The sequence below is a fragment of the Carassius auratus genome, chromosome 11 (assembly GCF_003368295.1).
Source record: "Carassius auratus strain Wakin chromosome 11, ASM336829v1, whole genome shotgun sequence".
Classification (NCBI taxonomy): domain Eukaryota; kingdom Metazoa; phylum Chordata; class Actinopteri; order Cypriniformes; family Cyprinidae; genus Carassius; species Carassius auratus.
Genome location: NC_039253.1, coordinates 2,059,186 through 2,131,274, shown reverse-complemented (window position 1 = coordinate 2,131,274; position 72,089 = coordinate 2,059,186). Strand labels below are relative to the sequence as shown.

At 35.1% G+C, this 72,089-nt stretch overlaps 1 protein-coding gene across 3 annotated transcripts; it reads left to right on the top strand.

The window, feature by feature from the left end:
* Positions 1-23,029: 23,029 nt before the first annotated feature.
* Positions 23,030-70,071, top strand: LOC113110712 (CSC1-like protein 2). Of its 3 annotated transcripts, none has more exons than XM_026274864.1 (24): positions 23,030-23,349; positions 37,333-37,545; positions 38,760-38,839; positions 42,127-42,165; positions 44,562-44,652; positions 47,181-47,218; positions 48,435-48,577; positions 50,775-50,826; positions 50,956-51,064; positions 52,007-52,077; positions 54,699-54,779; positions 54,935-55,058; positions 56,391-56,524; positions 59,019-59,156; positions 60,242-60,395; positions 62,092-62,198; positions 63,056-63,142; positions 63,386-63,451; positions 63,975-64,137; positions 65,021-65,126; positions 66,722-66,889; positions 67,895-68,010; positions 68,105-68,182; positions 69,263-70,071. In XM_026274864.1, exons 2-24 carry the CDS (start codon positions 37,378-37,380, stop codon positions 69,431-69,433), a joined length of 2,484 nt encoding a protein of 827 aa, XP_026130649.1. In that variant the 5' UTR covers positions 23,030-23,349; positions 37,333-37,377; the 3' UTR covers positions 69,434-70,071. The 3 variants fall into 3 exon arrangements, with proteins under 3 accessions (XP_026130649.1, XP_026130650.1, XP_026130651.1); XM_026274865.1 differs by having other exon boundaries at positions 69,266-69,433; XM_026274866.1 differs by lacking the exon at positions 42,127-42,165.
* The last annotated feature ends 2,018 nt before the right edge of the window (positions 70,072-72,089 follow it).

Here is a 72,089-nt window from a genome sequence, read left to right as displayed (position 1 = left end):
CTTCCAAAAAGAGTAGCCGCACTGTTTCACCTGCTGTTTCACCTCAAGTGATGGCCCTATGGAGTTAGTATGCATGGATTTCTTGTCCCTTGAGCTGGACTCTGATAACACAGAATGTCCTGGTCATTACAGATCACTACACTCGGTATGCACAAGCTTTCCCTACAAAAGATCAGAAAGCTGCGGCCGTGGCCAAAGTCTTGCTTGAGAAATATTTTGTCCATTACAGTTTGCCAAGACGCATGCATAGTGATCAGGGTAGAGACTTTGAAAGTCATCTCATTCATGAGTTGCTAATTTCCCTCTGTGTTGATAAATCAAGGACTACTCAGAACCCTTGAGCCCAACAAGAAAAGAAAATGGAGTCAACACATTGCATATTAGTCCACACTTACAATTTCACATCAAATGAAGCCACTGGGTTTTCACCATACTATCTTATGTTTGGGCGTGAAGCGAGGATGCCTGTGGATTTATGTTTTGGAACATCCAGCAACAACATGTGCAAAAAAACTTATCTCCAAATATATAACAGACATGAGAAAAGAACTAAAAGCTTCTTATGAACACGTTGAGTCTGCTGCAGCTAAACAAAATAAAGGAAACAAACAAAGATATGATCTGAAAATAAAGTTCACACACCGGTTACCTGAAGATCGAGTTCTTATACGCAACTTCGGTTTACAAGGGAACAGGGGGCGGATCTAGAATATACAGTATTGTTCAAAATAATAGCAGTACAATGTGACTAACCAGAATAATCAAGGTTTTTCATATATTTTTTTATTGCTACGTGGCAAACAAGTTACCAGTAGGTTCAGTAGATTCTCAGAAAACAAATGAGACCCAGCATTTAATATAATCACGCTCTTAAGGCTGTGCAATTGGGCAATTAGTTGAATTAGTTGAAAGGGGTGTGTTCAAAAAAATAGCAGTGTGGCATTCAATCACTGAGGTCATCAATTTTGTGAAGAAACAGGTGTGAATCAGGTGGCCCCTATTTAAGGATGAAGCCAACACTTGTTGAACATGCATTTGAAAGCTGAGGAAAATGGGTCGTTCAAGACATTGTTCAGAAGAACAGCGTACTTTGATTAAAAAGTTGATTAGAGAGGGGAAAACCTATAAAGAGGTGCAAAAAATGATAGGCTGTTCAGCTAAAATGATCTCCAATGCCTTAAAATGGAGAGCAAAACCAGAGAGACGTGGAAGAAAACGGAAGACAACCATCAAAATGGATAGAAGAATAACCAGAATGGCAAAGGCTCAGCCAATGATCACCTCCAGGATGATCAAAGACAGTCTGGAGTTACCTGTAAGTACTGTGACAGTTAGAAGACGTCTGTGTGAAGCTAATCTATTTTCAAGAACCCCCCGCAAAGTCCCTCTGTTAAAAAAAAGGCATGTGCAGAAGAGGTTACAATTTGCCAAAGAACACATCAACTGGCCTAAAGAGAAATGGAGGAACATTTTGTGGACTGATGAGAGTAAAATTGTTCTTTTTGGGTCCAAGGGCCACAGGCAGTTTGTGAGACGACCCCCAAACTCTGAATTCAAGCCACAGTACACAGTGAAGACAGTGAAGCATGGAGGTGCAAGCATCATGATATGGGCATGTTTCTCCTACTATGGTGTTGGGCCTATTTATCGCATACCAGGGATCATGGATCAGTTTGCATATGTTAAAATACTTGAAGAGGTCATGTTGCCCTATGCTGAAGAGGACATGCCCTTGAAATGGTTGTTTCAACAAGACAATGACCCAAAACACACTAGTAAACGGGCAAAGTCTTGGTTCCAAACCAACAAAATTAATGTTATGGAGTGGCCAGCCCAATCTCCAGACCTTAATCCAATTGAGAACTTGATATCAAAAATGCTGTTTCTGAAGCAAAACCAAGAAATGTGAATGAATTGTGGAATGTTGTTAAAGAATCATGGAGTGGAATAACAGCTGAGAGGTGCCACAAGTTGGTTGACTCCATGCCACACAGATGTCAAGCAGTTTAAAAAAACTGTGGTCATACAACTAAATATTAGTTTAGTGATTCACAGGATTGCTAAATCCCAGAAAAAAAAAAAATGTTTGTACAAAATAGTTTTGAGTTTGTACAGTCAAAGGTAGACACTGCTATTTTTTTGAACACACCCCTTTCAACTAATTGCCCAATTGCACAGCCTTAAGAGCGTGCATATCATGAATGCTGGGTCTCATTTGTTTTCTGACAATCTACTGAACCTACTGGTAACTTGTTTGCCACGTAGCAATAAAAAATATACTAAAAACCTTGATTATTCTGGTTAGTCACATTGTACTGCTATTATTTTGAACAATACTGTAAATATTGATGGGGTGGCGAGAAGGGGGCAGGAATTTTTGAGGGGTGACAACATATGGCAGACATACATATACTGAATTTAGTCACAGTTATCACAGTTTGATGATAAAAATATGTGCACACTACAAAAGGACACAGGCTGCCATTTACAAACTTAATCTCATGCAATCAATGTCTTGCGTTTGAAACAGTTCATTTAAGGAATAAGTGACCATACCCCATAAGCACCACCACACTCACTAATGCATACAGTATGCATCGACATGTAATTAAGAGCATTATATAAGGTTCAGTGTTATCAATATGTCAATTTATAAGAAACACAAGATTTTAACAGCCAATGACATTTACAGCTGGGGAGACTCAACTGATTTTCTACTGTTTAATGTCAATCCCCATTTAACTCATCCAGTCAAAAGCATTTAGCCTTAGATGTTATATGAATATGGTCCCTGAAGCATAGCTTTTATTAGCTGACAATAATAATAAATAAATAAGCATTATAGGCACAAATACAAATATACTTTTAGAAATTGTTTTTGAAAAACATGGTGTTATTGTTTTGGCAAGTTTAAATTAAATCATCTATGAAAACTTGTGTGACATTCCTTTAATATAATGTTTTAGTATATCTTTTTTTAAGTATATATTACAAAGCAATTTCTTACATAATTTCTTTGAGTTAAACCAAACTTTTATTTTGGTGGGTTGTAACCAGAGTTTCTGTGTTTTTTATTAACTATTATTATTAGCTATTAGGCCTACTTGACGTATAGCATACTCTACTGTGCAATAGTACTATTGTTCTGTTTGAATTTCTTCAAGTTATACCGAAATTTTATTTTGACAGGTTGTCATAAAGACATTGCCGTTTCTGTCAGTCTGTGTATACGATACAAATGAATGACGATAGTTTTATCAAATGAAATGGTGAAATCCTCTCATAGCGCGCTGACGTGCACATGTGTAGCATACATCATGTGTCAGTATAGTGAAGAGCTGAAAACACCACGCCTGCTTCAGTGTGTGTGTGTGTGTGCGTGTGTGTGTGTGTGTGTGTGCGTGTGTGTGTGTGTGTGTGTGTGTGTGTGTGTGTGTAGTAGAGCACACATTCCCAGAGACATGTATAACAACACCTTCAGGGCCGCTGCTGGCCAAATGGGTGCCCTAAACAGGATTGTATTGTTGTGTCCCCCTTCCTCAAATATGGTGATGGAAAAAACACCTACTTTAGGGGTGAAAATAGGACTTTAATCAAATAAAAACTTAATGAATAAATTGTATTATTTACAAATTACAGTTGTAGCTCTCGACATGTACCTATGGCTGTAACTTTATTATGACTCTAATTTATTTTATCTCAAGAATTCAGAAATCATGCAAAAGGAAACTAAGCAGTTTTACTATGATAAAACCATGATTTATTTTTGTAAGGGTTGTGATACGCACATTTCTTTGTTGAATAAATTATAAAGCCTGTGTCATCTATAGCAAAAAAGTGTCCAAAAATGAAAGATTTAGTGAATATTTGAATTAAAAGTTTGGTCAGTAGCCTAATCAAGCATTTGATCGTCCTGTAAGTGAAACAGCAGCAATCACATGGCATTTGTAATAACATGTACATAAATTGTTTATTTTGTATTTGCCTACATTATGTATTTTAACAGTGTTATTATTAACCAATCATTATTGCATCATTATTTTTTATATAATGCATTTTAAGTCATTTTAAAGGCTATTGATGGCTTAGGTCTGATTTTATAGCAAAAAAAAACAGTATATTAATACTTTGTAAATTATTATTTGACGTAACAAAACCATGGTTAATTTGCAGTTACCATGGCTACAATAAAAATGATTAGTGGTGTTATTGATAAAACCATGGGTAATTTTCGTAAGGGAACCTAAAAAAAAAAAAACTTTCACAGGAATGTGCCTGAAAGTGATAAACGGGCCTCATTTTTACCTAAATGATTTATACTTTATTTTAATATATATTAAAAATGTATAAGGTGTGCATTGTAGCTGACACCTAAATGAACACATTACAATTGTTTTATGACAGCAAGTCTTTCTCCTCAAATGCTATTGAGCTTCAAATTTGCGTTTGAGCCCATGTGAAAGAGTAGCATAATTTACATATGATTTACAGATAATTTTAATAAAAATCAAACATTTAATTCAATTGTGCATTATAGCTGACACCTAGATGAACAGTTACAGTTGTTTTTATGACTATAAGTAATTCTCCTCAAATGCTACTGATGTTGGAAAAGTGTATACCAATATCGCATGTAACTTTAGAGACGTTCCCTAAATTTGAGACTCTGGAATGTTCAACGTCAAGTCAACTTTATGTCTGTTTTTTTTTTTCTTTTAGTTTTCTTTTCTCTTCACTGGATTGGATTCATCCATCAATTATGAACATTCAGCCGCAAACATGGGGTGCGAGTGGTCGCGAGCGCGGATGGGAGAATGAATTTTTTTTTTTTTTGGAGCAACTGGGATGGTGCCCTCTCTGGGAGTTGGTGCCCTAAGCAGATTGAGTCAGTCCGGGAGTTCGGAGCGGGATCGCGAATCATTTGAGTCAGTTCGCGAGTTCAAAGCGGGTTTGCGAATCATTTGAATCAGTTCGGGTGTTCGTAGCGGGATCGCGAATCATTTGAGTCAGTTTGGGAGTTCGGAGCGGGATCGCGAATCATTTGAGTCAGTTATGGGGATCGCGAATCATTTGAGTAAGTTTGGGAGTTCGGAGCGGGATCGCGAATCATTTGAGTCAGTTATGGGGATCGCGAATCATTTGAGTCAGTTTGGGAGTTCGGAGCGGGAAAGCGAATCATTTGAGTCATTTATGGAGATCGCGAATCATTTGAGTCAGTTTGGGAGTTCGGAGCGGGTTCATTTGAGTCAGTTTGGGGATCGCAAATCATTTGAATCAGTTCGGGAGTTCGGAGCGGGTTCGCGAATCATTTGAGTCAGTTCGGGAGTTCGGAGCGGGATCGCGAATCATTTGAATCAGTTCGGGAGTTGGTAGCGGGTTCGCGAATCATTTGAGTCAGTTTGGGGATCACAAATTATTTGAATCAGTTCGGGAGTTCGGAGCGGGATCGCGAATCATTTGAATCAGTTCGGGAGTTCGGAGTGGGATCACGAATAACGAAATTTTCAAATTGGCCATAACCTTTAATTCGTTGCTGCCAACTCGGGTGGCAGCAGGGGTCGCAAGGCTTTCTTTTAGGGTGGCCTATGCCACCCCGGTAGATCCTCCGCTGCAAGGGAAACATAAGCCCCTTTCACACTGCACGTCGGACCCGCAATATTCCCGTAACATTGCCTGGTCGCCTTCTGTGTGAAAGCAACCACGTCCCGGAATTGATTACCGAATTGAACCCGGGTCGGGGACCTAGTAACATTGCGGTAATCGATCCGGAACGAGCGCTGTGTGAACAAAAGCCAGATCTAATTCCGTATCGAAGTGATGACGCGCGTTATCGCGCGACTCTTTTACCGGCTGTTTTGAAGGAAGATCAACATTCGCGACGAAAACATATGTGCAAACAGTAATGAAGCAGTGATCAGTTAGTTCCTCACTTTCCGCGCTGACACCGAGACCGTTTGCTTGCTTCAGTTAAAGTATAACGTGCCAAGCGTTGTCGACTCGTACATTACACGTCACGCGCTGATGTCACGTGTCGTTACGGGATCTTCAAGGGTTGTGTGTGAAAGCACGCACATATACCGGGTCATCACTGGCAGTGTGAAAGTGCCAAATCTAGCGACCAGGGAACAATTACAGGAACACTTTACCCCTGTATTTGCCGGAATGGCAGTGTGAAAGGGGCTATAAACTAGCAGATCTCTGGGTTTCAGGTTGACTTTATGTGATTAACACATCACATAGGTTTTAAAATATTATTTCACATTTTAACTGGGAAATTGTATGACCTGTATTTTGGTATAATTAATACAAAACCCTAAAATGCATTTATTGTGTGTGTTTATCCTTTCAGCACTGTAAATTATATTCACCAGTTATATGGTAACCAAAGGTACATATTCTGAGTTATTTAATTAATATTATTTCTGGGAAACCTCTAATTAGTGTTTTAAAGGTGAGGATAATATTTATCCCTAGAGTTTAATACATCGGAATGTCTCTTTTGCCAGTTTGGTATTTAGAGTTTAAAGGGGGCAAAAACAAAAGGATTATTCCCTTACCATAACGAGCTTGGTGTTGAAAGGGTTACATGTATAACTTATGTTGTGCAACAAAACATAAAAGTATTGTCAAGTTATATTTACCACAGGCTTTATTTTAATTGAAAAAACCCATTATAAAACCCTACAGGAAAATCTAGAAGGGAACCCACAGCGAATTACTCTTCCGAGTTCTTTCGTTATTGTTCCCCCACTCTATTGGCAGTAAATAGACATGTCTACTTTTAGTCTCCGAAGTTAAAGTTTTACCCTCAGAATTTTGCGAGCCAGACATCACTGACACAATCACCACTCCTGTTGATTTTGTTATAATGGACAACGAAACTACTACAAGTCTTGCAAGTACTGCAGTTTTGATGAAATGATCTTTCAGTGTTTGCCATTCATAAATAAACAGTCCATGCGGAATAAAAAATAAAATTAATCCTCAATTGTATAGCCACAGTTAAATGTGTGTTTGTGTTTTATACTTAAGTATATATTTTTTTGGTAGTATTTGTATTTAGTATTTTGTACTGCCTCAAAATAATTGGTAAATGAAAAAAACATTACGTATGATTAACAATAATAGTACACTGCACTTAAATATTAAGCAACAACAAATTTACGCTTTTAGTTTGACTTATTTGTTATTTAGAATTAATGTTAACTTTAAAAATTTGAGTTGCTTAATTAAATCATTTGAGATAATCAGTGTCCAGAAAAATGTGGAGTATTCGGAACTTATCGGGTTTCACAGTGTAGGAACAAGAAAATATGGATACTGCATATGGCGAAGGGGGGAAGAAGATATAGATGGAACCAGATAAGAGGGACAATTAAAATAAATATATTTGAAAAGAAACTGAAACCAGTGATATTGCCTTCAGGATTTAGGTTGGAGCCAGTCAAGTGCTTCATACAACATACAATCATGACTTCTATAAGGACATCTCAAAACAAAACTACCTAAAGAATTGTAAGCAATGTTTAGAGGTTTTAAGTTGGTATCAGACGTATTTTGATAAATAATTTCCACATAGTTTATAATACAGATTAGGGATTGTTTTAAAAAAAGAGATTCATCTTTTCCCTACTTGGAAATGAAAAGCAATTAATTGAACAATAAAGAGAACTCAGACACCCATATGATTTTTTTATTAATAGGGTTCCCACGGGTCCTTGAAAGCTTCTGAATCTGAACAAAATTTCAAGGCCCTGGAAAGTTATTGAAAATAAGCATACATTTTTTGCAAGAAGTTTCCATAAAATCCATATTATTCCCTCTGGAATTATTTTGCCAACACTTTGTAGCCTGTGCATGCTAGATTGCTTGATTTACATTGTTTATATGTATTTACACATAACATCAAGTGTTTCCCATGTGAGGTACTTTGTGTTGTACGTTTCCATGATGTTAGAATGACCATTGTAACGCATTATATTGCATAATTTTTGTGCATCTGGGGAGCATCTATCAATATGCAAAATATTTAAATCTCTTTTAAATAAGTGCTCACTGTTCACTTTCACTTCTGTTTACGTGATCATGCATGCTCTATGAAAAGTAAGATCAGATATTTGTCAATAATCTTCGGATCTGTTGAGAAGCAAATCCTCCAGCATCAGCCATCTCTCTCTCCTTAACCCGTGATCAGTCAAATCTGACTCTTGCACCCTATGTTGAATGCATGGTGGCCAAATCTGCGTTTTTTCCCATATGGCTACTTTTAAACTGTTAGTGGGTTGATTTTCACCAGTGGGTTAAAGCTTTGAAAAGTTGCTTAAATTACATTGGACTGAAATGCTTGTATTGAAACATTTAGCATTCTGCCTGTGATAAAACTGTGCTAGATGTTAAGTTTTGTGAAGGAGGGCCACTGGTAGTACGCTTTTTATCTGTGTTTATGATCAATATGCATAAACGTAACTGTGAAAAAAAATATTTTAGGTATGGAAATGACATATTTTCACACTACTTTAACCACGAACCAACCACACCCCAGCCCAGCCCGCACCCACTTATTGGAAAACTAAAATGTGGTCACCCTTGCTTGCCATGCACAAAATTACTACAGTGGTACCTTAACGTTTCACAGACACAAAGTGAAATTAATGTTTAATTGCTTTGCTTGTCAAGATCATGTAAACCCATGAGGCAAGAACTTAAGAGCATATTGATACATCTTAAAACTTCTGGTTACATGAGCCTAAACCCTTAACAATAAATTGAACTATTACAATGGTCAATTACCAACACTTTAACACTCTGCGGTAACACTTTAAAATACTGTTTCTTACTTACTGCATAACTAAAATGGAATTATTGAAGAACTAACAAGTTATATTATTAATTAATACTTAACTCATTACTGTTAACTACTAAGGAAGATGTGTTAACTAATCAGTATGTAATATAATTTTATGATAAGTAACAGTTAGCTAAGCAATAACTAATATATTCTGTGATACCTCCTGAAAAACTAATATCAATTATCTACTAGTTAAGGTTAAAAAAAAATAACTATGAAGTAACTACTAATGAACAGTTATACGCAAATAATCACTATAATAATCAAGTACTTGAGTAAAAGTAGAGATACCCCAATAAAATATTACTCCAGTAATGTTATAAGTAGCTTATAATTGAAAATCAAATATGCATTTTGTTTGCTTCTAAATGTTTAAATTTTGATGATTAAATGTTTTTTAAATAAGATAAAATGTGGGCAGGATACATGTTAAAATGGAATAAAATATGCTGTGTTATATATAAACATTGTAAAACAAGTTGTGTCGTGTATTTTCAAGTTTATGATTGTTTATGGTTTATGATTACTTTAATAGTTTTTTTTTTTTTGTAAAAATTATGTAGTTTATTATTATTTACTAATAGGTTCACTTTAGAATTCTGTTTCAGGTTCTGTAGAATTATCTAATAATTCTAAATTAATTATTAATGGGCTCTCAATATTTTCACTTTAGAATAGGCCTAATGTTTCAGGTAAAAAAAAAACACTCACAAAACAATTCACTACATAGGCAAAACCTCTATAAAATGTATTGCATTTATTATTATTGCACGGTTTGCGTCTCCAATAAGCATTAATCCACAAATGACTTAAGCTGTTAACTTTTTTAACGTGGCTGACAGCTGACAGAAGAACCGGTTAACAATACATTATGTATTTTTGTTTCACTTTCACTTTAAAATGTTATTGATGCATTAAACTGTTTATTTAATTTTTTTTATTGCTTTTTTGCTTTTATTGTCAATGCCAGTTGCAATTTTAGAATTTTTATTTTGTATTCACACATTTGAACATGTCTACAGTATGTAGAATTTAATAAAGCAAGTTAAGTTTACCAAACTCTGGTACCAGGCACATAATGAAATTGCTTTAGAGTTGCATAATATTTCTGATTAATACTAGCATTAAGATCACCATCACCATCATCAATGAAATCACTGAATTATGACTAACTCTGTTGGGTCCATTAATTAACTGAGTGAGATTAATACTACTAAGTAAATGTTTATTAATAGAGGAATCACATCCTCACACTCATGCAATCACAATTATATTGTAAAGGGCTTTTGAACTTCTTTGCATGTTCACTTTTTAAACACTGGGTCTGCACTTTTGCTGCGATGTAAGACGATTTTGAAGTTGAATGAGTAAATGAGATGGGAGATTTTCGACCCACCCTTCCACCCAGTGAATCCTACTGAAGTCCACTATATAGAAAAAAAACCTGCAATGTTTTCTTAAAAACTTAATTTCTTTTTGAATGAAGAAAGAAATACAATAAATGTAAAGGTGAGTAAATTATGAGGAAATGAATTTAGAAGTGAACTAATCCTTTAAGGCTGCATGCATTTATTTGATCAAATATGAAGTTAAAAGTAATATTGTGAAATATTATTACAAAATTAAATAAATATTTTCTGTTTGAATATATTTTAATATATTTTAACACATTTTAATAATGTAGTTTATTCCTGTAAATTTTTAGCATCATTACTGCAGTCTTCAGTTCATGAAACTTCAGAAAATTATTTTAACATGCAGATTTAGTGCTGATTTTTATTTTTTATTTTTGGTACTCAGTTATCAATAATGGTTCTTATTCAAATAAAAAAAAAGTTTTTGCTGCTTAACATTTCTTGGAAACATTTTTATGATTCTTTGATGAACATAAAGTTCAAAAGAACATAATTTATTTGAAATATATATGTTTGAAACATTATAAATGTTTTACTTCGATCAATTCAAGGCCTATATGCTGAATGAAAACAGTCATTTCTATTTAATAACACACATATCAAACATTTGAATGGTTGTATATAATGGTTTCTGAATATAGAGTGTCATTTGGGCGCAAACTATTTTTCATCTCAAGTTTGTGTTTACAGGAACTGTGTGTGATGCTGATGTCATCTGCACTCATTTCCACAGTAGAGCATGTTAATAAGCTGAGACACTTATGTGTAATGCTTAAATATTGCCTTCCTTACATTCTAATAATAAATTAAACAAATGCATTCATGACATATTTGTGTAATATGCAATTAGTTTTGTATTTTTTATTATGAAAAATTGCTTTTCTTCTCTGGGCATTTAGGAAGAGAAAAATGCTCACTGTTACTCCAGAAGGAAACACAATGCGTTAAGGGGTTGAAAACTTTTGAACAGAATAAAGAAGCGTACAGTTTTCTTATTTTGACTAAATATATTTTTTCATTTAGTACCTGTCTGTGCTGACATTTGCATGAGCTTCTACCTAATGACAGATAAGAACAGGTTCCATGTAAATCACTTAATATAGCAAAACATGCAAGGGAGGTGAAAACATTTCCCGTATCTTTTGTGGGTGAAAAATCGAGAAGGTCACTGGAAATATGCCGCAGATGGCATTCACGTGGTTCAACATTTTAGCTGGATGAACGCTACGCTACGCTACGAACTCCCGAACTGATTCAAATGATTCGCGATCCCAACACTGACTCAAATGATTCGCGAACCCGCTTTGACCTCCCGAACTGACTCAAATGATTCGCCAACCCGCTCCGAACTCCCAAACTGACTCAAATGATTCGCGAACCCGCTCCGAACTCCCGAACTGACTCAAATGATTCGCCAACCCGCTCCGAACTCCCAAACTGACTCAAATGATTCGCGATCCCGCTACGAACTCCCGAACTGATTCAAATGATTCGCGATCCCAACACTGACTCAAATGATTCGCGAACCCGCTTTGACCTCCCGAACTGACTCAAATGATTCGCCAACCCGCTCCGAACTCCCAAACTGACTCAAATGATTCGCGATCCCGCTACGAACTCCCGAACTGATTCAAATGATTCGCGATCCCAACACTGACTCAAATGATTCGCGAACCCGCTTTGACCTCCCGAACTGACTCAAATGATTCGCGAACCCGCTACGAACTCCCGAACTGACTCAAATGATTCGCGAAGCCGCTCCGAACTCTCGAACTGATTCAAATGATCCGCGAATCTCCGAACTCCCGAACTGACTCAAATGAATCACTCTCTGAACTCCCGAACTGACTCAAATGATTCACACACAATCTGAAGTTCCCATCCATATCAAATGACACCACCAGCGGTACTATTGGCTTAGTTATCTAATTTCATAACATTTACTGATTTTAAGGTACGAAAAGTATGTTGTTAACAAATAAAATATCAATATTTCCGTTCCGAACTGCTTTCCATGTCGAAACATCCACGAACATAACCAGGTGATCACTCACTATTTGATTGCTCTAGTCTTTATCCACTCATAATCATCATCATCATCCACCAATCAGACGACACGAGAACTCTTTGACCACAGCTGCTGTGCTTCTAAAGCTTTTGCAGCAGCTCAACACTGGTTTTCTCTGAGGTGGTCGGATCACATCAGATTGTAGTTAATCTTGCAGATCATGACTTATATCTACTCTTCCTCTCCCTCTCCCCATTTTCAATCACCAAGGTGAACTTTATGACAACACACTCTTAGAAAAAAGGGTTCATTGGGGTTCTATATAGAACCATAGGGTTCTTTACTCAACTCCAAAGAACCTTTTATGCTAAAAAGTTATATAATGACAAGAAAGTACCCTTTTGACACAAAGGTTCTTGAGGCTATTATTCATTCATATATTATTTTATTCTGCAACATTTTGTATTTGTAATTAAATTATTGTTTGTAGTAACTTAATATCACATTTTAATCATGCTGATTTTTGGAGAAAAACTGAAATGGCACTCTTCGTTTTATACCTTTCTATACCTTTTATTAGTTTGTGGATTTGCTTGAGCTGAAAAGAAAAACCCTTAGAAAGTGCTACTGCATTACTTCATTAGCTTGCGTCTGAGTGTACGCGTTTCACACACTCTCTCCGGCCACGTTGAGTTGTTGACACTGACAGCGGTAAAAGCGATGCATGCGCTTTTCACTTGTAAAACTCAAGGGTGTATGGGTAATGTAGTCTCTGCTCTCGGTGGGACGAATTAGGAAGCGTGCATTGTGAAGGGCGCTCTGAAAAGCGGCAGCGGAGGCAAAGGATTAAAACCTCTATTAGATGTCCAAATGAACGTACCGGTACTCTAAAAGCACGTTCTGGGCGCAAGGAGAGGTGGCGGTACGCTCAAGAGCTATATTTGGAAGTGGCGGTACCACTTAAAGCACTGAATAAGACATTGTTCAGGATAAATGCCACTCTGGAGTGGCTCATCGCTAACTCTCTAAGTTAGCATCTCGAGTCTGTGAAAACACAAATGGCAAGCATGTTAAAGATTTTGATTTTGAAAAAAACCTGGAGAAAAAAATAACTGACATTATGTCAGATGTCGGTAACAACACAAGTAATCCATACATACAAAGAAAACAAAACAATTAGAAATTAAGAAGTTAAGTAATGTGTTATAAAATGGAAGGATACAAGGAAAAACCATTGTACAACTGAAATGTAATATATCATACAAAAGCATTTGTTGGTAAAGACAGCTTCATGCATTGCTCAGGAGTGAATTTGGCCCATTTTTCCACAGTCTTCAAATACTGTATTAAAGGTTCTGTGGGCCTCTTCTATGAACTCTGATCAGTAGTTCTTATTTTCTACTGGATTCAAGTCAGATGATTGGCTGTCCATTATAGCAGCTTTGCTTTCTTTTTCTGAAACAAACTGAGAGTTTTTCTTGGCTTTGTTTGGGATCATTGTCCTGCTGAAATGTCCACCAGTTTTTCATCTTCATCCTGGTACTGTACAGTAAATGTTGGGACTAAACCAGCTAATATTTAATAATCCAGGGGCAGGATTGCTTTCTAATTACTGATAGATTTCTGTTGTGTCTTGGCTTTCCATGCCTTTTTGCACCTCCCTTTCTTCATGTGTTCAATACATTTTCACTGGGTCATCCCATTTTTTTACACACAACAATTTCTAAACTTATTTGTTTTGTTTTCTTTGCATAGACTGACATCTGGTGAACATTTCAAGTCAACAGCTACTTTAGAAATATATTTACTGAGAAAAGTGGTGATGTATGTGTGTGTGTATATATATATATATATATCGTTTTGTGCTCAACTCAGATGCTCCTCGCTGGACACCGGTTCAACTGGTTCAACAGTCTTGTGCTTTTATGAATTTTGCCCTCTGATGGAGATGTATAGATACAGGAATTTAATGGGAAGTGGTTTTGCAATTTTGTTTATGTTTTTTAAGTATAAGGATGTCATGCAGTCTGTCTGTGTTTACACTTAGATGAGATCTATTAGGGTTACAAAGTAGCGGAAATTTTCCTGGAAACTTTCCATGGGAACTTTGTCTGGGGAATTGTGCATTTGAATATTCATTTTATGAAAGGGAAAACCCCTTGAGATGCTCCTTCTCATCTCATTTGTATGAAAATCCAAACATGCAAACACCCTAAAAGAAATCAATAAATAGATAAATAAGTAATTAATATAAGTAATTTATTAAAATATAAACCTATTATAATCCCCAAATATAAAATTTCAAAAGCAAGTCATTTTCAAGTGAGATATTAAATTTATCTTGAAGAGACAAAATGATGTCATTGATCTAAGAAAAGGAGAGATTGTACCAATAAAAAAGAGCTTTAAATTGAAACGATCTAAGGTCGACTTCAGTGAAGATTCTAGGAACAAGAAAATATGAATATGGATAAGTGGGAAAGAAGATATAGATGTAACCAAACACTTTTTTAAATAAGAGGGACAATTAACATTTGAAAAGAAACTGAAACCAGTGATATTGCCTTAGGGATTTACATTAGGCTGGAGCCAGTCAAGAGCTTCATACAACATAGAATGATGATTTCTATAAAGACATCTCAAAACAAACCTACATGTAATGGAGGCTAGCGACTGATGCTAGTAGCTGCAGTAATTCAGCCTCCTTGTTAGCGCCTCCCATGCCAGAAACCCAGGTTCGAGACCCACTTTGATCAAGAATGAGTTGTGGTGGTGAGCAGGCCCGTCGCGACAAGGCAGGCAAACCAAGCAATTGCTTGGGGCCCCGAGCTGGCCTGGGGCCCCAAGACAATAGCCGTGTTTCCACTATCGAGCTAAGACCGGGTGTGCTAGTGCGTGCCAGGGCCAGTCGCGTTTCCACTGTCACTTCCGGGGCTTGATCGTGCCTCGCCGGGGCTTCCTCGGGGCCAACGGCCAGGGTTTTTTGGCCCGACGAAAACCTTGGGCCAAAGCGGGCCAGCTGGGGCTAGAGGAGGGGTCATGAACAAAGGCGGAGTTTCTCCGTGTCTAGAGAGCGTCAGCGTGGATCATTTCAGAAAGATAACAGCTTTAACAGCAGCATTAAAGACGTTTTAAAATAAGTTGAGCTCAAAACTCACTCTTAGTTAGCAGCAAGTGTTTGAAATAACTTGATCCGATGTGGATTATAATCACTAAACAAGGCCATAGTAAACATGGTAAATATGACCGCTTGAAGAAATCAGACGTCAGTTTCTTATTCTCTATCACAATTGTATAATAAATATTTATAAGCGATGAAAAAGATATGCACGCTAAACATGTTACCATGGTAAACATGGTAAAATATGACCGCTTGAAGAAATCAGACGTCAGCTCCTTATTCTCTATCACAATCGTGTATTTATTAAGTAACTTATATTATCTTTCACAAGCCTCGTCTCGAGAATTTATCTCACGTTGCCTATCATAAAATAATATAGCCTAATAATGTTTTTGTTCGGGAGCTTTTATAAAAATAGAGATATTATCATTCATTCTAAATATGACGGCTACTGTGGCTAATAAACAGAAACAGACTCGACTGAATAAGCAGGCTATTTTCATGAGCGTTAAAAATAAATAAATAAAATAGAAATAAGTGTATTTATGTGTGAATAATTTTGAGTCCTGATAAATTAAATCAATATGATCAATGTATCTCTTATTCTATAGTTAAAACATTGATGCTTTTGAATTTGAATATATAACAAAGCATGCAAACAAACTGCCGCTTTTATCATGTTCCTGTGTGATCGCGCATGTTCCGGTGACTTATTTCTTAGTTTTCTGATAACTTCTCTTTGTTGGTGAAATTTTGAGGTTGCATGACGTTGTTCTGAGAGGCGTGTAAAGGGCGTGTTTTAGTGACGTGCAGCGGTGCTTCAAGCTCCACTGTGGAAACCCTGCGCTATTCTGGCCTCGGTGCTACTGGCCCGGGGCTATGAGCCCCGCCCGGCCCGCTTTAAGCCCTGGCTCGCACTGGCCCGACAGTGGAAAAGCGTCTAATGACTGGTTAAAAATAAAATGCAACGACATTGTTTGAGCGTCAATGCAGTAACGTGTAATAACACTGTTATCGGGATCCCCCTCAAGGGGGCCCCTCTCAGTAGTCGCTGACAGCAGCCAACCACATGATCTCTGCTACCGGCAAAATACAAAACCTCCTCGGCAGTCATGAATTATGCTTCAGGAAGCCAGAAGATAAAGGATATTATAGATCAGTGTATATACCACAACTAGGGCCCTATGATTTCCGCGATGCAGAAAACGCGGAGGGAATCGCGGAATCCAGTCATAAAAACGGAATTTACAGTTTAACGCCGAATGACACGTAATTGGCCAAATTTTGAATGAATTAATTAAAAATAGGTCATTGCACTTACATCAAATCAAGATATGGACTAATATCTGTAAATATTAAGCCGGAACAGTCTATTTAAATATGAATCCTGCATGTTCTGCGTGTCTCTGTTAATGAATGGAGCAGAAGCGCGTCTTCCTTTTATTACAGACACTAAAGCGCGCGTGACGCTCACGGTAATTTCAGCGTCTGCTGTCTCACTAAATAAGACGAGAACACATGAACAACATCTCCAGAATTGCTCTGACAGTCACTTCATGAGTATTTGACCATTTGATTTGAATAAAACTAGCGTCACATCACATACCCAGAACTGTAAAGGTACATCAACCGGCAAAATAAAAGTCCTGTTTTAGAAAAGTATTTGCCAGAGATGTATTACTATTGTTCAGCAAAATGTACATAGCCTACTTCTCAAAAAAAATCAAACATTTTTTTTAAGGTTTAATCACACAAAATGTCTTCCATGTTTTATTTTTAATAGTAAATCCCCTTTGTTTACCAAAAAGTAAAGTTTGCTTAATTTTCAATAATTAAAATATAAATTAAATTAATGTTTTGTGTTTAATGTTTAATGTGCATCTCAGAAAATGCTTTATTTAAAACCCCAACTGAATGGCACTTAAATGCACTTAATTAATCTGTCAACTTTATTGTCATTGTTCACAGTACAAGTACAGACAGAGAAACAATGGATAATAATTACATGTTTATTTTTGATGTATGCATTGCATTCTATGCATTTAAAAATAAAAATAAAAAATTTCTAAAAAAGGAAATTTAGTTGTTCATTTTAAGAGACCCATGAGTCTCAGTGAGTCTCAGTGCAAAAAAAGTGCAAATCACTATTGAATTCCCACCAAACTATTTTTTAAAACAGTATTTGCACTGTAAACCTTTTTTATTTATATAAAGTGTGGGTGAACTTAAACTGTATGGCTATGCTGTGGTTCCTGTAGGCTTTGCGTGCATGCGGGGGTCGGGGGGCTTCTATGTCCATTTTGCTTGGGGCCCCCAAATTCCTTCAAATGGCCCTGGCGGTGAGGACCCGGGGAAGAGGGGTTACATTGGGGTTACATATCCAATGCAAGATGGTGGCGTGGTTGGACGCAGTGGCTACTCCGGGTCCCAAAAACTGTGTTTTTATGTCTGTTAGTCTTGTTTCCTAGTCTTTGAACACTCTCACCTTACTGCAAAATCATCAGATACATACTCTGAAACACATCTATGATCAACAGAGCCTTTTGGAAATTGGCAGTGTGTACAAACAACAGCTTTCGCCAGTGACTACTGAGAGGCTAAGAGGCGTATCAGTGCTTCAAGAAACCCAGAGACCGCAGCCTCGTCTGCTGACGCTACCCACACAAAACGCAGACGGTGTGAGAGGAGACAGAAATGCGGCAATCATGGAGGTACACGAGCTAGGCTAAAGGCTAAACCCACTAGACTAGCGATTCCATCACTCATGCTCTCAAAGGTTCGCTCTCTGGAGTATAACCTGGACTTAATTCAACTCAATTGGTCTACACAACATGAGGAAGGGATTTGTTTTCACTAACATATGGCTAAACGACGATCTCAGGTGCAGCTATTCAGTTGCATGGACTTTCCTGCTAGCAAGCGGACAGAGATACAGCACTGTCTGGTAAGGCTCGTGGGGTGGCTTGTGTGTGTACGTCAACAAAGAGTGGTGTAATGCTGTGGTAGTGACTAAACACTGTTCATCACTGGGGGAGTTTATGTTTGTGAATTGTCAACCGTTCTATCTGCCATGGGACTTCCCGGCCATTGCTATTGTCACAGTTTACATCCCCCTGTGTGCTGACGTGAAGGACGCACTTTGCATCACCGAACAACAAACAAATGACCCTGACAGCTTTTCATGATACCCTGTGACTTCAACCACGCAAACGTAAAAACAGTTTTGACAAAGTTCCACCAACGTGAACTTTGCAATAAGGGAAAAAAAACACTGGACTTTGTTTACACTACAGAAATAAATGCATACAGGGCTGTATCCCGCCCCCACCTAGGATACTCGGATCACATCTCTTTTATACTGATTCCACTTCTGAAACTCTCCAAACCGGTTCAAAAATTCATCACAGTTTGGCCAAGGAAGACCCTGACGTAAGGAAGACCCAGTCTAGGATTAACCCACGCAAGGCTGTGGGTCCTGACAACATTCCTAGCCATGTACTGAGAGACTGTGCTGCACAGCTGATAGATGCCCTAACAGATATCTTCAACACCTCGCTGAGACAGGCAGTCGTCCCCACATGTCTCAAATCCACAACCATCATAACGGTACCAAAAAAATCACCTGTGTTCTGTCTAAATGATTACCGTCCCATAGCACTGACTCCAGTCATGATGAAGTGCTTTGAGAGGTTAATTATGCACAACATCAAAACCAGCTTCCCCAACCTACTCAATCCACTCCAGTTTGCATACCGTCCAAACTGCTCAACTGACGATGCAATTTCCTCCACCCTCCACCTGGCTCTTACCCACCTAGAAAATAAAGACTCCTATGTCAGAATGCTGATCATCGACTTCAGCTCAGCATTCAACACAATAATACCAACTTGCTGGTTCTTAACAATTCCCTCTGTAACTGGATCCTGGACTTTCTAACTGGAATACCTCAGTCAGTCTGTGTCTGCTACAACACCTCTAGCACTACCACACTGAGCACAGGTGCCCCACAAGGCTGTGTGCTCAGCCCGCTGCTCTTCACTCAGCTGACAGTGTTTGAGTTCAGCTCCAACCACATTATCAAGTTCGCGGATGACATAAAGGTGGTACAGTAGGTCTCATCAGCAACAGTGATGAAACGCACTACAGAGAGGAAGTGGCACAGCTGGCTGAATGTTGTGGCACTAACAACCTGTCCCTCAATGTGGAGAAGACAAAGGAGGTTGCGATGGTACTTCAGGAGAAAGTCCATTGACCAACCCCATTGACCATCGACAGCTAGACTGTGGAGAGAGTCAGCAGCACTAAATTCCAAATGGTGCACATCACAGAGGATCTCACATGGACCACCAACACCATGTCTCTCTCCAAGAAGGCACAACAGCACTTACACTTTCTCCACTGACTGAAAAGCGCCCACACACACTCCCCAACCTTACCACAAAAAGAAAGACTTTCTGAAACCATTTTTAATGTGTGCAATTCTAATCTACTTTGTGCAATTCTCTACGAACACTACACACTTTATACACACACCACTCTGTACATAATCCCACAAAAGACTCAGTAATATGTGTGTTTACATGCTCATGGACTACAAATCATCTTGCACTATTCCCCAGCCAGCTGCTTGACTTACAATTTTTCTCTTTTTACATGTACAGTATTATGTGAAGCATTCATATAGTTTCATATTTGTATTTTTCAGTCTGTATAGGTAAACATTTATATATAGTATATTCATATTCAAAATCTGTCAGTAGGTTAGTTGCGTATAGGTATATTATTATGTGAAGCATTCATTTAGTGTGTATCTTTTAGCTTATGTATAGGTAAGCATTTACGTATATATAGTATTTTTTATAGTTAAAATCTGTCAGTATAGAGCCTATAGAATGTAACTTATCAAGAAGAAGGTGATGGTCCGTCATATCAGATCTTTAGAGAGATCAATAAAGATTGCACCAGTAGGTTGACATTTATCAAAAGAAATTAACAAATCATTAGTAATTTTCATTAAGGCCATGGTGACGGAGAAATAGGGTCTAAACCAGACTGAAATAAAGACAAAATATTAAACTGATTTCTATAATTTGATATTTGATTGAAAATTTATTTCTCAAAAACCTTTGCTACAGAACAAATAATAGAAATTGGACGGTAGTTATTCAAATCAGACGGGTCACCACCTTTAAAAAGAGGAATAATCTGAGCACATTTCCATATGGAAGGTACTGAACAAGAAGACAAAGACAAATGAAACAGATCAGTCAGAGGATATTAAAATGTTAGAGGCAAGTTTAACAAATTTAGCTTCCGAGCCATCTGGACCAGGCCAGGCACACTATGTTGTGTGGACCCAAATATTGCATTAAATGTATTGGGATAAATTTTACTAAAAGAAAATATCTGATTCGAACAGCACCTAGGAAAGCAAGTGTCAGAAAATGTAATACTATATTGAGTAACTACTGCATGAATGTAAAAAACTTCAAAAGGATCAGAGGTGACCTTAACACACACCTGACTTTCTGGATTGGTGACCAATATCCAGTCCAACAGAGAGGATAAATTATGACAAACTCTAGTGGGTTCATTTATTAACTGAGTGAGATTAATACTAAGTAAATGTTTACTATAGAGGAAGCATATATAAAATTCAGGTTCCAACTCATGCAGTCACAGAGTGAAGGGTAAATGGAATAAAAAAACTCAAACAAACGAAACGGTTATGGGAAAGAGTAGAGAATATTTCACATCAGTTTTTTTTTAAGTTTGCAGTTTCAAGAACTGTGCTGTAATCCAGGAAGATGTAAACTCACTGTAGATAAGCTATAAATATTCCAAGTTTGAAATTTACGAAGGATTTGTGGGAATTCATAGGAAATTTATAAAGCTATCAAATACAAACATAAATATAAACATTTTGTCTGATCATAGACTCACATGCATGCAAACTTGGATTTTTGGTGAGAATATCTGATGCTTTTTTAGGATTTATTGCTGAATGAAAACTTGTGAACGGTGGTTATTCAAAATAGAAATCTTTTCTAACAATATAAGTCTTTACTCTTACTTTTTATTAATTTAACACATCCTTGTTGAATAAAAGTTTTTTTTTTTTAAGAAATCCTTTAAAAAAAATTCTATTTTAAATAAACACTGTTCTAAACTCTTTATTCATCAAAGAATCCTTCTTTTTTTAGACTTCTGTTTTAAATGTTTGTTCCAGTCTTTGGTTTGTTCAGTCAGTGCATTTGTTGCACTATACCATTACAATGGTATAGGCCTAATTTAGGTGCACAGTATATTACACACAGCACAAGACCATTTTAAACAAATTATTGTAATATTCATGTAATTTACATATTAGGGTAGAAATTATACTGAAACTACATGAAATCAAGTTGTTTTAACCAAGATTATGCTGCAAGATTTTTTTCTCAACTACATTTATGTCCCCGGTTCCTGCAATTTTGCAAATTTCCAGTTTATTCCCGTTAATTCCCATGGAAAGTTTCCAGTCTTGAAGCTTCTACCACATAACAGCTATGCTGATGATACATGGGGCAACTTTGAACAATGGCAGAGTAGACAAATTGTTGAATAAAGTCATTATTTATTTATTTTTATTCACGTATGTATTCTTTACACTTCATAATGTTACGGTTGAACCACTGATGATATATAGATAGATAGATCTATATAGATTAATGATTGTGTCCAGTCAGTCTTTACAGTAATCACAGATGGATTTATCTGTCATATTGGAGCTCATGTGAGCATGGAAGAGTGATGTTCATCTATAAAAACTATATAAAAAATGACAATAGGTTAAAGAATATATGTACCATGGCATTCATGACATTCATCTGATACAGCATTTCATACATATTATTTTATACTGCACCTTATCTAATGAACATGCAGCTCAAAATAGTCCGTTTTTTATATTCAATTATAAAAAAAGATATATATTATATTTTAATTATACTTTGTAAATAATAATGTAGTTTATTATTATTAAAATAAATAATTTTACCAGAACAATTAGCAGCCTGCAGTTCCTCCCTTCAGTAGCAGATGTCAGTATGAGATCACATTTCTGTTAAACATGAGATTAGTTTGAGAATGATCAGACGATTTCTTGTCGTCTTTCACCTCTCAAAAACCATGAACTTGAAAATAAAATTATCTTTTAATTAATGAAGATCCTACAGTATTTCAGGTCGGAGACACATATTCACGTATTTCACTTTGTATAATTTAATCCCTGTGTAAAGAAACAACATCTTAGGACGTCTTTTTATTTATTTTATTTTATTTATTTATTTATCTTTGGCTGTCAGGCTCCTGAAAAGATATTAAAGAGATTTTAAAGAACGGAAATTTCGTGTTTTAATGCAAAATAATTTGTTCACTAAGTCCGATATACACTAACGTTTTTAAAACGCTCTTCACAGTAAACAATCATATAGGTGAATTAATTGTAACCGAATAACAAATTATAAAGTTTTTTTTTTAAACATGCAAGCCGTGAATCGAGGGCTTTTAATTCAAATTCCCCTTTTTCTTCAGCGAACCATCAGGACTTTTACGCTGAAAGGTATCCACGCGGGCCGCCATTTTTAAAACGGTTCCCCACACTCCGCCGCTTCACAGCTGAATATATTAAGCCTCCAAATAACCGGTATTTATATTCGCGAGGCGTCCTCGGTCCGTCTGTGCTGTCTCCTAAAGAAACAAGCACAGCCCGCACCTGTGTCAAAAAAGCAGTTTCAGACAAATTAATGCCCAGACAAGAAGTGCGTGTGCTTTTATTCCGATGAGGATATTATTAAATGGGGTTCTAGAGCTCATTTGTGCCGCGGTGGATTTGGAAGCGGATTTATTCTGTTTGGGATCTTGTCACCGGAGAAGGGGAAAACAGCAGAGACAGCAAATCCGATCGGATTGACAGGTTACACAAGTCTTTATTTCTATTCCGTTCATTTGTGAATATTTGCCGCAGTGATGTTGTAATTCTCGCTCGCGGTATTTTTTTTTTCCGCGCGCGTTCATTTGCGCGACGCGATACATTGTATCCGCTGTTTGTTACATTGTGTCTTTATTATCGGCGCGATTCATTAAAGCTGCACTCAACACATCCTTATTGTGTAACGCACATTCCCACCAGCCTGTGAACCTGTAAGAGGACAATCTATCTTTTGTTTAATCGCCTTTCTATTTCTGCGAATAATATATCCTATTTTAATCTGTTTTGATCTGATGAATGCATGGCTAATTATATTTTATAAGCTAATGAAAACATTTCTATATGTTTTTATAATTTTTTTTAAATGTATTATTCTGGTACATTTTAACTTCATTAAAAAAATGCAAAAACAAAATGTTAAATTATTATAAAACAAATATGCCATTATTGTAAATAAAATATCTTTAAAAAAAAAAAACATTTTATTTGTAGATAATAGATTGCACTCTTAGTCTTCCCCATGGTTTGCTGCTATATTATTTTAGGCAATGCTTCAGTTTTTCTCTTTTTTTCATGAATGAATATGGTCAGTCCTATAGGTTTAATTTATTTAGTTATTATAATAAGAAGTTGATGGAATTGGTGGCCAGTAGTGATTTCTACATTGATTTATTTTATATCTCTATAGTTTTGAGTGTAATGAGATTATCAGGTGGACACATAGGGGTCATTTTTCATATTTGGATCTCCCTTGTTAAGTTTCCTTATGAAGGATTTTTTAGTGATTTGAACACAAGCTTGATCGAGCAATAATGTTCAAATTCAGTGAATCCAAGCAGGTTTTATGTTGCTGTCATTAGTTTGAAAGCATGTGTTCGTGTCTGGACCGTTTCTTTATGTTACTGCTGTGATGATGTCCATTGTAATGAGAGTGCTGTCAATCAAAGGAGCATGCAAATTAACCAGACTGTCAGTTTGTGCATCTTTAACTCTTGAAGAGAGAGAAGAAGAGAAAAACTCCATTAAATTGTGCTGGTTTGATTCAATGCCTTGTGTTTTTGGTCTCCGGTTTGACCTGCGGGGTGCAAACGTGTAGAACACGCTGGTTTCCATTCACAGCCGACTGTAAATCAGGTTTGGATAATATGATTACCAGCTTTAATACGGTCTGCTCTCTCTGTCTCAGGTGTTGGCTTGAAAACAGGTTATGAAAGTGTCATGTTCAATCATCTTCAGCAATGGTCTGAACCCGTTTTCTTTCAAAAGATTTCCTGATAAGTGTTCTGAGAAACATGCTTATGTTCTGCTAGTGGTGTCGAACTGAATTGCAATCTGTTTAATCGTTCTGACTGAACATGACGTGCCAAAATTGATTAAAACCAATGGTGTTTTTGCAATTCTGTGCTGCTAGTGTTGCACAAATTCCATAATAATAACTTATTCCTGGAACCCAACAGTTTGACTGTCCCATGGGCTCAGTTTGAGTATCAGATATCTGACCCACAACTTATTTAATTACTAACTTTATCCATTTATTTATTGAAAGAACCGATTATATATATATTTATATAAATGTTTAAATAAATTACTTTTGCTTTTATAAATTATTTTATTTGTAAACAAATTCTAAATATCAATAAAAACTATTACGTATTTTTTGGGGCTTAAATATAAAGTTTTAAATTATATAAGAAATTGAAATATATGCATTTTTAAGATATATAACCGATTATATATATATTTATATAAAGTTTTAAATAAGTTATTTGTGCTAATATAAATTATTTTATTTGTAAACAAATTCTAAATATCAATAAAAACTATTACGTATTTTTTGGGGCTTAAATATAAAGTTTTAAATTATATAAGAAATTGAAATATATGCATTTTTAAGATATATAAATGGCTAATTTATTTTAAATGTTCTTTTTTATGTAAAGAATAAATATATATATTAGTTTTTATATAGCACACAAAATATAATTTATATAAATTCTAAATATTTTCAAATTTATATTTAATGTGAGTGCGTTATGTACGGTACTTGTATGTAATTTTATTTCTCTCACTGTAAAGCTTATATAAATGTATAAAATATATTTGAAGTCCCTCTCTGGAGTTTTTTTCTTCTACTGTTTAGAGCCTATAATTGAATGCCTGACTGTGTTTCACTGATGGAAAGGAGTAAAGTTTGTATTGAGTGTGATCTGTGGATAGAGGTTCAGTCTGAAGAGGATAGACATGTGCTTCAGCGTCTCTCAGCAGCTGCTCATAATGACAGATGACCCTGTGCTGGAAAAACCCTGTGGGCCGATCTGCATTATTATTAACCCTCCTGAGCTTCATCTGCAGATCTGTGTTCACCTGCTTCTCTGAGATTTAGCAAACTGACACCATTAGTGTGCATGTCCTCTATAGAATTAAATAGCAATATCACTGTCAAATTTCAATGCATTAATGATTTAGCTTGAAGGTTGTTGCCAAAGTTGCACCTAATTTAGGTTTTACTAAAAGTAAATACATGAACTACTTTTTTGTGACTTTAAACTTGATGTAATTAAATAACTGAAATTACAAAAAAAAAAAATATTAAAAATGACAAAAATACAAAACAAAATTACTAAAATGTTTACAGTTTAATAAAATAAAATGTTATTTTTTTTTTACTTTTTTTTACAACTTATTAAAAAACTTTACACACTTTATATATATAAATATATATATTAGTGTGTGTGTTTTGTCATTTTTATACCTTATTTATTTATTTATTTATTTATTTATTTTTATTTATTTTATTTTTTTTGGTTAAATAAAACAAACCAAAACTTGAAGAAGAAGGAAAAAAACATTTAAAAAACACAAAACAATTTATTTTATTTATTTATTTATTATTATTATTATTATTTTTTATTTTTTTTTTATTTTATTTTTTTTTTTGGTTGAATAAAACAAACCAAAACTTGAAGAAGAAAAAAACATTCAAAATACACAAAACAATTTATTTATTATTATTTTTTTAATTATTATTAATATATGTATTTTTTTTTTTTGGTTAAATAAAACAAACCAAAACTTGAAGAAGAAAAAAAACATTTAAAAAACACAAAACAGTTTCCTTAGCTAACTATTACAGTTTTAACTATAAAAGCTACAGCATGCCATCAGAAGTTTATCTGTCGGTGTCATCATACTTTTAGCACATTCATATGCGGTTGCTAGGGTATTCTGTGTGGTTACCAGGGCTCAAGTTAAAGGAGTGCATCCCCAAGTCTCTAATTTTCCAGATCTGGCTCAGGATCCTCGAAAAAGTGACCCACAAATCACTTGAACAGTTTGATTTGAGACTTTGTGCTTGTACATCCAAAGAACAAACCCTTAATGATAACCACAAATAACCATCACGGTTCTGAGACGTCATGTGTTCGCCCGCAGGGAGTCTGTCCGTGTGAGATAAGTGTGTGTGGTCACATGACGACCCGTGTGTCTGACAGACGCAGCTGCGCTGACAACTGATCTACAGCCAGCAGCGGCGATCCTCACTGCTGTGTCATGCTGCGTGCTTGTTATTTACTGCCAGCCGTTCTCAACTGGTGTGTCATGACCCAAAAAACACAAGAACCAGGGGGCCATCTCACACATCTCTACCCTAAACCTAACAAATCTACACCGCCTGTGGATCCATCTACGCCCCCTGGATCTTGTGTTCTGCAGTGAGGGGCTGCTGCAAAAAAATGCACGTTGTTCTGATAGACAGACGAATGCCTAATGCAAATAACAGAAAGGATAATATAAATGGAATATGCAAATCCTTAAACGTTGATATGCTGAGCAAAACAAAGCCACATGCACAAGTGACAAGGGTTCTCTGCTTCTGATGTTGTTTTTGTAAGTGTATTTTCTATGTCGTTTTAGCAGGCTTGGTGCTAACAATGCCGAGGTTGTGGGTTGAATTCCAAGGGAATGCAACTAGTGGTGGTTGAGGAGAGACCCCCTCATGATTGTAACGTGCTTTTGGGTGTACTATATAAACCCCTCATTCATTCTGTATGCATTGAATGCAATGTACATTGCTTTGAATAACACTTGTCTGCTAAAAGCATAACTATAGATGTCATTGGGCTTTCCTGAAACTCAACCAGTAGAACACTAATGTCATGGGTTCAGTTCCCAGGGAAACAAGAACTGATAAAATAAGTCACTTTGGATAAGGTGCACATTTAATCAGTTCATTTATTTCCTGGGAATCGAACCCATGACCTTGATGTCGTTAAATGCATGCTTTTCTGTTTGAGCTCCTGGAACATTAAGATCTAATCAACTAATTACAGTTTGTTAATATAATAACAGGTTTTATTTTTAATAGAGTCTTGAGCACATTTGAGCAACTAGGTGATTCCTCCCCTGGGAGACATTTTGCTCTTTGCCTAAAATATTCTTAAGTTAATAGAAAAGCAAACCTATAATTAATAGTGTTTTTTTTATCTTAACTCAAACTTAATATTTTGAACTGTAATTTGCATGACAAGTTCTGCATGCAATTACATTAGAAACATTCTCATGTTGTGAAAGTTATGACACTTCTCCTAGCGCTTCTGGTTGATGTTGATGCTTTTATCCAAAAAAACTTAAAGTATAATTCACCTTCAGTTGCTAATTCCCATTGACTTCCATAGTATTGGGAAAAAGACACTATTTAAGTCAGTGGGGAGCAACTCAAAGGTGAACTATCCTTTTAAATTGCTTTCACGATATGCATTCTTATAACTTTCATGCATTTTCTGGAATCGAGCCCATGACCTTGACATTGCTAAATGTATGCTCATATAAACGAGTAACTCCACTCATTTAGTCACTACAGTGTGGTAATATAGTAGAAGTGATCTTCTGGTATCTCTTGCACGTTATGCAGTTTGGTGCTTTCTCCTCTGGGAGTCCTTTGGTTGTTTGCCTAAAACAATGAGTAAAAAATCTAACCTGTAATTAGTGGTGTTTGTTAAATCAAGCATGTTGCTCAAAGGTTTTGCGTTATTGCAATCATTCATTTAAAATATATAAATCTAGTTCTTGTTTTTGTGTGGGCCATTTTAATCATTCTTTATTTTAGTTTTAGTGCATTTCATGCATTTCATGGAGATTGAACCTATGGCCTTGATATTGCAAAATGCATGCACTTCTATAATATAAGCTACACGATCAAATCATCTCATTACTTTGTTTGCATAATAATAGAGGTGACCTTTCACACTTCAGTTTGAGCAGTTTGGTTCTTCCTTCTCTAAACTGCTCTTGAGAAAAAGCCTGTGGCTAATTAATGTTTATTAAATCAACCCCGTTGAAGTGTAATTTGCATCAGTACAAGTTTTGCATGACAAACACTGCATGCATTTACCCTTAGAAAATGTGAGGATCTAGTTGCTGTTTTTGGCCGGGCTATTTTAGTCACTCATAAGTGACGTGACATTTAAAAATCGCATTATTTAATTCTTCTAGTCTGTTGTCGCAGAGATGCATTTAATTAACGTAAACTCAAATCCTATTGCATAACTACTTTTCATTAAAACACAAGGCTAATTATAGTAGTCACTCAATTTTTGTTTGTTCAAGTTTGTTTATTAAATATACAGCTTTTAATAAGCATGTTGTGCTCTCAGCTCAATTTGGCATGTATATTTCTTCATGCATTTATATTTATTTAGCTGCTTTTATCCAAGGGACGAGGTCCCTGAGAACTGAACCCATGACGTTGATGTTTCCAGCATCATTCTAGACTTTAAAAGCTTCTCCTGACTCTGTGACAGAAATGTAGCGATCAGCAGATCAGGAACAGGGATTCATGAGGGAGTTCCTCTCGCTCCAGACGTCTGCTGAGGTCACGGTCATCACCAAGTCTGCGAGCAGCTTCAAGATATTGATAACTCAATAAAAGCCGATGTGGTTTGGCAGGTCGCTGACGCTGGGAAAGTGTTTCCTGCTCGCAGAAGGAAGACGTGCCATTTAATGCACAAGAGAAAGCCCTTAATAAAATGCTTAAAGTTTTAATTCGATTGCTTCAGCACAAGAGCCAGGAGATGTTTCAGATTTCATATGGGGCATGTGATGCTGTGTAGATAACTCGATATATAACCTGTTTTTAATAAGTGCAGCGGTGCAGGACATTACTAAACGGATCAGATTATCTCAACAGAGAGCAGCGTAACAGTCAGGTTTACCAAGTAAAATCCTATTTGTTTGTTTTTTTTATGTGCATTTGTGATGCATCTATCTTGTAATGAGAACAACAAAAAGAGAAGCTTCATGGGTTTTCATGGCTTCAAATGTTAGAACCGTATTTCTACAGTTGTAAAGTACAATTATTATTATTGTATAAGTACAGTTCTTTTTACTGTGAAAAATCTAAAAATTTTAAATGACTTATTTTCTCTTTATTTAGATTTTTTTACATATATTTATTATTAAATATCAGTGTATTTTTTTTTTTTAGTTGTCATAATAGTTTTTTGTAATGTTTTTATTTTTAAAAATGATAATAATAATAATTAGTAGTAGTGGGTAACATTTGTAACAAAATGTTTAGTCCAACAAACAGCAAACATATATTTTTGATTTATTTTATTTTTTATTACAATCTCTCACAAGTGATCAAATCTCTTTTTTGTATTCATTTATTGCTGTTTTGTCTCCTTCTACGACTGTGAAATACAGTTTTCTGGCATTTGTCTTAAAACCCAAAACATGGCAACATTATTCACCGAGAGCAAAATCACGACTAAGGTCTCTTTATGACAATGTTTACATATTAATGCTTTTTCTTCTACTCAGAAGTGGCTCTCTGGTGACTTCTGCTGATTTTAGCTTGTAGATTGTGATTGTCACTCTACAATCACCAAGTTAAACCATAGTCTGCTGCTACGTGAATGTCTCCAGTCATTTAGTTGGCTTATTTTGGTATTTTATCAGACTTTGCTTCTGAATGTATCCAGTCGTCCAGAGTTTTATCAAATCACGGCACAATGATGTCCAATCCGTTGTGATGATTCGGTCTCATTGGCTTCCGTTGAATTGAAAGCACATAATCTGAGTTTGATGAAACCACCGGCACTAATGGCTGTATGATCTAGGCTTATGATTCTTTTGAGAAACACGGTCCATGTTTCTCTTTCTCCTCTTCTTCTCATTCTGTTCATGGCTTTTAGTTCCTTCTCTGGAAATCCCTTCCTCTCTTTTTGGTTGAGGACCGTCTCAGCTCACACTAAATGCTCTTTTGTCCAGATGTCCTCGGAGGGAGTTTTCCTCTGATTAGCAAATGCTGGTGAAGAGCTTGTGAACAGGAAACACGTGGATGTTAATCAAGTTATTCTTCCACGCTCCTCCGTATGAGTTTAACACGGTTAATGTAATTGTGCTTTATTCTGGGCTTTTTTAAAACTCACACCGAAACAGTGATTTTCTGAAAGCTGTGGTACAACATTAACACCACAGATGCTGCCAACAACAACTTCATCTTTACATTAACTCTTTTCTTCTCTTCTACTCCTCCTCACCGATCTCTTCTTTCTTTATTTCTCCTTGTTCTTTCTCATTTGTTCTCTGTTCATCTTGTTTTTCTTAGTTTTTCCACCTGTTTTCAGTGTTGTTGTTCTCTTTTCCTCATCTTATCTTTCTCCTTGTAGCTCCTCATTCTTTGTTTTTCTCCCTTTTTGCATTGTTGCTCTTCTCGTCATTCTCCTCCTCCTCCTCCTTGTTCTTCTCATTTTTCTTCCTGTTGTTCTTTTCCTTCTTCTTTTCATGGTTTTCTCCTTCTAATTGTTCTTCTATGTCATTGTCTTCATCTTCTCTCTCTTTGTTTTGTTGTAATTGTGTTTTTCATGGCTAGTTAGAGAAGATTGAATTTGAGATCATATGATGCACTACAAACTCTTTGTTAGTGTCCAGGTCAAGTCATAGAGGATGTTGAGATCAATATTAATAATACAGGGCATGAAACACAATTAAAATAACACAATCTTCAAATGTGCTGAACTGGAAACACAACTCCATCATTAACCGGTTACTCTGCTTGATGACTTTTCCCCTCTCTCTCTTTTATGTGTCAACCAAATATGCAGAAAATGCAATGCTTTATTGATTTGAAGTCAGTTCTAATTACTTGATGTATTATGCATGTGCATTGTGATTTTGTCCTTTTTTCAGTAGTAAATAAACCGAATTGAGATCTGGATGCTATGAGATGGTTCGAGATCTCTCTCATTTTTCCAATTCCAAACTCCTCTCACTTTCCCCGTTCCTCTTTTTGGCTCAAAATTAGGAGAAAAGAGAAATATCCTTTTGCTTTTTATAACTGTATGTAGGTTAGTGTGTTCAACATAAATAAATGAACATAAAAAGAGTATGAATAAAAAAGCACAGCCAAGCTTGTGCTGTATTCTTCAGGGAACGCCTCACACCGAAGATGCCTTTATCATCATTTACTCTCACTCTTGTCTTTCCTCTGAACGTAAATGAGCATTTTGAAGCATTGCTTGAAACGCTTCGGTCCCAGTTCATTGTAAGTGTGTGAAAAGCCTTCAGATTACTTCCTTTTGTGCTCCGAGGGAGAAGGAAAGTCAGTGTTTTAAAGCTCTGAACCAAACGGATCAGCTCAGGGATGAATCATAACAGTACAACATCTGATTTCCAGCAGAGAGATGAGAGGAAAGAACAAGGTGATGATGATGATGATGGAGTCATGAGTAAATCTAGCCTCTGCCTACAAAACACAAAACAGCCCTTCTCCTGTTTCCATGGTAACAGTGACATCTCCCATTGGCTGATCTTGGTTTTACAGTTTTTAACAAACCATTAAAAAATGTAACACTGGAACCAGTTTTTTTTTTCTTCTTCTTCTTTTTTTTTCTTTTTTTTTCTTCTTTTTTTTTTTTTAGAAAAAAAATATTTTATTTTTATTACTTTTTTTTGGTTTATTTTATCAGAACTGACTGATTTTTAAGAACCAAATATTTATATAACTTTTTTTATATTTTATTATTTTGTAAAAAATATATATATTTATTATTTTTTATTATTTATGTATTTTGTATTTAATTTAATTGTAATTTATTTGCAAACATTTCTATTTATTTTTTTACACATTTAGCTTTGTTAGCTTTTATAATACAAAAGCTATAAATAGACAACACCTCTTTATATTAAGACAGAAGATAGATATGAACACTCAACATGACCAGTGTGGTCAGCCTAGAACTGAATGATCTGAATCAAATAGAACTGAATGATCTGAATCACTGAGAACGACTCACTGAATCATTTGGAGATGTGATTGAATTACCAGCTGACTCACTCACTGATCCTCATCATTTTCAGTCCTATCTGACTCGACCTGAGAATGGTTAATGAGTTGTACCTGCACAACCAGTCAGTAATTAACTCTCTTGAGTCTTATGTAATCATCTTTAGTTAAAGATATTCATTTAAGAGCCTCTGAGCGTCTGTCTTGAGGACTTTATTTGTAATCAACCCCTAAATAACCATTTTAATCTTTAATGCAGTTTTTATTTTTAGAATCCCTTGGAGTTGTATTGCATATGGAATATGAATTGTGATATTCAGAAATGCTTTTGAATGAATGGAAATGATTGCACTGCCATCTGGATTGAGAACAGCGTTAGTTTCACTCACACTTGCTCGGTTTGTTTTCCATTGATGAATGGAGAATATTAATGACCATGTTGTTAATGATGATGTTACTGGAGCAGCCTGACGTGCTTCTTTGACTTTCTGTCTTCATGTTCTCTTGCATCTTTAGTTTAAGCAATGTCTGACCTCAACAGGTTGTCTGTTTCTTCACTACAGCCATTATTAGGTGTCTGTGCTATGCTTTGCTTCATATTTAGTTCAGTCTCTGTGTCTGTGCTTATTTTGATTGCATTTTTTAAAGCTGCATGTTTGCTACTAAGGGGACATTCACACAGGCTTTCCGTCTCTCAGATTAATTTTTATTTTTATTTATTTTTTATCACAAAGCCAAAATTTCAGTAGTTGATACTACCACCATAGACTACATTTTTCCACAAGCATCATACATTTAAAAACAGCATTAAAAATAAAATAAAAATGTATGTAAAAATATTCTCTTTTTTGCATTTCCTTCTGCTTTGGCTGTGTACTGAGTCTATACTATAATATATACTCTAGGCCTAATTTAAATATGTCCTATTAAACTCATTTATTTCAAAAGTTAATATCATGTAGTCTTTAAGTAAACATGGTGGTTTTCTTTTATTCTTGTCAATATTGTTGTTCAGTATTAAGTGGCAGGTTCGTTAGGCGCATTCCTATTGCAACTGTTTGCATGTAATATCTTACTAAGATGCATATTTTGATCAAGAACATTTGACTATGCACAAGTGCTCTACAATTAAATGCAAATTTACATACGAGCATTTAAAAGCAGTGAATTTTTACTCTGACAGTCAGTGGATTTAGTTTATTTCTAGTATTTGTTACTACAGAAATTGTAGAGATGTATTTTAATTTTATTTTACATTTTACTTACTATTATTTTTCATATGTATTTGTTTCATTTATGTTTTCATTAGTGTCCTTTATTATTTTTAATCTTTATTTAATTTTGTATTTAATTTATGTAATTTATTTAAAAAGCTAATACATTTGATGCATTTAGATTTATCTGCAAAATGGATAAATGTAAAATTTTGTTTAAATAACAGTACACACACACACATAGTAGAAGTAATAAAGTATACTATAATATAGAAAATTAGTTTTTCATCATCATATGTGCATGATACAGCCATAAGAGTCCTGCAGTAGAGTGTGTCTGTGATGCTGTCTATGTAGGCAGCACACTAAGTGTTTGGAACGACTCCTGAGGCTGAAGGACTGAAGGAGAGTTGAGGCCAGTGTAGCAGAACAATCTACCGCAGTGCTGCTGCAGCCCGACCTCACCTTCTTATCCCCCCCCTCTCTCTCTCTCTCTCTCTCTCTCTCTCTCTCTCTCTCTCTCTCTCTCTCTCTCTCTCTCTCTCTCTCTCTCTCTCTCTCTCTCTCTCTCTCTCTCTCTGTGCTAAGCCTGCGTCTCACTGAGTCTCAGCTGGCGGATCGAGCCCATCAGCCGCTCGTGTGCTGTGTTTGGACAGTGCCAGGGGTTGGATCATGTCTCTTCAGCGCTGATCCAGTCATCCTCGGTCGTTACTGGCACAGAAACTGTGATGTAGCACAATCTGTTTCTCATACAGAAGGGCCAGAGTTTCAGGATTAGTGCTCATGCATTATCTGTGTTTCTCCTCCAGACTGAAGGAACACAGTTTAAATAACACTTTCCATTGAATGTGCAACCCTTTGGATCCATATACTAGATATAATCCCACCCTTACCACTTTGCAGCAGGAGTAGATCACCCAAATAAAATAAAAATAGTCATGATTTTTTTATTATATACTTTTATTTTTTATGTAGTACCAAAATTATCCTGTTCACTCTTTATATAAACAGCATAGTTTTTTTTGTCTCGAAAATGGTTAATCAATTTATCAAGTATTAAAGTAAATGAGCAGACCATACTTATGCAAACCTACAATCAGTCTTTTATTTTGAATTTAGTCTAATGCCTTGTAGAATTACGTTTATTAGGTTGAATTATTTTTTTTATTTTAGTTTCACATTATAAATAATGATATATTTTTTTAAGGATGTGGATTTTTCTCCCTCTTCCATTTGTATATTTTATAGTATTATATTGTTGTATTTATTTTATTCATATACATTTTCATATTTTTATAGTATGTTGTATTTTCATTTATTTCAATAATTGTTAATTTGATTATTCTACTTTTTGTATTTTACAGTATTATTAATATTATTACGACTCACCCAAAGGCATTAGAAACAATAATAATAATGATAATGATTATGACAATAATAATGTTTATTGTTGTTGTTGTTGTTGTTGTTGTTAGATATGATGTCCCATCTTGACCCAAACTGAAGTCATCATTTACTGCAAATCTTAACTGCTGTAAATCTTCATAGATGCTGGCCAGTCGTAATAGTTATGCATATTCTGTCCAGTCATGTTTGAACTAGTGATTACAGCAACTGGTTGAACTGTGGCGGTCTCGTCTGATACTGCGACTAGTTACTATACAAGTAAAACATTCGTCCATCTCGGCAACATTGCATTGAAACTACCTGCATGTGTTCAAACCTACGACCTCTGACCTTCAGTCAGAAAACTCCCACACAGAGATCTGTGGCACAAACACTCAACTCCCCCGAGCTTGCCTGAAATCAGTTTTTAGATGTAGCTGAAAGGAACCGTCCTGTTTTTAGTGCCGTGGATCTGTGTGGGCTGTTCAGATTTCCCATGATTCCTGCCAAGGTGTTGGCGGCGCTGGTGGAGCGTGTGAGAGCAGGTGAGCTCTGGGACGAGTGGGCTGATTCAGACGGAGGAGAGGAGTTGGACGCTCATCAAAAGAGTGTCTAGTGTTCCATTGCGTCAGAACAATCCGTATTATATAATCACGCTCAGTATGAGGGCGAGGAGACTGTCAGATGATGCTGACTGCTTTCATATCTGCTTTCTGTCTAAGTGTTGATGAGAGAGGCATTATTGTCCATTTGAATACTCTAAATGTTGAGGGAGATGTTGGAGAAAAGCCAGAGACTGTGCATTTGTACAGTATTACTGCAGTAATAATAATACTAATTAAAATAAATATTTTATAATAAGTATTAATATTATTATTAGCGGTCAAATGTTATGACTTTTTTTCTGATGGCTGATACCTTAAAGAAGTGAGTGATTGATGTAAATATATGATAAATATGACAAGATACATATGATATATGTAATTAAAGTAATGTGTAACATTTGCTGCAATGAAATTTAGATGTATTTTACATTTACTGACATTTATCAGCTGATACTTATAATAAAAAAATGTCATATATCGGCAAGTGTACCCGTCTTGGCTATATATTTACTAAATTAGAAATCAAAATGAATCAATATGAAAAAATTAAGCTCAACTTGCTAGTATTTTTCACAAAGAAATTATTTAAACCATTAATAGTTTGCTTCGCTTGAAATCGAGGATTTAAAGATTATGTCCACATCTACTCTCAGGTGCACTGTCAAAATAAAAGTCTCTTCCTGTCACTTTCAAAATTTTGTCTCCGACACATATCGGCGATAACGGTAATTTATTGGAAAATATCGGCCCATATATTAGCCTTGGCAGTATATTGGTTACCCAGTAAATACCATTATTATTTAATAATAAATATGGACATTTTCTTCTTTTTTTTCACGTTAAATAGTTAAAACATGAATAATTAATGATTTTAAGGTTATGCTTGCATGTCAACATGGAATTGCCGTTCTTAGCATGGTCAAAATGAAAAACATTATTGATGCTTATCGGCCAATACCGATAATTTATTTAAAAAAATTTAATATCGGCTGATGTATGGCAATATATCGGCAAACAATAAGTATTATTATTATTTGAGTATAAATATTATTTTTTCTTTTAAAAATTGCTGTCAAAATAAAAGCTGATTTTGACGCTTATTGGCCGATACCAATAATTAAAAAATGTCACAAATTGGCTAATACGCCTATATGGTAATATATTGGTCAACCAATAATTACTATTGTTATTTGTAAGTTTAAATATATGATTTTATTTTCTTTAATGTATAATTTTCTTTAAAAAAAGAAAAGAAAAATAAAGCTGTTATTTTACACTTATTGGCCGATACTCATAATTAAAAAATGTCAAATATCGGTCAATATATGGTAATATATCAGTCAACCAATTATTACTATTATTAAGTTTAAATATAGCGTTTTTCTTAAAAAAAAAAAAAAATTAACTTTGATCTAGAATGTTAGATTTTTGTGTAGTTTGAGTATAAATACTCTTATCTGTTTCAACTTCTCTTCAGGTTCTTCATCAGGATGTTGCAGTGATTGCGGCAAAACATCTGGTCATGATGATGTGGAATTTTGGGAACCCGACCTGTATTAGTCAGGCCAACTGTTACAGCAATGCTTCCAAAGACTACTGTTACTCGGCCCGGATCCGCAGTACCGTGCTGCAGGGACTGCCCTTCGGAGGGGTTCCCACTGTCCTCGCGCTAGACTTTATGTGCTTCCTGGTAAGTGTCCTGTATGGAAAAATGTGCACCTTGATGTCTTTTTGCTCTCCCTGTAGAAGAAAGCAAGAATAGTTTGATATTTGCAGTAAAATACCACAAAACAGCAAAATAATTATTAAAATGTACGTCTATGTTAAACATCTAGTGGTGAGAATTGGCATTTCATGATGATCTGGTGAAGAGATGACAAGCTCAGACTTTTCTTGTCTACTGCAGTCAACTTAATCCATCTATTAATCATGCCATTTTTTTTTATCATTTAGACAGATCTAAATTTACACTGCAGTTCTATGCTATACTAACGAAACATAATTTTAGAACGTTGACCTTAGCACCAATGGATTGACCTGGTTATCTGGTCAGAGTTATATTTACACAATCTCTTCATATGAAATAATTAAGCGACCTTGGACTCTGAATGTAGACGGGCAGACAGATCTGAAGCGAGTGGCTGTCAGAGCTACATAACAGCACTGGTTTAACCTGCTAACTCTGTCAGCTTCCTTAACTCAGCACCTTGGCTGCCCTCTTGACCTACATTTCTCACTGATGTCTTCAGTTGCGAGATGCACATAAGTGTCAACAGCAAACAAGTTCTTCATCTCTGCTCAGGTCTATATAAACCTGATTAAAAGTCCCAAATCTCACCAGCTGAACAATTAAGCCTTGATTTATCCTCAAATGTATTAATTGCATTGTTCTTTTCTTTAATCTGGCAACTTTTGTTATCGTCATGGTCTAAATAGATGCACACAGCTGGGTAGAACAGAATTATTGTTGTCAAGTGCTGAACTTCCTTGATCAAAACCGCAGATTAATCAGTATTTTCTAGTTATAGTGCCCCCTATGGACGGAATTGGATTAAAATTGGTGTGTTCCCTTATATTGTCCTGATGTTCGTCATTAAGTTTGATCATTGTGTTCAGAAGATACATTCATTAGTAAAAGTAGGCTATGGCCAAACATTTAATTGGCTTGTGTTTGCATGCTGAATGAATTAATTATTCAAAATTCCTTTAAATTATCTTCTTTCAACAGTGTTTTTTCACCTAAGAAGTATGACTTTTTCACATTATTGGATAGACAATTTCATGTCACAGGATTGATTTATTTTACAATATGATTGTAAACATTTGTCCTTGAGCACATTGCTTTTAACTCAATTTGTGTATTAGCTTGAATTGTCTCTGATTATCTGTATCACCATCTCTCAGGTTCTTCTTTTTGTCTTCTCCATCTTGCGGAAAGTGGCATGGGATTACGGCCGTCTGGCCCTGGTGACCGATGCTGACAGGTAAGGACATGTTGCTTTCAAACCTGCCTGATTTATGGGTGACATTTGGATGTCAAACTGAATGAATTTTAATTGGTTTGCAAGCTTCAATTCTTGTTTATATTCTTTGTAGAAGGTGTGTATGGTGTTTTACTTGAAAAATGCCAAGAAAAGAAAACTCTGGGGGGAAAAAAGAGCGCATTATATCCTTGCGGTTTTTGAGTCCCATGTACACAGTCTGAAAAATGACAGGGTTTGGCAGATGTGGAGAAAATCCCCAGAATCCCTGCTCCACACTGTGAACTGAAATGACTAGCATCAGTGGACATCATCTCATCCAATCAATAAAGTACTCTCATAGAGTAACTCCTGTGGTGGCCAGAAGTGGTCAATAATGGCCACAAACCTGATGTTTGAGGAAAATCACTGAGATTAACCATCACTTTCTGCTAACCACAGGTCTTAAGAACACATCTGACTAAACAGAAAGACCAGCACCTCTGGTTACTGATGAAATAGTATTTCTGTGTCTCATGAGATTAAATTTAGGCCTGTTTTTCTTTTCTTTTGAGAAATATATGTATTATGTTGTAAGGAGGTTACTACAAAAAGTAACGTCCTTGGTTTTCAGACCCATGCCCACTGCTCTATTTATACCAATTAAAGACAAACACAGCTCAACAAATTTTGCAATGGCAAATAAATGGTAAAAGTTGAGAAAATTACCAGAGTTTGGTAGAACATAACATTTTTCAGAGAACTGAACTTGATCAATTGTGCACTTTGGACGGAATTGGATGAAAATTGGTGTGTGTTCTCAAAAGGTCCTGAGGTTCATATGAACCAAGTTTCATTAAGTTTGAACATTGCTTTCAGAATTAATGTCTTTTAGTAGAAACAGGCCATGGCCAAACATTTAATTGAATCATGTGTGCCGAATGAATTAATAAATCACAATCCTCTAAATTATGTTCTTTCAGGAATGTCTCTTGATGACGCTAGTATTTTAGATATTAGAAATTTTATAATTCAGGTTCTGACTCGCATAGATAGTCTTCGTCCATCTGTACACCCCTCGTGTGCTTTCGCCCAGTCTAACAGCTTGAATATGCAGGTGCAACTAAACGCACCCAAAAAACCTTAATTGATCCACTGAGATTTCGTTGGCAGGGAAGGAAGTGAATTCAAAAAACACTCACACAAGCCTTCTGCATCATTTCATTATCACTGAGCGTATTTGCTGTTTCTGCTGTTGTCGGTGCACATCATCACTGAGTTTCTATTTTCATTCTGCTCTTCCTCCTCTTCCTTTTCTTTGTTTTAGTGTTTTTTTTTCCCCCTACCCTCACTGGTGCGGAATGGAGCCAGAAATGTTCCCTCATATCATTTCTATTGAATCAATCATGTATTATTTGCAGCTTATTAAGGTTGCTGGAAATAGACCGAGCCACTGGCATTGTCTTTTTTTTACTTGGTTACATAAGTGCACCGTAGGCTTCATAATTTTAAAGACTGAGCTTGTAAGAGCTGCAGTTTAATCTGGTGATCTATGACCAAAGGAAATGTAAAAATGCCTTTGACTTTTGTATATTGATGTGGTTTGTGGATTACAGTGTTTCTGGACCACTGAGTGCTGCTGACTGCACAGTGTCTGTCCGTAATTACAGCGACACTCCAGAGGAGAGACCCTTCAAATCGCTGATTCTGTGCTTCCCATGTGGACTTGTAAACACGAGACTGCAGTTTATGCTCTTGTGACTGTACAGTTCATAAACAGATTTACATGCCAATGCTGAAGTGAAAGCACAGCTGTAATGTGTAGTAACTGAGCTGCTTTAAGCAGCTGTTGGTATAAATGAGTATTCTAGACTCATTGAAACATCACAGAAATGGATGTGCATTGCAGTTTCTGACTGTGCACACTAGGATTGATTTGTCATAATATTTTGGGATTTGACTGTACTGCACCTAATGTTATTTTTAATTTTATTTAGTTTTTCTTTACTATATAATTTTTTATAAATTTTACGTTTTTTATAGCTTTTTTAAATTTTGTATCTTTATATATTTAAATTTTTATCCCTTTGCAATAAAGTATTGTAATTTCACATGTTGCTATCTTAAAACTATATTAGGAGATACTGATATGTTCTCAGTAGAGCCCAACCAATATATCGTTCTCCGTATTATCGGCTAATATGAGCCTGTCGCCGATATATCTGTATCTGCGAATATGCTGCCGATATAATTATTTTTTCTTTCTACAGAACATATAATGCAGATAAAATTATCGAAATGGTGTAATTACTTAGTTTGTCCAGTAGAGCTCATTTGTCCATTGTTTGCTACTGGTGACCTGGACGAAGCACTTTAAAGCTTATGTCTATGGAAAACCATTGAAACTTTGAACAGCCATAAATCTATAATGGCACGGCAAATCCACACCAAATTCGGGGAATCTCTTCAACTTAACACTTGACAGTCAACACTTTAACTTCAGTAAGGAGGTCTCTTGTTCAGGCAGCATTCAAGCTTTGTCTTATTCAACTGTAAGTGCCCTGTAAAGTGAACTTCATGTGGGTTTGATTCCCAGGGAACACGTTAGGTAAAAACTGTTAGCCCGAATGCACTGTAAGTCGCTTTGGATAAAAGCGTCTGCTAAATGCATAAATATAAATATAAAATATCACACTCTAGTAAGTTTCGTCTGTGTGTGAAGACCGTAGTGCAAATTTGTGAATGAACGTTCCGAGTGAAATAAAATTCAACAGAGTAATGTTGAATTTAACTAAATTAAAGTTGAATAAACTTCAACTTTACTGTTCAGTGCACTAATATCAACTCATTTTGGATAGTAAAGTTTATTATTAAATTGTTAAATGCCCTGCCTCCATTACTCTGTCCCATCATTATAAGTGTTTGCTCATCACATATGCGTGATCATTACAAAATATGTGTTTATGTATATACTGTATTCTATATATAGTACCAGTGAAATGTTTGGACACACAAATGGGAAAGTTCCTAAAGTTTTGATTGGTACTGTACTATAATATACACAAAGAATATCGGCCGATATATCTATATCAGCCTTTTCTTACTCCCTAATATCACTCTCGTATCCTCCCCAAAAAACCCATATCGGCTTTAGTTCTCAGATATATCATGTATCTCAACTTCTCACTTAAAACCGCTCTATTTCCACAGATGAAGCTCTGACAGCTGCAGTCTTCTGAGATTTATTGATCTGAATGGATTCAAGCTTATTTTTCCTTCCTCTTATTTTTTTTTTTTCTTTCCTTCCCAAGACAGAAGAGAAGATTCAGCGGTCTGGAGGAGCGGGAGTAGTATGTTCAGTTATTGTTCCTCTGCTTTATTCTGCTCAGTGAAGAACTAACCTTTCACTTCTTCTGATAAACGTGTGTGTAAAATTGTTGGGGTTCCTCACCTTTGACCTTTTTCTAACACAGTTGCTTTAAAGGTCTGTGTGTGATTGCTCTCCTGAGTGTTTTCTCTCACTGCTCACCTCTTACTAATATTCCTCTGCTGTGTTGGTGTGTGTGATGTTTGACTCGTGTGTAAATGTGGCTTTCCGAAGGGCCTCTAACACACGAGTGTCAATAACCGCCTGCCCTTCATGTCTCTTTTTGTGACGTTTGTCATTTGACTACAGTAGGAGGAAGGAACGGAGTAACTATGAGCCTGTACGCAGGTAAAAGAGCTTTAGCGTGTCTTTCTGATCCGTTGTGACCCCAAAAATGGATCCAAAGAGACCCCTGAGTATTGTGAGTCATCCTGTCCTTGTAAATGTGTATCTCCTCATTTAGAGTGATGGATATGATCTCCGAGTTATTTTACAGCAGCTGTAGATGACGGTGTCCTTGTTCTCCCAGAGTTGCCCTAGTGGTCTGAATCAGCAAATTAGACTGTTTCAAATGGATTTAAAGGAATATCCCACCAAAAAAATGTTGTTAGAATTGTATTCACCCTCATTATGTCACAAAAGGTGACTAGTCAGCAAATGAGTTTTCAGGCTGTAATGTGTTTTATTTTAGTTTTTCTACGTGTGCATATAAGAATTTATGTAAGAAAAAGGAAATGTAACAAATATTATACAGTAATTTAAATATTTTATAAAAATGTTATATATTTAATTTATTATTATTAATTGTTGTTAAATTCGATTTTTTTCTTTAATTTTAATTTTTGTTTGTATTTATTTTATTTGCACATTGCATCTGTAATTATGCACGAAATGGACTAAAAAAATAAATAAAATAAGCCAACTATAAAGCCTCATTGAAGTAGTCCAGACAGAATATTAAAGTAGTCCAGTGACTCCTGTGCTATCCCTGTTCGTAGTACACACAGTATAAATCACAAGCTGTATAGAATTTAATTCTCTTTAGCTCTAAACCAGCAGAGTCTGTTCATGGCATCAGCAGAGTTTTTTGCCGCACAATCACTGCTGTCTTATTGATTTGATTTGATTGACAGGTGATGTGTTGACGAATTAAAACAAGTGTAGAAACAGAGCTTGGACTCGGTTCAGTGTGTTACTCAGTGCTGAGGTCAGGAAACGCTCGACTCAGGGATTTATTTTTACTAATTTTTAAAATGTTCATTCTGACCCAGTTGCCTTTTGAACCGATGTTCTTATCACTGCATTTGAGCTGCAGCAGTGCTTCAGAGAGGATGATTCCTGCGTCCCTCATGGATACTGTACTTCTTATTCTGTTAGTCTAATGAGTCTGTCAGTCATCCAGACCTACAGAAGAGAAACCACGGTAATAATGCGTTCGACAGGATCATTTTTCAAACTGTGTCAGTGCTGTTCTGGAGTCAGTTTCACAAAGAAAAAGAGGATCTGGCCCTTTAAACCTGCAGGTTTTCACCTAGGAACTAGTAACGTCAGAGATAATGTCCTCAAGTACAGTTTTTAAAACAGCTCTGTATGAAAGTTGTGAGCTAGTGAGCAATTATTTAAAATGTGTAAATAAATGACTTTAGGTGCTAAAGTGTGTTCATAAATGAGTTATCGGTTTAATGTTTATCCATATAAAATAAATTATATTAGAAAAAAAATTATATAATAGTTTAATCTGAATCTTTAATTGCTGTTTAAAGCAATTGCTGTGTATTTTTACTTTTTTATTTTAAAGTGCATAAGTTGCTTAAATGTATTTGTAAAGAGTAATCAATTTAATAAGCTTGTTTTATTTTTGTCTTATAATAATTGGACAATAAAAAAGGAAATCTGTATATATCAGCCTAATTTTATCAGACTTTTTTTTTTTTTTTTTTTTTAAAGCAGATAAATGACTTTGGATTTAAATGATTAATATGTTTGTAGCCTCTAAACTCTCAAAACGGAGTTTAAGTAGCATCCTGACAGGGTGTATAGATCTGTGTTTGTGCTGCAGTGTGTTTTGGGAGATTACGCTTCATCTCAACTGTGGATGAATATATTTTAGCATCCGGAGGGAAACGTGAATTGCAGATGTATCCTCTGTTCCTCAAGCCTGTAAATATTTAATATCCCATCTACCCTGAGATGAGACTGACCTATATTTGCCTGAGTGGACCTGAATATTTAGGCTTTCTGACTGTCTGGCTCCCCTCGGCCTTCAGAATAACCAAAGACATCCACTTGAACTCTGCAGAAGACCTGAGCAAGTGTTTCTCATTTTATTCTTTCTCTTTTTCCTTCTGCGTTCTGTCTCTTGTTTGTGTTTGTGTACAGTGTGGCTTCAGCTCTTCATTCTGAAACGCCAGACCGATATGAACGTCTCACCTCCGTCTCCAGCTCAGTGGATTTCGAACAGCGAGATAATGTGAGACACCTGTCATTCACTCCTTTGGCCCCGCCCCCTCCTCTCATCTGCATACACACACCCATCCATGTATAAATTTATTCAGCAAGGATGCACTAAATTGATCAAAAGTGACAGTAAAGACATTTATAATGCTACAAAAGATTTCCATTTAAAAAAATATTGTTCTTTTTGGACTGTCTATTCTTTAAAGAACCTGAAAAAATTAAATGCATCATGGTTTCCAATCAGAAATGTTTCTTGAGCAGCAAATCAGCATATCAGAATGATTTCTGAATAAACGTGACACTGAAGACTGGAGGGAAAAAAAATTCAGCTTTGATCTCAGGAATAAATTATATTTGACTATATATTCAAATAGAAAACCGCTATTTTAAATTGTAATAATATTTCACAGTATTCCTGATTTTACTGTATTTTTGACCAAATAAATGCAGCATTGGTGAGTGTTTTTTTTTTTTTTTTTTTTTTTTTAGTAAATGTATCTGAAAGTAAAGCCAAGTTAAAGGGATGTTAAAGTAATTCATTTCATGAAACAGTTTATTTTCAGTACAAGTTGGCAGTTTTACTTTGACTTTGGATCAAACTCAGTGTCTTTATTACACGTTTCCCAAAGCGATTCTCCCAGCCCTTCTCACTCCACATGGACTCTATTGATTTTTCCATGCAACACTGACCTCACATCAATGTTATATATGCTCTGAAAGAAACAAAGGCCTTCATAGAGGGCGAGAACTTCCTCCCTCCATCATTTTTGTTTTAAATCACAGTCATGATGAACCAGCGTTTCTGTGCTCATTTCGGACGGCGTCCTTGAAATTCCCCAGAAGCCTTCAGGAGAGAAACTGACTCAACAAAACCTCCAAATAACTCCCTCAAACTGAAACCTCAGGATCCCTTGAAGTGATTTACAGTAGTGGTTGACCAAAATAGATTTTTTAATGGTCAGCATAGAGCTGATATATAACAATACTTAATTTATAGAATGTAAAAAACAAAAACAAAAAAATAATAATTAAATTAATATTTTTTTACATTATTCATATATTTGCAAAACAATTTGAAACTAAAATTATTTGTCAAAATTATTTGAATGATAAAAAAAAAAAAAAAATTAAATACGAAGAGACAAAAATTACATTTGATCGAGGCGTGCAGGCTAAAAGTAAATGTTGCATCATTTGAAATCCAACTATAATCCTATATTAAACTGAATTCAATTCAAAGTAAGTTAAACAAAAATGTTTTTGCTTTTATAATATTTTTGCTTTACTTATTGCTTTTAATTGTTAATTAAAATAATATATTGACACATCGGCCATACAGCAATTTTGATATTGACAGAAAAACTGACCAACAGCTGAAAATATTAGCCTTGGCAACATGACACATTGGCCAAGAAAAAAAAATGTCCTTCGTTGTATTTACACATCTGCCAAACACAAAAACGTGTTGGCTTTTAAAAAAAAAATACCGATAGCAATACATCTGCCATACAGCGATGTTTATCTTGGCGCATTGGCTTATAGTTTAGAAAATGGGAAACAATGGCTGACATATCAGTCTTGTATAGTAACGGTTCACAAAATGAATGATTCGGTTTGATAAAACACAGTGGTGTCACGGTTCAGTTTGCTTTTTAATAAGGGGGTTGGGGTAATTGGTTACATCGCAATGTTTGGAATATTTATTTTTCGTTCGGTTTGTAATGCGTACCGAACCGAAAGCCTCGTAGCAATCGTTTAAATACAAATGCGTATAACATTACACCCTTACTTGTTAATATTAACACATCAGCCAAATAGAAAAAATTGATTGTCCAATGCCGAAAGTTGAAAAATGCAATATTGTATATCGGCCTTGGTGATATCAACATATCTGCCAAACGCACAAACTGATTGTCTAGTAGTTTAAAATCTTTCAAATATCAGCCGATATATCATACATGGCTATATCGGCACATCGGCCAAACAAAAAAACTGACTGTCCAGTGCCGATAATTGGAAAATGGCAAATATTAGATAATTTATCGGCCTTGGAAATATCAACACATTGGGCACGGAGAAAAACTTATTGTTCGATACCAATAATTGAAAAATGGCAAATATCGGTCGATATATCGGCCTTGGCAATATATCGGTAAATCACTAATTTAGAGGGGAATGTGTAATTTATCCTCCAAAAGCATGTGTAGGAGGAGATTTCATCAGGAAAATTTAACAGGTGACATCACCCACCAAAATCGGCCTTTGAGATGTCATCTTAAGCATGTTTTCCAGCCTCTTAAAAGATCAGTGCAGGACTTCGGCATCTTCTGGCTGTCTTCACCTGTATTCACCTCTAATCCTGCTGGAGAAATCAGCAGGCATCCTCACATACTCTCACAAAGAGCCTTTTATAGGCCTGGCCGGATATGTTGAAGCCATAAAACCCCAAAGAAGTATTAATGCATGCAGTAATTATTTTGTTTGTATGTGTGTGTGTCTGCGCTCATCACGCATTTATTGTTTGATGTGCTTTCATTTCAGGGCTTCTGTTCCTGGTTGACGGCCATATTCAGAATAAAGTAAGTGGCTCTTTTCCTTTATTGTGAGGTGGTTATTATCAATAGCACAGCACAACAGAACACAGAGTGCTAGATCTGTACTGCATTGTTCTGTACAAGAGTTTCCCAAACAGTTTTTGTCAGCTGGACAACATTTTTTTCATGTTAGCTCATCAATCAATATCTAGAGCATGTTTGAAACTATAAGCCTATTAAGTCTAAATATTTAAGTATTTGGTTTTGTGATGTACAGCATAGCATATACACTAATCTGAATGGCTATATAAATTATTTAAACTTTCCGAAACAGAAACCTGTTTTGTTTACAGGGTTTCCAGGGTAACAGCCACATTATGTTTAGCGCCATCTGCTGTCTGAGAGTGAAAATGCGCGTTATCCAAAGTGTCTCGCTTCTCATCCTTGCTAGTTTTCGTCAGATTGCACACACGTCTTTCATACAGCGGTGTTGTGCGTTGTGACCAGTTGATGGGAAAAGTATTCTTAGAATGCATTCAAAATTCTGAATAATTAGTTAGAAATAATTATTCTCTGTATTTTGAAGTGCCCACGATAACAGTATTGTGCATATTCTTCATTGTCATCATTTATTGCATTACAGAATAACGGCACACGTCAAGTACAGATATAATGCAGACATGCATAGAAATAACACCGTAGAGATGGAATATAACACTAATTTAAGAAAACAAAGAATGCAACCATTCAAAGAGAGCGTGAGCTGGGTGTAAGGGGTCAAAGGTTATTATCTCAGCCCTTTTCCCTGGAGATGTAAAGATCTCGGAGGCTGAGCAGAGGGTCACCGATTATCCTCTCAGCTGTCCTGACTATCCGTTGTAATCTATTGATTTCTGATTTGGTAACTGAACCAAACCAGACTGTTATGGATCAACACAGGACAGACTCAATGATGGCGATGTAGAACTGTTTCAACAGCTCCTGTGGCAGGTTGAATTTCCTCAGCTAGCGAAGGAAGTACAACCTCTGCTGGACCTTTTAACAATGACAGTAAACTATACTATTTACCCCATACTAGTACTATATATTACATAATCTGCATGTTGCCATCCATACTATGTACTTACAATTCCGTAATTAAAACTATTATTCCATTATTTATTGTCTGTAGTCCATACTCTGTAATCAAGCATTCTCTTTCTATATGTTCTCTTTATCATGAAGTATGAAGGGTGACTAACGCGAGTCTCATTCCCCAAAGGGACGAGGAGATCCGGGAGAAGTGTGGTGAAGATGCCGTTCATTACCTGTCGTTCCAGCGGCACATCATCGGTCTGCTGGTTGTGGTGGGTGTGCTGTCAGTGGGCATCGTTCTGCCGGTCAACTTCTCAGGCAACCTGCTGGGTGAGTCCTGCATCAGAGAGGTCAGAGGTCAGCGGTGCGATTGTAGGTCCATTAGAGGTGATAAAGTGATAAAAAGTGTTATTCACTTAAAAGTATTTACTTTACTAGTATTTAATATGATATATCAGTGACCAATGTATTCATAGCTGATTATTAATTTTGGCTCGTTTTAATCAGTATTGTATCTCATATAGGAAAATATGCCATTTCTGTTCTTTTTGTAAGGATTAATTAACCCTGTAAAGTAGGGATGCATGGATGTATGTTTTTTTTTGGCCGATATTGATACCGATACCGATTTTTAACAAGCAACTTTTGGCTGATATCGATACCGATTTTAACAAGCAACTTTTGGCCGATATTGATACCGATTTTACCAAGCAACTTATGGTCGGTACCGATGCCGATATTGTTCTATTGCATAAAGCAGGGCTTAAAACCAAGAGAGAAAAACGATTGGTTCACCCCTAGGAGACTGGATTTCAACGTTTCTGTTCCTGCGTCCCTCTGTAAAATCAGCCTAGAAAACATACATAATAATGTTATTAAAAAAATTGCTATGCCAATAATAATAAAGTACAGAGTTTCATTTACTCAAAATAATTTTTATTTTTAGCATTTTAAAATGATTTTATTAATTATAAGTGTCATTAAAAAATATTTGATTCATGATTTTATTATTTAAGTGTATTTTTTAAATCTTTTTCATTTCAAATATATTTCCATTATGTATAATGATTTCATATTTTGCATTCATTTAAACGTTTATTATTTCAATTAGCTTTTAATTTTTAATTTAACATTTATTTATTTAAGATTTTGTTTGAAGGATCAATAAATGGTTCTATTTTATCTATTTCCATATGTCAGCCTTTACAGGATTAATAAGTGGAACCGCATGCTAAAAATCACCTGTATATGTGGGCTGTTTACATGTTCACACATTTAATCATAAATTATTGTATCAGCAACAAAAAGCTGGTGATTATTGCTGATGTTTTTCAGCCGAAGATAAAGTTAAAAGATATACGACTCCAATTATCGTCCGGTTGTTTTCTGAGCACAGAACTCTCCATCATTAGATACTCTCTCATGGTGCACTGTAGATTATCATCATAGACGGTTAATCCACGGCGCTCCTCTGCAGTAATCAGATTGAATTGCTATCTACTCGCTGGGTAATTAGATGCCTGTTGCAGGGAAAAAAGGACATAGAGAGCAGCCCAAAGACACAAACTAATTGGAAGAGGTCAAACATATGAAAACACTTTGCATGAGTTCTCAGAGACGGGAGCAATGTGGACAGAGTCACAGAGGACAGAGAGTTTGGTCAGAAACATGCATGATGCAAATGTTTGAGCAGTATGTAAGGAGACGTATTATAGTTTGTTGTTTTATGAGCCATTTAGACATGCAACATAACAATAGAAATCGTCCACTTCTCAAATGGAACACATTGCATCAAAAGATGAAATGTTTTATCTATAGTTCTTGTATATTTGAGACCTTAGAAGGTACGGGCCAGGTTCACTATCATTGATGTACTATTATTCTAATATTTTTAATTAGTTTATATTTTTATATTTTCTGTTTTCATTTGAATTTTCAAGTATAGCTTTTATTTATTTTGTTATGGGTTTAGTATTATTAGTTAATTTAGTTAATTGTTTTAGTATTTTGTTTAGTTTTTTAGTTTAATTTTCTCGCTGTCATCAAGTCTCCTCGTTTGCTTAATAATGTAATTAAAAAAATATTACTTAAAATATCATGTACTCTATTCTTGGTTTTGTTTCATGTGTCTAATTTTTTAATTTGATTCTATTGATTTACATTTCTTTATCATTTCAGATTTTATCCTTTTTTATTTTTATTAATTTCTTTATTGGATTTTCTATTTTAATTTATTTCATTTTATATTTTAAGTTGTCATTATTTCTTTAGTTGTTTATGCAATTATATCTTTAATTATTAATTCATTATTTTTCATTTTTATATATATATATATATATATATAAATGAAAAATCATGAATTAATAATTAAAGATATAATTATTTATAATTATATATATAATATTTAACAATTTATTAAAAAAAGATTTCTCTAGCATTCTGTGACTATGCTCAGCTCACAAAATGATAGTGTCTTTCGTTAGCATTCAAAAGCACAATTTAAGTTGGTTTTATATTTTTCCCTCAGAAAATAATGCATACAGCTTTGGACGCACAACAATCGCCAACTTGAATTCTGGGTGAGACAGTTTATTCATTGCACAAATACTTCAACCCTCTTTCCCCTCATGCACTTTAATTGAAGATGTCATGATGCATTTTGAGTATTCTGGGTAACGTGGACGTGTCTCTTTCTCTCTATTATTCAGAAATAACCTTTTATGGCTGCACACATCCTTTGCCTTCATGTACCTGCTCCTCACCGTCTACAGCATGAGACGCCACACGTCCAAGATGCACTACAAAGAAGATGATCTGGTATGTGATCCGCGTCAGTTTAAAGGAACAGTTCCTGTTTAACCCTCATAATGAATCAGGGTCCGCTTTGACCTGGAAGAGATGCATAAAAAAAAAAAAAAAAATAGTAAGGGAGCAAAACTTTGCAAATGCTTTGAAACCTTCAAAATACAATATATAACTTCATTTTTATTTATTTAAAACCAATTAAAACAAGTAATGTTGCATGTTTGGGTCTTTTAGGACCCGGGTACCATTAGGTGTCAGAAATACTTTTTGTAAAATTATCTATGAAGTTATATTAGTCAGAAACCCTTTGGTAAAATGTATATACTCCCCCATATCTCACATATTTTTGGGACTGAATTGTGTTTTAAAAAAAAAAGTGTGAAAGTCTGTGCAAGTAAAAATTTAATTTATTTAGTTTGAAACTTTTTTTTATTTACATTTTTATGGGTTAAGTTCCATTTGCAGTTTCAAAGTATTTCACAAAATTTTCATTAATAAAATCATTCCAAACTTTGAAATGTCTTCAGTTTGGTTTTAGATGACACTTATTATGGGTGTTTTATGAAATAATGACTCTTTAGGTCCAAGAGGACTCTTAATGTTGAATTAGTATGCAGATTTTAAATGGGTTAAATGCAAAAAGTGCAGCATGAACATTTTGCTAAACATCTCCGTCTGGGTTATACTGGTTTGCAATGTGATTAAATGATTATTGGTGGAGCGTTTCTTTATTTTATATACAGTAATAACACAAAAAAGCCATCTGGGGGAGTCTCGTGACGTATGCAGCTCATCGCTCATGCTGTAACGCTTATGAAATATTCATGAAGTCTGTCTATAGCACTGACCTACATTTCTGAGCCGAACGTTTAACCTCGATCCGTGCCTCAACGTCCTCCAGCGCCTTTGCATGTGTAAATAACCCAAATATCATGTTTTCCCCTCTCTCCTCAGGTCAAACGCACTTTATTTATCAACGGCATCTCCAAATATGCAGAAGAAAGCCATATAAAACAGCACTTTGAGTAAGTATTACTCCTCTTTATGCTTCAAACACAATATTTTCCTTTGCATTTGCATCCTACGCTGTAAGTCATGTGAAATATAAAAATCACGTGTGGTTTGGATGTTAGCGGGCGTCAGGGATGTCTACGTTCTCTGCTTCTCCAAGCATGTGCCGTGATGGTCTAAATGAGTGTTTTAAATTCGAGGCATGTGGCCGATCAGCCGAGTCTGCGCTTGCCAAAAGTGAGTGTGATGAGGCGCTGGGGAGGAGCTATGAATAGACTCGAGTGTCTAAAGTCATTTTCCTCAGACTGAAAAATGCTGAAATCAGAGGAAAACATCACCGGCTGCTGTTCACTGTGATGTGTATAGACTAGAGAGACTTTAGCTAAAGAGACAATACCGTCCACATGTTCGGCGTCTCTAGTGTTTTTAAAAAGAAGTGCACCAAGGATGCATTTATTTGATCAAAAAAATACAGTAAAAATATTTATTTACAAAATATTTTGAAGAATTGAAAACAGCTGTTATCTATTTAAATATCTGTTGAAATGTAATTTATTTCTGTGATGCACAGCTGTATTTTCAGCATCATTACTCCAGTTTTCAGTTTCACTTGATCTTTGCTGATCAAGAAATATTTCTGATTATTATCAATGTTGAAAACAGTTGTGCTGCTTTAGATTTTTGTGGAAACTGATTTTTTTTATGTGAAATCTTTTGTAACATTATAATGCATCCATGATCAATAAAAGTATAGAATTCTAATTAAAAACATATTGAATGTTCCTTGGAATATTTGATTTCGATTGGAATCTGATTCGAATTAATTTGTCAATTAATACATTTTAAATGTATATTATAATGTTACTTTTAAGATGTATTTTAAAGAGGAATTTGCTAGTTACTTTCATTTATTCAGTAACAATAATAACTAATAATAAAGAAATATGTACCTCAGTGTTGACTCGCTACTCACAAAATATATATGGAATGGGAGGCGACCACGTATTAAACGGACCACACTACAGCATAACAGACTAGAAGGAGGCTGGGCATTCCCCAACTTTAAATACTATCATTGGTCATTTATCTTGCGTCCAATGAAGCAGTGGTTGGATCCAAATTCTATATCACCATGGAAGACAATAGAACAAGACATAATTGCTCCCATTAGGCTTAGGGATTTTCTATTTTCTGGTCTCTCCATTAACCATTGTACATTGAGGTATGGCCCAGTATTGACATACATGCTTCAGATCATTAGACAAGTTGAGAGATTAGTGGGTTTTACATCAAAATGGCATAAAACATCTCCTGTATGGCGTAATAACAAGTTATTGTCTGGAAATAAGCCGTTCATTCATGATGTATGGGCAGAGAAGGGTATATGGGTCATTGGAGACTTAAATGGTGAAGATTCTTTACTAAGCTTTAATGACTTGGTTTCACTTTATGGTATCCCTAGACATTCCTTATTCTTTTACTTCAGACTTAGGTCAGCTTTCAAAGCACACAAGGTTGTATGGGGCTCAGAGATGAAGGAGCACCCAGTAGTCGGCTGGATAAAGGTGGCCCCAAAAGGTGTCGTCTCTTTTCTGTATGCCAGGTTACTATCATATTTATCTCCTAAGCCTAGTACATTAGCATGGGACCGTGCAATGGCACTCAGACGTAGAGAAATAGACTGGAACACAAGCTGGGATAATATATGTAGCTCCTCTCATAATCCTAATCATCAGTTTATTCATATGAAGATATCTCATAGGGCATATCTTACTCCTAGAATCAGACACTTGATAGGTCATGCTCCACACCCATTTTGTACCTTGTGCTCACAAAATACTTTGGGGACTTTTATGCATATAATGTGGGACTGCCCCAAGATCTATGATTTTTGGAATAAGGTGTTACAAGCATTGTCTGATCTGATTGATATTCAGCTCCCCATGGACCCTGTTGTACATCTTCTCAATGATGACTCTAAACTTGAAGTTGATAGTTTTGTTGTATCCCATGTGGTAGGGGTGGGAGGGGGGTGGGATGGGAGGGTGATGAATGTATTGCTATATATATATCTGTACTGTCACAACATCTCTTTTATATTGTTACCCGACAAGACAAGACAATAAAAAATTGAGTACAAAAAAAAAGAAATATGTACCTCAGTGGATATTTAAATATAATTTTTTTTTATTCTTTATATTAATGTTCTTAGCGATATTTCATTTTTTTATATATATTTTATTTTAATATTTTCTATTATACATCAGTACACGATTTAAACATTAGAAGAAAAAAAATGGTGATGCATTTTTATTTTTCAGGATTCTTTGATGGGAATTATTTATTTATTTATTTTTAAGAAAAGCATAAGAGCTCTTTTGTGACATTATACATTTCTTAAGTGACACTTTTTATTAATTTAATGCATCCTTGTCAAATACGAGTATTAGTTTATTTTCAAACAGCAAATCTTACTGACTGCACACCTTTGAACAGTGTTTATCCATAATAAACTCCAGTCATCGCAAATGACTTCAGAAGATGTAGTTCTTGCATTTCCATGATTAACACTCACACACTACCACTGTTAGCTGTTTGTCTGTGAGATGTTGATTTCTTGATTTGTGTCTCTCAGACAGGGGTACGAGAACTGTGTCGTACTGGAAGCACGTGTTTGTTACAATGTGGCCAAACTGATGTCCCTCAACGCCGAGAGGTACAGTTCTAGATTTTAATGAACCGCTCCGGATAGGAAGCTCTTTCTCTTTTAGGTTCAGAAATGAGTCTATCCACTGATCTGACCTCTTATCGATCTGTTAAACGAGCTTCTGTGTGTGTGTGTGTGTGTGTGTGTGTGTGTGTGTCCTGCAGGAAGAAGACTGAACGCAGTAAGAAGTTTTTCACGGATCTGATGGCTAAGGAGCACATCCCTGCCATGATCAACCCCAAACCCTGCGGTCACCTGTGCTGCTGCGCCATTACAGGCTGTGAAGAGGTGTGAACCCATTACCCACAATGCCTCTGTGCTGTCAATGCACAGTGCAAAGCGTTATTGCAGGAAGAAAACTCATCACTTACCAATACAAGTTAACTTTCTTCCTTTGGGCTTCTGAGTATGATTGTCACCTACAGTATCAGTACTACTTATTATATTAATATTGAGATAAATAAACAACTGTGTGAAGGGAGTTGATATAATTGTTTCATTTTTATTGTAATAAATTATTTTAAATATTATAGGATAAATACATTATTTAGTTTTTAAATATCGATTACAGTGAACAGTTAATGCATGCAATATAAATAAATAAAAATGATTTAATAAATTAACTTTATTTGACTTAAATAATTGACGTAAAATTGTTTATATTATACCTCAGTAGATAATTAAGTAGTTAGCATTTATTGTATATTAAATATTAAGAAGGACTTATTAAATTGACTTATTTAAAATTATTTATTAATGTTTAAATATGTGCTAAAGGTATAATATAGTCAGCATTGATTTGTTGCTTTCATGTAAACAATTAAAAACAAATAATGACACTTTAAACTGACTTAATTGAAGTTGTTTGTTATACCTCAGTAGTATTTAAATGTTAATTAATTAGACATTTATTGGTTGCTTTCATGTAAACAGTTATAAAAAATAAAATATAAATAAATCACTTATTAGAATGACTCATTTAAAAATGAGTTAATGTTTAAATATCTACTGATGCATATATATATATATATATATAAATTATTTTTTGGTTCCTTTTAATTAAACAAGTGTCTTAAAATATATTATTAAATCTAAACATTTAATAAACATTCACCATCTAATGGCTGCTATTTAAAATTGTTCATTTAATTCATATCTACTGAAGTATAATATCATCAATATTTATTGGTGGCCTTCATGTAAAAAAAATGTTTTCATGATTGGATAATGAATAAATAAACGTATTTTGCTAATTTAAAAAAATGATTTAAAAGTTGCATTTAAAATATTATATTGTTTCATTAAACAACTTTTTAATTGGTTGTATGACAATCAAATAATTGGAATCAGAATGCAATCAAAAGCAAGCATTCCAAATAGCCATTTAATAAGTCAGAACATATCTGATCATTTCTAAATATTTTTAAATGAAATGACTTGAATCAGTAATAGCCTCACTAGTTTTCTGGGTTTGATGAACTCTTATAGCGTCTCTTTGAAATAAAAGCATCATTCAGAGGAACTGAAATGAAGTGATGGATGGTTTCTGGAGGCGGTGTCTGCTGATGTTGGGAGATGTTCTGTGATGCAGTGGAGCTGTAAGTCTGTGTGCTGTTGCAGGAGGAGGCTGTGAGTTATTACACCAAACTGGAGGCCAAACTGAAAGAGGAGTACAGGAAGGAGAAGGAGAAAGTCAACACCAAACCTCTGGGCATGGCCTTCGTCACCTTCCAGAACGAGGCCATGACTGCAATGTGAGTATGACACCAACCGCTCTAGCTACAAAGACTGTGTAAAATGTTGTTATATATATATTACTTTGTACTAAAAAGAAGTCATTTGGAAAATTAAATATTGCACAAAGTTCTTAAATATAACTAAAATAATAATTAGATTTAGAATCCAATCAGAATTGAAGTATTCCAAAGAGCTGTTTATTTATTGACACACATTATTATTTCAGTCAATATGGATGAAATGGCCGTAAAATATTGTGCACAAATATTGTGGGGGAAAAAATCATATTTTAATTATAATTAATATTAGTATTAATATTTTTTAAGTGTTTATTTAAAAAAAATAATAAACTTATAATTTCAGAGGTTTACAATGAAGGTTAAAAAAGTTCAATGAAATTAAGAATAAAGCTTGAAAATAATATTTTACATGCACATAAGTGTGTTTGTGTGAAGTTATTAAAATAATAAATAATTCATGGCCCCTTTAAATGTAATATTCAAATTATTAGATTTAAAATCCAATCAAAATCAATTATTTGAAAAAGCCTGATGGGACCCGACGAGTTCGGGCTTAATTTATATAATCTTACACGGGCTCGGGCCGGGTTCGGGCTTGCGCTCCGGTTTGCGAGGTAAACGATTGGTCATGTGATGTTTCGATTAGCGCGAGAAAGAAGCGAAAATCAATGCTGAGCAGGTGTAACGGAGGCTTGCCTCTGGTGATTAGGTTTTGGTTGCACCAGCAACTAAAGCAAAGTCTGATGTGTGGAAAAGTTTTGACCGTGTTTATAATGAGAATAATGAGTGAATAATTACGCACCATCAGCGCGCTGAAAACATCTACAGTGGATTCAATCATTTTCCTCCACAAAAACATGTAGCCCTAGCCTTATCTCTGTGAGTAAAGGTTATTCAAATGATAACTAAATATTCATTGAGTCTTAAATGCATAATGTGGACAGAGTATTTACGCTAATGTTGGCATTATTCTTTTATTAAATGTCAGCTGCTAGTGGCGAAGCAAATCCGGCAGAGCCTTTATCTTAATTTCGTTATTGCCAAATACCCATCTTAATTTAAAATTTATCTTAATTGAATTTGTTAAAAAAGACTTGTTTTGATTGGTGCATTGGTTTATTTATAGGCTAAATGAGCCTATGTCTCTTTAGAGTGCTGAGATGTTAAGATGTTACAGAGGACCTAATTTATTTCTTTATTCCAACAAGTGGTCTAGTCTACGTTAGTTATGAATAAAGGAACTAGGGACTTTGGCCTGGTACTCGGTGTGTTTCCACCGCAGGAACCAGGAGCTAAATAAAGTTCAGGGTAAAAAAAAAATGCCCCTCAGAAAGTCCCTGCTGGCGAGGTGGTACTTTTTCAAAGTTCCGGAACTTTCGGGGGCGGGACTTTGGCGCTAAACATCCTGATTGGTTGAGTTCACGCAGCATTGGTTGAGTTCAACGACCATTTATTCGGATCAAGATTTTCAAAATATTACTGTTATTGTGTCATGAAATGTAATTTTAAAAGTATTTCATGCGAGAATGTAGTTGTTTAAAACTCAAATCTGTTGTTTATCTATAAAGACAGCGCCTATTTAAAAATGTGTTTCGCCGATCTCAGAGACCGTCAGCTCCACGAAATCAGCGAGAGCTCAGTGATCATCTATCCGCCGAGAAGCAGCCTCAGCTTGGATAGACCTTCTGATATGTGCCGCTGGCTCTGATGTGTCTTTAGTGGTTAAACATAACATATAATTCAGCTGCGGGGTAAATCTAACAGGTTTTCTTTGGTCTGTATTCAATTTATCTATATGTTAAAATGAAAATAAAAAATTTATATAATATTTCGTTTCATTGTAATGGCTGTGTGTGTATATATATACATACACACACACAAACACACATATCCCTGAACTAAGTACTATTCTGCAGCTGTTCTTATGTTAAAATGAAAACGAAAGGAGGCAGTGGTATTTGATATCCGATTTCGTTTTATTGTAAATGTACAGTGAGGAAAATTGCAGTAACCAAGACGAGCTGACTGAAGTTATGAAGTACGCTGCTGTTTACAGATTTACCGGATTTGCGTCGTCGCGGACATCACACTCCCGAGTCGAATACCGAGGATGCACGTCCAAAATCAGCGTACTTTGTATTGAGAATCGCGCGCAGACCTACATCACCAGTCTATTTGCCTAATCTTCCCGGTACTTTACACCGTGGTGGAAACAGAAAGCAACAGGTCTGGGGGGAAAATGTTCCTGGGGAAAAAAGTTGCTAGTACAAATGTTCCGGGTAATTTCGGTGGAAACGCAGCATAAGTCTATTTAAATAGTGCCTATATATATATATTTGTGTATATATATTTATATATGCTGCTACTTTTGGGTATTCAGTGAATGTGCAATGGTTAAAATATCTGATGTGTTTAAATGTATTGATGTTCTGGTTCTGAATCTGTTGCTGATGCGGGGTGTGTGTGTGTGTGTGTGCGTGTGTGTCTGCAGCATCCTGAAGGACTTTAACGCGTGTCAGTGTCAGGGCTGTAAGTGTCGTCAGGAGCCGCGCTCCTCTCAGTTCAGTGACGGTCTTCATGTGTATGACTGGAGCGTCAGCTACGCGCCGGACCCCCAGAACGTGCGCTGGTGAGGAACACACCCAGTCCTTCTCTTATACTCAAATCATTTCTGCATGCATGGAAAATGAGCCATTACACCCAGAGCCCACGCTGAACAACTGTCTCTGTGAAATCCAGTTGATGTTTTTTCTAATGCTTTTTTTATGCAAAGCACTTGAATTGACCTTCTGTTTATTGAGCTCTTTTTTTAATGGATCTGCAAATAATTATTGATTCATAATGTGTACTGAAGAGCCCTATGATATCAGCGATGCAGAAAACAGACAAAACCACAGAATCCAGTCATAAAGATGATTTAATGAAATGTTTAACCGTTTGTGCTTTTATTTTAACCACCATACAATACATTAATATTAAATCATAAATCTAGAAAATATAGAAGACCAAACACAGTATTTCTGAACAGATAAAACCTTTCATTAGGCACTATTATTGTAAAATGTGTTCAGTGTATTGTTAAAGTTTGATTAATTAAACCGATCAGACTGCTGTTTATTATTAAAATTAAATTAAAATGGAGTTAATTTTTTTTATTAATTGCACCCTAAACATTTAATATTTATTAAACTTAAATTGTTGATAATTCAATCATAAAAATTTGATTTATGGTACAATGCAACATTTCATAACTATTAATTAATCAATTAAATTGTTAATTTTTTATGCATTCATTTGATTACTGACTTTTTTTTGCTAAGACATTTGTAAAACCTTTCATAGAGCCCTACTATTTTAAAATATATTACATTATAGTAAGTATTATTAATTAAATTGACCAGATAAGCTGTTTATTGTTAATCAAATTTAATACAACCTTTATTAAATCAGAAAACAAAAAAATAAATTGGGGGAAAAATAAAACACAGTTTGAGGGAGAAAAACTGATTTCATTGAGCCCTAAAAATTCAGAAAAAAAAAAGGAATCTGTGAAAAAAATGCAAATAAATCTTAGTCTGATTTCATAGCCTCTAATACGGTTTCACATACAGTACTACTGTAAAAACACCGTATACAGTGAGCAATGCGCTGTTAATGGATTCCCAGCCTCTGCTTCTCTGTGTGTGTGTGTGTGTGTGTGTGTGTTGATCACAGGGAGAATCTGTCTTTGGGAGGAGTTTCCTGGTGGCTCCGCTGCTTCATCATTAACTGCATCCTCTTCCTCCTCCTCTTCTTCCTCACCACTCCGGCCATCATCATCTCCACGATGGACAAGTTCAACGTCACCAAGCCTGTGGAGTATCTGAACGTAAGACTGACACTAACCCCAGGCACACTTCTAGCCTCAAGCCCATTTTCTGTCTTCAGTGAAAGTGAAAATTATGCTCAGAACATTTCAGACCGAGCTATAACAGTGCAAAAAAAACATAATAATAATGAAACATTCTGCTCCAAAATTAGATTTCATCTCTCATATTGTGAAAGACAAGAACATGGTGTTGTCATTTTTCAAAATAATACAAAAAGTAATTTTTGCATTGTGAGATTTTGATTTCTAAACAATCTTTTCTCTGTACAATAATAATAATAACCATACTGTAATAATGTATTAACTTGATAAATTAAATTGATAAGAATAACAACATTTAATATTATTTTAATGTGTGTTAGTTTTATTATTAATAATAATGTATAATGACTAAGTTTTGTTATAATAATGATGATAATGAATAATAAGGAAAATAATAATGCATTAAATAAATCGTACATTTAAGAATTAATTATATTCATTTTTATATATAAATATGGTATGTAATGCATAATACATTTTATATAATAATAATAATAATAATAATAATACATTATGGCTTGATCATAATGTAGAATTACTGTAAGTACAAAATATATCATAGTGACAATATTAATAATATACCATCTTTTTCACAATACATTGTATTATTATTATCATTATGTATAATTAAACTAGGTTCTGAATCAGTAATACACAGTAAGACTAATATTATAAAACTACTACTAACAATAACTGTATTACATTTAAATTAATAATAAATTTTGTTACAACAATTTTTACAATAATAATAATAATAATAATAATAGTAATAATATATCTATATATATATATATATATATATATATATATATATATATATATATATATATATATATATATATATATATATATATATATATATATATATATATATATATATATATATATATATATATATATATATATATATATAGTTGGATTACAATAATAACTGAGTAATTATAAATCAAGCTAGTATTTTTTATTCATTTATTTATTTTTTGATACTCTACTTAAAGCTGCTGTAGGGAACTTTTGTAAAAATATATTTTTTACATATTTGTTAAACCTGTCATTATGTCCTGACAGTAGAATATGAGACTGATAATCTGTGAAAAAATCAAGCTCCTCTGGCTCCTCCCAGTGGTTCTATTGCCATTTGCAGAAAATACATCGCTCCCGATAAGAAACAACCAATCAGAGCTGCGGTCCGTAACTTTGTTTGTGTTCAAAATGTAGAAAAATGAACATAATAAGCGAGTACACCATGAATCCATTTTCCAAACCGTGTTTTTAGCTTGTCCTGAATCACTAGGGTGCTCCTATAATAAGTGTTTATATTCAGACTATTTTAGATTGCTTCGGGGGTACCGCGGCGGAGTAACCCAGTACCTTTTTGATTCTTCATAGACATAAACAGAGAGAAGTAGTTCCGGCTACAATGTTCTTCCGCAAGACGCAAGCAGTTCTGTTTATTAACCGCTAGAGCGTCAAAAGTTACCGACTGCAGCTTTAAGCTTTAAACTGCAAGAAATCTCAATGCTCATGTTAATGGGCTTTATTTATTTTTTCAAGAATATTTTTGTATTATTTTTGGGGTTGAACGATGACCTGGATGTGAACACACTCTGACGTGTGTGTGTGTGTGTGTGTGTGTGTGTGTGTGTGTCTCTAGAACCCGATCGTGACTCAGTTCTTCCCCACACTGCTCCTGTGGGCCTTCTCCGCCCTGCTGCCCACCATCGTCTACTACTCCGCCTTCTTCGAAGCCCACTGGACCAGGTACAAGACTCAAATCATTCGTGACCCTGGAGTCTTAAATCTCTCAGCCAAAACACATTGCATGGGTCAGATTTGTCTTTGACACCAAAAATCATTAAGATATTAATTAAAGATCATGTTCCATGAAGATATTTTGTATATTTCACAGGGTCATGCATCATCTCAAAATACACTTTGCATAAAGAAAATAAAACATTTTTTGGAAATGTTTTAGGACCATTAAATTGTTTTAGCATCGTGATGTTATTTTCATGAATATTACACCCATTTTAGCCAAAATACGCTTTACCCCATTTTATTCAAACATTCATTCAATTGTGTTTTATGTATCCATTTATTCTTTCAGTCATTCATTTAATTGCATTTCATTCATTCATTCGTTTTTAGTTTTTTTAGTTTTTTAGTTTAAAAGGCAAACCAACAAACATTACTGTAATGTATAAATGCTTTACAATGTATGTATCTTTATGGATATGGTTTGTTTAATGTGCTCATTTGTCATGAAGAATATGACAATGGTTAAAACATTGTAATGGTCCTTAAAATATTTTCTAAACTTCCTTCCATAAATATAGTAAACTTAATGTTTGATTAGTAATATGCATTGCTAAGAATTCATTTGAACAACTTTAAAGATGATTTTCTCAATATATTTAGTTTTCTTTGCTCCCTCAGATTTTCAAACAGTTGTATCTCAGACAAATATTGTCCTCCTCACAAACCACACATCGATGGAGAGATGATTTATTCAGCTTTCAGATCGTGTATGAATCTCAGTTTAACAGAGAGGAGCGTTCTGACTGGCTCTGTGCTCCAGGGTCACACAGATGTTCATGTGTTTTATCTGTGTTTCTCAGGTCGGGTGAGAACAGGACCACGATGCACAAGTGCTACACTTTCCTGATCTTCATGGTCCTCTTGCTGCCGTCTCTGGGTCTCAGCAGGTACCCTCAGATATCTGTACATTTGTGATTTCTGAATCTGGAATTGCATATTTAATCCATTATTTATATGCGTCCTGGGACTATCTGATGATCTGCTCAGTATTTTTTGTGCATGATTTTATTTAATTATCTTTTTAGTATATTAAACTGTACTGGTTTGCAGGCGATGATTGCTAACGCTCTTCATTATAAAGGCTTGTTTAGCTCCAGGTGTCAGTTTGATCATGTTCTTCTCTGTGTTAGTTTGGACGTTTTCTTCCGCTGGCTGTTTGACAGAAAATTCCTGGCCGAAGCCACCGTCAGATTTGAGTACGTTTATTTCATTTTTTTCTTTTTTTTAAATGCTTAAACTTTATAGCCAAGAGTTATAGTTTTATAAATGTAAATATTTAGATTTATGTATTGAACCTCTGAATGTTTTTTTTTTTTTAATGCTTAAACTTTGTCAGTCGTAGCATTTCATTTAAAATATAGTTATTTTAATGAACAAAGCAAAAAATTATTTTAATTGTTTGTTTTATTTAAATATTCTTATATTAAATTAAATTCTGAATGTTTCAATTATTGTATTTTTTATTTCATTGCATTAATTTAAATTGCTTACATTTTCTTAGCAATTGCAGAATTTTTAAACTTCAATATTTTAATTATTTATTTTTAATATTTAACAGACATTCTTGACGCTCCACGCGAGTTTTATGCTTTCTTTAAAAATTTTTTTATTTTTTTATATTCATATATTAATTACATGAAATTTCTGAATGTTCACAAACCTGGTTTTAATTTTTCTGGTTTTGATTAAATGCATTTCTGATTTCATCTGTGATTTCAGGTGTGTCTTCCTCCCTGATAACGGAGCGTTTTTTGTGAATTACGTCATCGCGTCGGCGTTCATCGGAAACGCCATGGATCTTCTGCGGATTCCAGGTCTGCTCATGTACATGATCCGGCTGTGTTTGGCTCGATCGGCTGCGGAGAGACGCAACGTTAAACGGGTACAAACCTTTTAAACCACTCGCTCTTATATCATTAATGCTCAGGTGAATCCAGCAAACCCTGACAGGAACACACAGGCTCATGCATCTTCTCAAAATACACTTTGCATAAAGAAAAGAAAACCATTTTAGGAAATGTTTTAGGACCATTAAATAGTTTTTGCATTGTTACTTTATTTTATTCAAACATTCATTCAGTTGTATTTTATACATCTATTTATTTATTCATTCAGTCATTCATTTATTTAATTGTATTTTATTCATTCATTCATATATTAGTTAATTTATTCAAATAATTTTATTTTATCCAATTATTTATTCATTTTATTTTAATTTGTTTTATTTTATTTAAACCAGCATCACAAATATAATGTAAAAATACTTTTCAATTTAAATATCCTTAAGTTTTTTTATTAATTCATTTAATTTTATCTAATAATTAATTCATTTATATATATTTAATTAATTCTATGTATATATTTATTTTAACCCGCTTTAATTAAAGACAGACCAACAAATATTACCATGATTTCTAATCAATTAATAAATTATTTTATTTATTTATTTTATTATTATTTTTTTGTTATTTATGTGTTTATTTATTTTTTTGCATTGCAGTAAATATGTAAAATGTGCTTAAAAATGGTTAAAAAATCTTAACGGTAAATAAACTTAATTAATTTTAATAAATTAAAATTGAAATAAATAAATTTACTTAAAGCAAAATTATGTATATTTTTTTGCTTTTGATGGAAGGATGTATTTTTTTGTTTTTGACAAGTTTTTTGAGATTCATCCACCCACAGAGAGTTATTTTTACCTGCTGTTCACCTTGATGTGATGCGTTTAGTTGTATAACGTGTGTGTGTGTGTGTGTGTGCAGCATCAAGCCTATGAGTTTCAGTTCGGAGCCGCCTACGCCTGGATGATGTGCGTTTTCACCGTCGTTATGACGTACAGCATCACCTGTCCAATCATCGTCCCCTTCGGTGAGTCAGGCCACGCCCACATCAGCCCATTCACGAAACCACAGACCGACAGCCAATCAGAGAGAGGGACACAGACAAACCACAGGGAAAAATGATGTGAATGACATGACCAAAAGAGAGAGAGAGAGTGTGTGTGTGTGTAGAGCGCCTCCTGCTGGCTGCATGTCTGATGCATCTTCAACAATGGAAAAAACGCAAGCTGCGCCAACAGAACCACCTGCTTATGCAGTGTGTGTGTGTGTGTGTGTGTGTGTGATTAAATATAGATCCTCTGCCTGTGTATTCACTGCAGAAGCACACAAACAGAGAAGACTTGATGGATTTGAGCAGTAATATCTTTGTTTTCTGTCGCTGAGCTTTTGCATGCTCGCATTATTTCTAGAAGTCTCTCAGAAACACACACACACAGGCGTCGGTGGAGCTGGCGGTGTGTGACTCATCGCTGTTCTGCGGAGGAAACTTTACACACATCTCTCAGCCCACACAGTAAACGCAGACAGACACAGTAGTTCACATCTGAGCACTGATTAACCTCACGTCTGCACACACTGAAAACACACCACTGCCTGATGTTTAGTCGCTTGAAAGATGCTAAGACAGACCTCATGAGATTACAGTATTGATTTTGTGGCCTTTTGGTTCATATTTGTTACTCTGAGCTCATCTATACACCAGTGTGCTACTGTTAGCTGGTGAAATATACTTTTAGGTCTATTTCCTACTTTTTAATGTCACTTATTGTTTGCTGGTGTGTAGGTCTATACCATTTGATTGGGAAATATCATTAGGATCAGGGTTATTATCATTAACTAAACATAAAAAAAAAAATGAAATATATATTTTAAATTTTAGCTAATTACCAAGGCAATATTTCTTATTTTCATTTAAGTTGACGTACTAAAATAACTAATATAATATATAATAATGTCATGATATATAATAAATAACATGCAGACATGACAAAAACTAATAAGAATTACAAAAACACACAAATAAAAATTTACTAGAGCGTATAATCTAACCTATAATAATTTTTTGTCAGAAAAATGGCGATCAGTATTATTTTAGCAATCAGAAATCTTAATTATTATTTGTATTATGATTTATTTATTGTATATCTTAAAGCTTCAGGTTGATATCAAAATACAGTTATACAATAATAATAGTTATTATTGTTGTTGAATGAATTTTAAACATAAGAAATATTACATAAATATTATTGTAAATATATAAAAAGTTACATAATATAGTTTTAAATTTAGCTACAAATATATAAACGTGTGTCTGTGTGCATTTATTTAAATTTAAATATATGAAACTGTGTGTGTGTGTACATTTGTGCTACTAATATTTTTTGGTTATCTCAAATTCTTTCAATTTCCAATGTTAAACCATCACGCTTTTATTTTGGCACAAAGCCTCAGGGGGTCTTAAAGCTGGTTTGTAAGAGCTTCTTAAGTTTAGGAGAATGGTTTGAAATCGATGTTATAGGAGACAGAAACCCAGCAGAGATTGGTTCATACGAGCAGTGTTTTCTGTGAACTGAGACACTGGCTGAAGAGGTGATATAAGTGAGTGTAATGGGTGACCTGCAGGACTGATGTACATGCTCCTGAAGCACCTGGTGGACCGCTACAACATGTACTACGCTTACCTGCCCTCCAAACTCGACAAGAAGATCCACTCAGGAGCCGTCAATCAGGTGGTGGCTGCGCCCATCCTGTGCCTCTTCTGGCTGCTGTTCTTCTCCACCATGAGGACAGGTGCGTTCACACCCTGCAGCACTGAACCAGTCAGAAGTCACTCAGGTATATTTGGAGCAATAGACAAGAATACATTGTGTGGGTCAAAAGCATCCATTTCTCTTTTGTGCCAAAAATCATAAGATCATGTTCGATGCAGATATTTTGTAAATCCCCTACTGTAAATATATCAAAACTTTATTTTTGATTAGTAATATGCATTGCTAAGAACTTCATTTGGACAACCTTAAAAGCAATTTTCTCCATATTAGATTTTTTGCACCATCATTTACAATATACAGTAAATTTCCTACCATAAATATATCAAAGCTTAATTTTTTATTATTAATATGCATTAAGAATGGTTTTGTTTAAAGGCGATTTTCTCATTATTTAGATACTTTTGCACCCTCAGATTATATATTTTGTATAGATTGTATATATCTCCTACCATAAATAGATCTAAATTTAATTTTCAATTAGTAATATGCATTGCTAAAATAAAATAAAAATCATTTTGAAAAGCGATTTTCTCATAATTTAGATATTTTTGCACCCTCAGGTTCAATATTTTGTAAATTTCCTGCTATAAATAAAGCTAAACTTAATTTTTTATTAGTAATATGCATTGCAAACAACTTAATGTGAACATCTTTAAAAAGTGATTTCCTCTTTATTTAGATTTTTCTGCAACCTCAGATTCCAGATTTTGTAGCAATTTCCTACCATAAATATATCAAAACTGAATTTTTACTTAGTAATATGCATGGCTAATAACTTAAATTTTTCATTTTAAAGGTACTTCTCTCAATATTTAGATTCAGATTCCAGATTTTCGGATATTGTCCGATCCTAACAAACCACACATCATTGGAGAGACTATCTCTATAAATCTCAATTTAAAAAACTTCACCTTTATGACTGGTTTTGTGGTCCAGGGTCACAAATATCCTACTTTAAACTAAGACACTACAGTGAATAGAGTAAAAACCATCCAGCTGTGGCTCACTTCCTCTGGTTTCTCAGGGTTTCTGACCCCGACGTCCATGTTTACCTTCGTGGTGCTCATCATCACCATCGTGGTCTGCCTGTCGCACGTGTGCTTCGGTCACTTCAAGTACCTCAGCGCACACAACTACAAGGTACGGGTTACAGGACTGCAGGTATGAGCTCAGCTCAGGTAGACTGTCACCTGTCTGGAGCAGAGCTACTAACCACACCTGTGCCTCGTTACAGATCGACACCAAGGACACGGAGATCGACGGAGTGGAGAACGGACGTCCTGCTAGATCCTCACCCTCCAACAAATCTCAGGTACTACAGACTTCTTAAAACGAGAACGCTCTGATTCATTTTTCAGGCTGTTTATACTATTTTTACTTTCGTTTTTAACACCAGGATCTCAAAAGTTGTATTTTGTGTATATACTCATGAAAATGAAGCACATTTACCCCTCTCTCCAGCAGTTCTCAGTACTTATTAATAATAATACGTTTAAATGATTTTTAATTTACATTATGCTTTTAATTTGTACACTAAGTACTACTGAGATATGCGCAGTATTTGTTTTTTGTATAAAATAAAAATAGTTTATATAATTAAATTAATTTACAATTAATTTATAATTAAATGTACAAGTGAAAATATACAGTATAGCAGTAATTATTGAACAGAATTAAATTACTGATTTTAAGACATTGTGTAGTGTTGTTGGTATTCTGATAAATTATAAATACCTAGTTAATAATAACAATAATAATATTTAAGCTACATTTTAATTAATAGTATTTTTAATACTATAAACTGAAACATAATAGTAGTGTTTGTTGTACAGAAACAAATAGCGGATTTACATAATACAAAGAAATTGTATGTATTGTTGCTATTATTATTAGTAGTAGTATTATTATTATTATTATTATTATTATTATTATTAAAATGTATGATAAAAATAATAATAATAATATTTAAATTACCTTTCAATTTGTGTTTTTTCAAAATACAGGTGATACATTATGATAGTTTTTTTTTTTTACTGAATTAAATTGCTGATTTTAATAATGCAAATAATTGTGTCTGAATTATTGTTATAATTATTAGCTTTATTATTACTGTTAATAATTTGTGCATTACACTAATAAAATGACAATGTGCTTTATTGTATCTGAAATATTGGCAAATAATGCAAATAATCTTAATGGTCCTTAATGCAAAATATAATGTTTTGTTTCATTTTAATATTATTTATCTTATTCTTCTTGATTTTGGGGGGAAATATGATCTCTGTGAGATTGAAAACAAATCAAACCAGAGCATCCTGTTTTTGCGTTTCATATAGATTTTAATCAGATGGGTGTTTTTATACGACTCTTGTGCATCTGTTATTTATTTCAGCAGCAGATGTACATCGCCCAGGTCCTGCAGGACCCAAACTCTGACGAGACCGGAGCGGGCAGCGGAGAGTCCTCGCAGGACGAGGAGATGATCAACGGCGGGAACAGCCTAAACGAAGCCGACTTCCAGTCCGGAGAGGACAGTCTCATCGCCAACGAGGTCCACCACTAACAGAGCCGAGAGGACGACAGGCCTTCATCCGCACACGTGTGTCTGTCTGTCCCCGCATCAGCACCTTAGAGACCCACCTCTGCCAAAACACTCGGACTGTACATACGCTTGCAAACCATTGCATGAACACACTCGTCCGGAAGCTCAAAGACTTCCCGGATCTCCCTTTTCGAAAAACATCCAAGTTTGGATAAAAAAAATAAAAATAAGAAAACGCCTCAGGAAATGGAATAACGGATGGGAAAACGTCCTGTTTTCGTCGCGCTCGTTCTCCCATGGTACGCCTTAACAGCGATAGTGTTCCTCGCCGGCTTTATTTGCTCGCTTTTTCTTGTTCTTTGCCTAAACGATTGGATCCGGCATTCCAAAGGAAACGTGCAATAGTGAGAGCGTATCGGCTTTAGACGGTGTTCACTGTACTGAACACTAACAGACTTTTTCCCCGATGTACAGTGTGTTAGTGTTGTCACTCAATGACCCATATTCTTACCTTTTTGTTTTGGTATTTTTAACGCTATTTTGCCTTTAACGGATGTGTTTGTATCCCTGCAACGGAGTACTGACGTTCCCGTCTTTGTAGCGCAGTAGAAACCGCTCGCCGCTCATAACGTGACCTTACAGACTAGATGCAAAAAAAAGCGATGGAGAATCAACGATTCGAGACGTTTGAGAAGAGTCGTAGTTTATCGGGAGTTTAGAAACCGAATCCCTGTAGTTTGGATGGTGTAAACGAGGACGGGCTCTTGTTTGGTGCCTGCTTTTGTATGAAATGTTTTGGCGTCGGAAATGCGTTTAGTTACGAACGACTTGACTGAGTTATTTTTCTTTTCTCTCTCTCTCTCCTTGTTGTATATCTAATCCGAGTACTAATATTAAGAGAAATGTGGCCGTCACATGAAGCAAACGACGTCGCTTCATTTCTAGTGAGCTACATGAGAGATAATAAACCCAGCGCTGGAGAAGCTGAGATAACCCTTCATTCTGATTCATTAAAGATAACGATCAAGTGAAGAATGATCACGCTTAACTTCTCTCCATTCTATCTGTCTTAAAGAAACAGTTCACCCCAAAATAAAGATCAATTGCTGACCAAGTCCTCAGGCCATCCAAGATGCAGATCGGTTTGTTTCTTCATCAGAAATGTAGCATTGCATCAGTGTCTCATCAATGGATGCTCTGCAGTGAATGGGTGCCGTCAGATTGAGAGTCTAAACAGCTGATAAAAACATCACAGTAATACACAGCCACTCCAGTCCAGCAGTTCACATCTGGAGAAGACAAAAACTGCATGTTTGTTTGAAACAAATCAATTATAAAGACTTTTTTAACAAATATGTGAATCTATATTGTAAAGGACAACTGGAGGAAGCACTATTATGGATTATGGACTCATATTTGAGTTAAAAATGTCTTTCTGATGTTAACTGCTGGACTGGAGTGGCTGTGGATTATTGTGATGTTTTTATCAGACTCTCATTCTGACGGCACCCATTCACTGCAGAGCATTCATAATGCTACATTTCTCCAAATCTGATGAAGAAACAAGCTCACCTTGGATAGCCTGAGTTAATTTTCAGTAAATCGGGTGAACTACTCCTTTAGTCCATCAAGAACTGATTTGAGTTGCTTTGGTTTCTATTGGAGCCAGTCATGTTTTAGAGTGGCATATTGTCAATATTAAACCGGAAGCAGTTTAAGGGTTAAACATGCGTGTCCACAACATGTACAGATCCGTTTTGCAGTACATTACAGACCTCAGTCGGGTGAAGGAAGGTATGAATCTGCCTAATTCATGAGACACACGCAGAACAAATGAGTGTTAATCGTTTCAGTCTAATAACAATCAGTGTAATGGTTTAATTTGTTCTCGAGTGGAGTTAAACACAACATCTACCCCGACTAAAGTCTGTAATTATTATTATTATTATGACAGTATTTCATGTTTTCACACCTGCTGCTGCACACGATTCCTCTAGATCGATGTGCCAGATAGTTTTCTTTTATTTATCAACCTAAAATCACATTTTCCAGTAGTTTTTGTGACCTGAAAGGTCCAAGCGATCAAGTCTGATTTCTGTTTGCGGTGAGTTCTGCACTGATGGTTTTTATTTGTGTTTGGGTTTCTGTTACTGTATCCTCAAAAAAGTTAAAAACTGGAGACTTTTGTGAGAAAAGCTGGTGATGAGGATGAATCTCAAGGAGGATCTGTTACCGGTTTACATCATGAACACGCAATATTCAGCAAATAACTGCTACTGAAACGGCACAAAGTGACTTGAGGATTGAAATCGAAGAGTCTCAGGTGTTCTTTTCTGTTCCAAACGATAAACATGTTTACATCTGTGTGTCATCTTGTCATTTCTACTTGTTTTCCTTCGGGATTGCACCTTTCTCTTCGATGAAGACACAGATGGTAACCTATGAAAGCTGTAGCTGTGTGTGTGTGTGTGTGTGTGTGGTTTGGAGGAAGAAGCTACACGCTGGAGATACTGATGTATATCTGTGTCTTGATGATGAGCGGAGCGTGTGAATCTTCTGCGAGCACAAGATATTGAAAAGCACTCTTTGTAGATCCACTAGAAGGTCATTTCTTGGTTTCTGGTTCTGTCCAGATGTTAGCGCTCCCTCGCCGGCTTCTTATTGAGTTAATGAAGTC

Coding starts and splice junctions, on each gene's coding strand:
- LOC113110712 (XM_026274864.1), top strand. CDS start 37,378: ATGATGATGTGGAATTTTGGGAACCCGACCTGTATTAGTCAGGCCAAC. Junction 54,780..54,934: donor ATGTCCCTCAACGCCGAGAG/GTACAGTTCTAG, acceptor TGTGTCCTGCAG/GAAGAAGACTGAACGCAGTA. Junction 64,138..65,020: donor AGAGACGCAACGTTAAACGG/GTACAAACCTTT, acceptor GTGTGTGTGCAG/CATCAAGCCTATGAGTTTCA.